The sequence below is a fragment of the Vulpes lagopus genome, chromosome 4 (genome assembly GCF_018345385.1).
Source record: "Vulpes lagopus strain Blue_001 chromosome 4, ASM1834538v1, whole genome shotgun sequence".
NCBI lineage: Eukaryota > Metazoa > Chordata > Mammalia > Carnivora > Canidae > Vulpes > Vulpes lagopus.
Window position 1 is genome coordinate 112015639 of NC_054827.1, and position 70436 is coordinate 112086074.

General features: G+C 50.9%; 2 protein-coding genes across 4 annotated transcripts; both read left to right on the top strand.

Annotated features, from left to right (window-relative positions):
• Positions 1-369: 369 nt before the first annotated feature.
• AEN (apoptosis enhancing nuclease) lies at positions 370-9623 on the top strand. 3 transcript variants are annotated; one of them, XM_041753280.1, is made up of 4 exons: positions 370-493; positions 4649-5253; positions 6657-6857; positions 7394-9623. In XM_041753280.1, exons 2-4 carry the CDS (start codon positions 4714-4716, stop codon positions 7625-7627), a joined length of 975 nt encoding a protein of 324 aa, XP_041609214.1. In that variant the 5' UTR covers positions 370-493; positions 4649-4713; the 3' UTR covers positions 7628-9623. The 3 variants fall into 3 exon arrangements, with proteins under 3 accessions (XP_041609214.1, XP_041609215.1, XP_041609213.1); XM_041753281.1 differs by lacking the exon at positions 370-493 and adding an exon at positions 594-1858; XM_041753279.1 differs by lacking the exon at positions 370-493 and adding an exon at positions 4346-4366.
• A 3172-nt stretch (positions 9624-12795) lies between these two features.
• ISG20 (interferon stimulated exonuclease gene 20) lies at positions 12796-23737 on the top strand. The gene is made up of 4 exons (XM_041752953.1): positions 12796-13050; positions 13275-13526; positions 21986-22186; positions 23503-23737. Exons 2-4 carry the CDS (start codon positions 13299-13301, stop codon positions 23587-23589), a joined length of 516 nt encoding a protein of 171 aa, XP_041608887.1. The 5' UTR covers positions 12796-13050; positions 13275-13298; the 3' UTR covers positions 23590-23737.
• The last annotated feature ends 46699 nt before the right edge of the window (positions 23738-70436 follow it).

The window sequence follows — 70436 nt, forward strand, 5'->3', positions numbered from 1 at the left end:
AGGACTCTGGGCAGATGCTCAAACACTGAGCCACCCAGGTGGCCCCAAAATTTCTTCAGTGCCCTTCATGTGTATTATTTCACGGAATCCCCACGACACAGAGGAGGGAAGGGCTCTCCATTCCCGTTCCGCAAATGTGGGTGTGTCTCCTACAAGCCTTTGGTGGCCGCATCCTGGCCCAGGGAGCGCCGTGCAAAAGGGAATGGGACCCGGGAAACAGGAGGCCACGCTCCGCTCCGGTTGCTTTAAAATTTTCCGCGGGTCCCGCCAGCTCCCCGCACAAGCCACACCCCCTTAGGAGTCCCCGCCCCCCTGCGGGCCTGCGCCTATCCGCCGCGAGCCAGGCTGCCGGCCAATCAGCAGCGGCGCTGGGCGGGCGCTGCCGCGCGGCGGGCCAATGGGCGGGCAGCCGGAGCGGGGCTTGCCCGGGCATGTGGGAGCTGCGGGCTGCAGGACACCACGTGCGGCCCGGGGGACGCGCGCGGCGCTTCAGGTGCTCCGGGGCGCGGCTGGGGACGGCGGGCCCGGGCTTGGCCTACGGCTTGGCCTACGGCTCGGCCTACGGCTCGGGCTCGGCCGGGGCGGGCGGGTGGGGTCTGCTGGCGCGCCGCCCCCCCGGCCCTAGGGTCCCGCGCGCGGCGCCCGCTCCCGGCCTGCGCTCGGGGACGCCGGGGCCCGGCCGAGCGGCTCTCGGGGCCCTGCGGCGTGCAGGCCCTGCCCGGGCGCCTCCCCTGCTCGGGGGCCTGGGGCCTGCGGGGCGGCGCTGGGCGCTGGGGCGCCGGGCACGGGGCTCGGCCTGGCGGGCTCGGCCCTGCGGCCGGCGAGGGACCACCCGAGCCCTCCGTGGCCGAGGCCGGGCCTCCCCGGGGCGCTCTTCGGGGGCCGGGGGGTCGGCGGGTTCCCGGGCTCTCCTTGCCCTGCCGAGAACTTTGGGCAGCTCGGGGCGCGTGTGTGGCGGGGCCGGGGGGTAACCTCGGCGAGCCCGGGTTTTCCAGATCCGGGCAATTATTCTGGGCCAGGGCTCGGGCGTGGGGTCGCGCGCTCATCAAAATACAAAGTACGGCTTCTCAGGCCCCGTGGCCCTGAATGGCAGTTGGGACGGCGGGGTGTGGGGGGGCAGGCCTGGGACTCGACGTTTGACACGGGCGTTCTAACTGCTTTGGGGGAAGCCCCAAACCTAGATCCACGCTCGGTTTTCATCCACCTCCATTTTGTGGTCAAGGGGGCGGTGACTTGGTCCCAGGACATCTAGGTTTTAGGGCCCGGGCACCCGGAAGGCAGCCTACAGCCGCCTACTGCCTGCCCCATCTGCCCGCAGGTTGGTAGCTTTTGGGGCCTTGGCTCGGGGGCTCTCCTGCTGGAGTCCTTGCCTTGGGCCACAAACCCCATCACCTGTCACCGCAAGACCTGCTGGCTGCTGATCCCCAAAGACGTGGTTCTGGGCTGGGAGGAGATTTGAGTGTGTCCTTACTGAAACAGCTGTGTTATTTGAGCCAAACTTCTCTCCAGTGTTGCTGAGCACCCCGCCCCCACCCCCACCCCCCCGTCTGGTGGCCCAGGATGGGCCAGGCATGTCCTAGATAATTAATTGTTGGTTCTGACGTGTCAGCAAGGTCAGGGCATGTAGAAGAGGACTTGCTTTCATCTCTTGAAACACAAGGCCACTTTTTCTCAGGGAACTTGATTTCTGGGTTCCTGGGAATCTTGCAGGGAGGGTCAGGGAGGCCACCCACCCTGTGCTCCCAGGCTCAGCTCCTGACCTGGGAGAAGGGAAGGGAAAGGGCCCAGTTCTCCCCATTGCCAAGCTGAGGCAAACTGAGCTTCTATGCTTGTCGGCTCTACTCTGTGACTCGTCAAGGTGAGGACGTTGATTATAGTTAGGTGCGCTTTTAAAAGGGAGAAGGCTTCTTGGGGAGTGAATGAGTAAGCCGGAGGGAGGATGAGTCAGGATGGGTCACGGAGCATCGCCCTGGCCCAGGCATCACCAAGTGGCTCTCCTCCCACCATTCTTAATCTCTGTCCCTGTTTGGATTCTTCTCCAGAGCTCTGCCTATAAGGCAGTAGGGATTTCTTTCTCCATCAATCCCTGGATTCGGCCCAAACTTTCACCACTGTCCAGAAACAGTGGTCTCTCACTGTTCCCTCCATCGGGCTCCTCACCCCCTACCTCCTGGTCAGTTGGTCCACCAGCCCTCTGCCCTCTCAGTGGAGGACCTTTGCCTTCTGGACTTTCAGTCTGTATTTCCTCTGAGTGCCTTTCCCGTTCTGTGCTCCTAGCAGACCTTCCTGAAACTTTTCAACATGTCCCTCCACTGGCAGGCGTCACTAACCTGGCATTTGTCTGTCCAGTACTCAGACAGATGAGTCCTTAGTTCATTCACTACCCCCCATCCTGAGCACACCCTGGGAAGAGGCTGGCTGCCTCCTCGCCAGATGAGGAGTTCCCTGAATTCCGGTTCACCTCCAGCCCTGCTGCTCCCACAGTCTGGCAGGCCCGGCCTCAGCTCCCTTCACACACTTCTGAAGAGGACTTGCTGTGTGCCGGGTCCTGGGCTGGCTGTTGGGGAAGAGGCAAAGACACACAGGGCTCTGACCCGGCCTTTGGAGCACTTTGGGGTAGACGCTCTGTAACTGTTGTCTTAAAGTGTAGTAAATGCGTCTCTGGTTGTGCTGTCAGGTGTGGAGGGGTGAATTTCTCTGTTCCCCAGCTAGATTGTAAGTGCCTGGGCTCAGGAAGTCAGTGACTTCCCTTGGGACTTGGGATTCCCTCAGTTGATCAGCAGAGGCCATTCTGGGGGTAGCAGCTTAGGGGGCTGAGGGTAGGGCCACCAAGGTGTGTGGTAGCCTTCCCAGGGTGGGGACAGAAGGTTAAGTGGTGAAAAGGTGAGAGGGACAGTTCCTTCAGCTGGGACCTGATCTACCTTGTGTTTTATGCCCTAGTGGCATCAGGCTGCTTGGGGAGGGAGGGCTCCCCTTCCAACCCTGGCTTCCTTCCTCTTTCAGGCCTTTGCCCCTAACATGGCCACCAGTTCATCTCCTTGTCACCTGGAGGGTTACTGTTTCTTCTTCACAGAGATTTAATTTCTTCCAACCAGGCTTCCAGAATCATCATTGGGCCAGCTCTGCTTCCCTAGCAATTCTAACCCAGCCCTGCGCACACCTTGTGCTCTGTTTCTGTCTCTGCAGTGAGACTAATTATTTTCGAGGCCAGGATCTGCCTATGTTACTCTCTGCTCAGCAACTGGCAGAGCTGGGACCCAAGGGAGCCTTAGGGTGGAACAACCCTTAGGGATAGAGGGTTGTTCCAGCAGGGCTCCCTGGAGGATGTAGAAAGGTTAGGAGGTATGTAAGTGGGAAGACAGGTAAGGGGAAAGCCTGTGGTTGGGAGGGCAGTGAGTCCTGGCCAAGGCAGCTTTGGCCTGGGAAGAGCTGGTGACCAATCAGGAGGAGAGCTTTAACTGCTCTGGGGAGAAGGGAGCAGGTAGTTACTGAGCCCCTACTGTATACAATGGATGCAGAGCGAGCACACGTGTATTGTGTCCTCTCATCTTCATTAGGACAGGTTGTAGTAGGACCATTTCGCAAGCAAGGAACCTGAAGCTAGCTCAGGTAACTTCTAAACAGCTGAGTTAAACCCTGCTCTGCCTACTTGAAAGTCCTGGTTTTCTGGCCTGTTAAAAATGTACCAGGTGACTTAGCAAGTGAGTGAAGCTGTCCAAGCATGGTCCCTCGCTCTTGGGCACCTGCTGGCCTTGTTGCATGGGATTTGCAAACCCACATGAACTTCAGAAATCCCCAGTGTCCAGTAATGGAGGGACCTGCGGACACTACCTTTTCTGTTTCGCTTTTTGTGTGTTGAGCCAGCTTACGAGCATGCCCCTGCCTTTAGTCTCTGGTGACTTAGCAAAATGCCTAGCTATCAAAAACTGTTTTAGATGCTGTTGTGATTAGTAAGGTAGAAAGTCATTTAATGAATTACCTTATTTTGGTTGACAGATATCGAAAATACAACTATGGTGAGCCTCTTGTGAATTTTTTTTCTCCAGTTTCTGCTGAGGATGAGGGCCTGTGCTTTCACAAAGGATTCTTTTGTTTTTTGTTTTTAAACTGGGATTAGATTGTGTTGCCAGCTCAGTTGGAAGAGTATGCGACTCTTGGTCTTGGGGTCATGAGTTTGAGCCCCACATTGGGTGTAGAGATAACTTAAATTTAAAAAATTTAAAAATGAGATTTGCGTGTGTGTATGTATGTATGCATACACACAGTGTTTCTGTAACTTTTCTTTTCCCATATCTATACCTCTCTAAAGCTTGTTGATGCTCCTGAAGGTGAGCTCTGGCTTGAAGGTTGAGACCCTGGATGCTGGGTTCGTATCAACTCTTGTCTTTCTCACCTGTGAGATGAGAACGATCATACTTGTTCAGGTTGTTGGGAGTATTTAGTGATTCTATGTAAAGTACTTGGGATAGTGATTCACAGGGGAGCTTGACTCAGTGCAGTGATTACTTGAAAGGTCCTGGGCTCAGTCTGGGAGCCTGAGACAAAGTACAGGGCTCTAGGGCAGTGGGCAGTGGAGCCCTGCAGGCGGGGGCGGGGCCGGCCCTGCACACTTCTCACCCAGCCTCTCTGCCCTGTGTTGACTCTGCAGAGCGCCGCCCTGCTGGCAGATCACCCCACCAGGCCTCGCCTGCCCCGAGGTGTGAGCTGATTGGGATGGTACCCCGGGAAGGCCCAGAGTCTGCCCAGTGCCCGTGCCCTTCCCTGGCTAGCCTGAATGCCAAGGATGTGCTTCGGAGAAAACACAAGCGGAAGAGTCGACAGCACCAGCGATTCATGGCCCGGAAAGCCCTTTTGCAGGAGCAGGGGCTGCTGAGCATGCCCCCCAAGCTGGGACCCTCCCCGCTGCCCATGCCATCAGAGGCACTGCCGGGCACTGAAGCCACCAGCAGTGGGATGCAGCATCTGAGGAATGAACCTGGAGGTGCCTCGTGGAGCAGAAAGCCTACCCCCCAGGAATCCGCAGGGCCCCGGCCCAGCAAATGTGTGGCCATCGACTGTGAGATGGTGGGCACGGGACCCCGAGGGCGGGTGAGTGAGCTGGCCCGCTGCTCTGTAGTGAGTTACCATGGCGATGTCCTCTATGACAAGTACATTCGGCCTGAGATGCCCATTGTGGACTACCGTACTCGCTGGAGTGGTGTCACTCGGCAGCACATGCGCAAGGCCATCCCCTTCCAGGTGGCCCAGAAAGAGGTGAGGACATAGGTGGGGACATGTGTGGGTGGGGGATGGCCAGGGAAAGGCAGCCCTGAGTTTGAGTCACCACTCAGCTGCTGGAAACGAGTTTGGGAAAGTTACTTAACCTCTGTGTAACCTGTGGCTTCCTTCTCCATAAACAAGGGTGCATAAAATCTGGACCCACCTCCATGGAAGGGTTGCTGGGTAGTCTTTGGGATAATGTTTGTGGAAAGACTGCCACTTGGAAGATGTGAAAGGCTCACAAATTACATTTTCTTTTCGGTTGTAAAAGTATGATGTATCTATTTAGAATTTATAAGGCCCACAGTCCTGTCATCCTCAGGCATCAGTGTTTCCATATTTTTTTAGTTATCCAGAGCTTTGAAAAAGATCAATTAGTGATTGGGATCGCACTAATGTGCTAGGAGTTCCCAAACGTATTTGACCATAGGAAGCACCTAAAGCGCTGTTAAATCTTGAATCTTTGTCCCCAGATCCTTCCATGGAGATTCTCATGGGCTTGGGTATGGCTTTGAAAAATCATCATGCTGTGCAGACTTGCACATGACCTCCCTGGGGCCTGAGGAGGATGGAAGGCAGGGAAGAGAGGCATGCACTATGCACGTGGTGAGCGCTGAGCCAGAGACCAAAGGTTTCAGAGGTGGGAAGCGGAGTCCTGTATGGCCCCTTGTCCAGGGGCAGGATCCTGAGGAGACAGGCCATGTTGGCTAATGCTAACAAAAGCTGCTGTTAATGGGCTTATCTCTAGTGCCAGGCACAGTTCTGTGGACGTCATCCAGTGGGCCTTTATCCGTCGACTTCTGTGTACTGAGCTTTCATCGAGCATCACTAGTCAAGTCAAACATCGTCCCTGCTGTTTACACTGAGCTAACATGGGGGCAGGTGGATAGACTGTGCCAGACCTAGAGGTGTCCTTAGAAAACGTGATGAATCCACTCCACTACCATGGGAGAGAACAGCCCGGGTCCTGATGTGGCTGGGCCAGTCATGCGGGAAGTCTCCTGGCATGGAAGCCGAGGCGCCCCGAGAGGACTTGGCACAAGGTTGAGTGGGGTAGGGGAGTGCAGGGAAGTCTTCCAGGCTGAGCAGAGAGCCTGTGCCAGTAGAACAGAGTTGCTTGTATTGATCAACTAGAAGACTTCTTCCAGGAGCTACTTCTTAAAATGCTCAGACCCACCCCGGGGAGACAGCACTCTTACTTGTTCGAGAGCCTAAGTGTGCCCCGGGTCATAGTGAGTCGAAGGCCCAGGACTCAGACGTGAGGCTGCGTGGCTGACCATGGAGCTCGTGGGTGCCCTCTCCACACTTTGGAGGGATCTGTGTGCCAGTGGCCAGGGTGGCAGCACATGTCTCATGCCAGCTTGACAGCAGGGTCTTCCTGCCTCCTTCACTCATAGATCCTCAAGCTCCTGAAGGGCAAGGTGGTGGTGGGGCATGCGCTCCACAATGACTTCCAGGCCCTCAAGTACGTGCACCCTCGGAGCCAGACCCGGGATACCACTTACGTGCCCAACCTCCTCCACCAGCCTGGCCTCCACACCCGCACCCGGGTGTCTCTTAAGGACCTGGCCCTGCAGCTGCTCCACAAGAAGATCCAGGTGCGTGGGATGGGAGAAGGGGCCATGGGCTGTGCCTTCGGACTTCCAGTCATTCCACCTTCCCCAGTCCCGGGAACCAGGGCTAAGTATGATGTCCCACATGTAGAGGCAGCCCTGGGTGTTTTCTCCACCATCCCTATTGTGACAGCCAACCACATTCTTGCAGGCTGGGCTCTTGCAGCTCTTGCAGACCTGTCCTCCACCTGGTCCCTGGCTCTGTCCCTGCCCTTCATGGAGAATCCACAAGGCGGAGCCTTTCCCAGGGGCAGCCAGTAACTCTCGCTCCCACTGTCCTTCTCATTATTCCGTCCGCTCTTCAAGTCTCTGAAGTCAGTTATACCACGGGTTATGTTTGAGTTGGGGACGCAGAGTCAGAGAGGATAGGTGGGGTATGGGATGTCTGAGATTGCTGTGCTCTCCTGAGCGTCACCCATGCCCTGCCCCCGTCCTGAGCTATGCATACACAGCTGTTCCGAGAGTTCTGGGCCTGCACCAGATCCAGAATGGCGGGCAGTGATGAGGGCTCTTGTCCGCAGGCTGGCCAGCACGGGCACTCATCAGTGGAAGATGCCACGACAGCCATGGAGCTCTATCGGCTGGTGGAGGTGCAGTGGGAGCAGCAGCAGGCCAGCAGCCTGCCGCCCCGCCCGGAGGACCGAGAGCCTGATAGCAGCACGGACATGGAGCAGTACATGGAGGACCAGTACTGGCCGGAGGACCTGGCCCAGGGCACCCGCAGAGAAACGGAGGCACAGGACAGAAGGGAGTGAGGCAGGAGAGCCCTGGACAATTCATCCTGGGCAGGGCAGGGTGCAGCTAGCCTGTTGCCAGGGTCCGGGGAGTTGGGACCATCTATCCTTTTGGCTCCCTCTGCCCAGGGCTCTTGTGGGCACTTCCCCCCCCATGGTTTGCTAATGGCACTTTATAGGCACTGTGATAATGTCAGGTGGGTGAGCTATGGGGACCCAGCCAGAGGAGGGGGTGTGCCAGCAGACCATCCTAGCCGTCACTGGCCTCCCCACCCCCTATGCTGTGCTGTCTCAGAGGGTGAGGTCTCCTCGTGGGGTGTTAGTTCAGTGACCTGGGGTAAGGCCCTTTTCTCTTACTGCTCTCTGCATCTTCCTCTGCGGGCACTGTTAGGTTCACAGTGAACATGTCCTGAATCTATAGAGTGAAAGCCCCTCTAAGGGACGTTCCTACCTTTCGCAGATTTGCAGCTCTGGCCATAGCTGTAGTAGGAACTCAGTGCTAGGCTATGATGGGATAGCAGAGCCCGCAGGCCCAAGGGGAGCTGGCACTAGGCATCACCAGGCACTATTCTGAGAGTGGGGAAAGCAGCTCTGTTGATGTTGGGTGGAGACTGTGGCATATTAATTTTGACCTAACTCGGGCATTCCTCATGCCCACAATGCTGGGCTCTCTTAAGTACAAGCCTGAGAAACAAGACAGCAGTTTGAATTCTGGGACCTCTGTGCAGAGCTACACCCAAGGGACCTTTATTTATTAAGAGTAAAGCCAGGGCAGCCCGGGTGGCTCAGCGATTTAGTGCCGCCTTCAGCCCGGGGTGTGATCCTGGAGACCTGGGGTCAAGTCCTGCGTTGGGCTCCCGGCATGGAGCCTGCTTCTCCCTCTGCCTGTGTCTCTGCCTCTCTCTCTCTCTGTGCCTGTCATGAATAATTTAATTTTAAAAATCTTAAAAAAAAAAAAAAAAAGTAAGGCTGCCAGTGTGCAGGGGGCAGATTGTGTGTCCATGGGGCTAGGGCCAGGGAGTGTGTCCACTCCCGAGCTGGTGTCCCCTCAGGCTCTTTGATCCATAGTCATCACGATTATTGGGATCTGTTGGGATCTCATATGTCTCCCCTCTTTCATTGATTCACAAGGGCCCATTTGGGGTATTTAGGTTAGCCAAGACCTCAGGTCCACACAGACTTGTGAGCCCCATCCTTGCTTGCCACTTAATAGCTTTGCGACCTTGAGCAAGTATGTGACCTCACTCTTGAGCCTGTTTCCTCCTCTGTAAAATGAGGATGATGCTACAGCCAACCTCCCCGGGTTGTCATGGGGATCAGGTACCGGTGCCTGGCACGCAGCAAGCTGAGGTCAGTGTGACCTGCTCTGTTTTCTTTAAGGCTGGTCGCAGCCTCTTCTGAATAACACCTGAGCCAGCCTCCTGGGATGGAGTGGCTCTGTCTGCAACAGGGCTGTCCTTGCTTGGCTGTTCCAACAGGGGCAGGCTAAGGACCCAGCATGGAGGTGTGACCTGTGTCTGCCCAGCGTCCCTCTGCATGCGGGAAATAACAATGGTTTTTATGTCAGCCTGACCCAAGCAACAGGGCCAGGAACTCAGACACTACTGAAACCACACTACTTCCAGCTTGTCTGTCAGCTCCCTCCCAGGCCGCAGAGCAGGGAGCTGGCTGAAGCATTGACCTCTGCTGGCCTGGTTCCAGGGCTTTGTTCTGGAGTCCTTAAACATCTATCTGTAGCTGGCGCCAAACTGCCAGCTGGGCTGTAGTAGTTTCGATTCTTTGGGCTGTGGGTTGAAAAAGATGGAGTTATTACCAGTAGGGAAATGTACTGGGTTTAAAATCAGCTTTGTTGTAAAACCATTTGTTCTGGAATAAAACTCAAATGGGATGCTTAGATGGCTCAGTGGTTGAGTGCCTGCCTTCCCCCCACCCAGGGTGAGATCCTGGAGTTCCAGGATTGAGTCCCACATCAGGCTCCCGGCATGGAGCCTGCTTCTCCCTCTGTCTCTGCCTCTCTATCTCTCTGTCTCTCATGAATAAATAAATAAGTAATTTTTAAAAATAAAAAAATAAGACTCAATTAGAAAAGTGAGTGAAGTGGTCTTTTCTGAATTCTCAGGCTGGAGTGGGAGGGTGGCTTGATGGAGGGATTGAGGGGTGCTGGGGCACTGAGTCTTGCTGGGTGCTTTGGCCTTTGAGGTGGGGGCTTTCAAGATAATGCTTTGGGATGTGACAAGAACATTTTAGAGCTACAGAATTTATGTAGTTTATTTTTAAAAATTTTATAACTGCCCTATTGCAGAGCACAAAGTTTGTTTCTCCTGAAGCTGTTACTTTTCAAGAAAATGTTTAGTTCTAATTGTGATAAAACACACATAACATACAGGTTTCCATCTTAACCCTTTCTAAGGGTACAGCTCAGTGATGGTAAGTATATTTCCATTGTACAGCTAATCTGTATGACAGAGCTTTTTCATCTTGCAAAACTAAAACTGCTCATTAAACACACTCCCCACACCCTCCTCCCTCCAGCCACCATTATTCTACTATTATTCTACTATTCTAGTGGTGGTGCTGGCCACCACCATTCTACTTTCTGTTACTATGAATTTGACTACCCCATGTAAGTAGAATCAAATAGTATTTGTCTTTGTGATGAGCTTATTTCGCTTAGCATATGGTCCTCAAAGTTCATTCATGTTTAATATGTGTTAGAATTTCCTTCCCTTTTAAGACTGAATAATCATTTGGATGTATAGACCATATTTTGTTGGTCTGGTCAGTCCTCAACACTTGGGTTACTTCCCCTGCTTGTTTGAGAATAACACTGAAGGGAGGTGTGCGGTACCTTTGGAACTCCGCTTTTGGTTACCTTGGGTGTATACCCAGAAGTAAGATTGTTGGATCATACGGTGGTTCTGTTTGAAGTTTTTGAGGAACTGCCATACTGTGTTCCACAGTGGCTGCACCAATTTGCAGTCCCACCAACAATCCATGAGCTTACCCATTTCTCCACATCCTCACCCACACTTGTTATTTTGGGGTTTTATTGTGTGCTTTTTCTTTTTTTTTCAGGGGAGGGTCAGTATCCTAGTGGGTGTAGGTACCTACGTCATTTTGGTTTTAATTTGCATTTCTCTAATGATTAGAGATTTTGAACATCTTTTTGCACGTTTACTGATATATAGTTCATTTTTCACTTTTTTTTCTTTTTAAAAAGCAATTCCATTGTGATTTTACATGAACTACATGAAATTGCTGACATTTGACTGAAACACTTCTACCTGTCACAGAATTGAGAAATCCATGCCTGTGCATTTTTGAGCACATGCACAGCTGAGACATGGTTGAATAGGAATTCAAAGGTCAGGGTGCTGGTAGGGATCAGTGCCTGACTCAGTTATGAATCACCCCCTTGGCCTGTGCCCTGTGCTTGTTGCCACAAGGTGGCAGCCTCTGAAGGAGAGTGTGTGTCTTGTAAGGGCTGAGAGGTTTGCCCTGAGTGACTAACTTTCCTGCTGTCACCTGACCTGAGATTTGCAGGCTTGGTCTGGCCGATGGGTGACACCAGGTAAACTGGAGAAGCATCCCCTCGGGAACCTCCTCCCCCTGGCTGGGGTCAGGGATTCCTCTCCTAGGCTTTCACAAGTGTCTGTATCTAACCTCAGAGCTCACAGTACCTGGGAAAAAAAAATTCAACATGACCCAGGCAGGGCTCCAGGTTCTTGGAAACTGCATGGGCGTTGAAGTTTGCCTTTTTTTTTTTTTTTTTGGACAACTGGAAATCACAGTGCAAGAGATTAGATTTGGAGAAAATAAATCTGTTGGGATTTGAAGGACAGCATGGAGGCAGGAAGACCCGGGAGCTGATGGGCAGGTGGGGACTGAGCAAAGGGGAAATGCAGGGTCAGTGACCACGGAGTGGGCTCTGGACGCTGGGACAAAGAGGAGGAGACCTGAGGAAACCAGCAGGGTGAAGGGGTGAGGTGCACCGGGTCCTATGGGGTTGTAGAAGCAGAAACCTCACCACTGGATCTTTAGGGGGTTACTTTTTCAATGCACATTCATGTAAAGTGACACATTTTGCTTCATTCTCTCCCTAAATCAGGGTGATGATCCTTTATGCATCTGAGAAACAAAAAAGTCCCCAGTCTGAATTCAAGCAAAAGTTGCTCAATCAGGATGGGAACCAAAAATAATTTCATGCTTCAAATTCGAGCCAATTCAATGACGAACTTGAGCAATACCTTATTATTCAGACATATTTCAGTACTTCGTTTTATTTTTGAGGTCTGTTACAGTCAGACATCACTTGGTGAAAATACCAGGGACCTGGGGAAATTCCTTTCCAAGCCACAAATCTTGATGGCATCTGGGAGCAATCAGATCCCACTGCTCAAAGCTTACTCCTTGGGAATCTGGAGTAGGAGGCAAGAGTCTTGCTGCAGCATATGATGATGACTTCCTCTCAACCCAGTGGGCCACAGAGAGCCATAGAGGATTCTTGAGTAAGAACATGGCAGGATCAAACCCAGATTTGAGGAGACTAGAATAGGGAAGGAGTGCTGTGGAGGATAGCTGATAGTGAGGAAAGATTTCAATTTCTGCCTTTTCCTCACTGAAAGCTGGTTCTGGTTTTGTCCCAGCCATAACTCACTCATCTAGTCAATAAGTATTGAATGCTGTCTATGTGTCAGGCACTGCTGTAAGAGGTCAGAGTTCGAGCCTCGGAGCTGGGTGTAGTCCCCAGGAAGTATGGCCAGGCTGGTGGGGCTACTTCCAGGCTTTCTTTCCTTGTCCTCAGAGTGTTAGCCCAGCTGGAAGCAGAGCCCGTTGAGGGCAGGCAGATGGTTGTTTCTGAAGCACCCCCAAAGCTCTGGAGACTCTAGGGGCTCCCTCTCAGCCTTCCTGGGTGGGGGTTGGGGCTAGCCCCAGGCTCAATGTCCCAAGAGCCAGCTCCCCCTTACCCCCATAAGAGACCTCACTGAGTGTCAGGTTGGAAGTTGTGGGACATTCTGCGGCCTCCGGTGCCGGGGATGTTTATTCTCCCAGCAGATGGAGGGTGAGAAAGGGAAGGAAAGAAGGTGTGGCAACCCACCCCATTCTCATCAGCCGCGTCATCTGAGATGGGGAGGGCTCCAAGCACCCAGGTAGGGGCAGGGGCAACGGTCAGACGGGTGGACGCGGAGCCTGCCTCCTGGGTCGGTTGTGACTCGGGTCACCTGGCTCCCCACCTGCCGGCAGCGCAAAGAGCTGGAGCAGTGCAGCCCACGTGCCCAGCCTCCCGCCTCTGACTTCACCTGATAACAAACCAGAAACTGAACTGGGCTTGGGATTCCCGGCGTGAAGTCAGAGATGAGTCACCGCCCGGGGCCACTGCAGTAGCTAAGAGGCGTCGCCAGAGGGGCACACGCGAGCAGAGGGCGCGGGCGGCCAGCAGGCAGGTGAGTGGGAGCTGCGGTGGTGGCCAGGGGAGGATGTGAGAGGGGCCCGCGGGCTCCCCAGGCCCTGGGACCGCGGGGCTCAGGAAGCCGGCTGGGGTGGCAGGAAGCCAGCTTTGCCTGCCTCCAGGCAGTGCTCCTGACAAGCAGGGCAGAGGGTAGAGGCTGCGGGGTAGTGGCCCGAGTCGGCCCTGAGTGATGCTCCCGCCCCCGCCTGCCCTCTCCAGTGTGTCTCAGGGTCCTGATGAGACATGGCAAGTGGCACCGACGTGGTGGCCATTGACTGTGAGATGGTGGGCGTGGGGCCCGGTCGGGAGAGCGGCTTGGCCCGTTGCAGCCTCGTGGACCTCCACGGCACCGTGCTCTACGACCAGTTCATCCGGCCCGAGGGTGAGATCACTGACTACAGGACCCCGGTCAGCGGGATCACGCCTCGGCACATGGAGCAGGCCACGCCGTTCGCCGCGGCCAGGCTGGAGGTGAGTGGAGGGCTGTCTGCCAGCCAGGCTGGGGCGGCGGGGAGGCTGCGGACCCCTGCGTGTCTACACACACATGCACGCACATGCACACTTCCCTGGCACCTTCCCTAGGCGCCAGATCTGTGACCCATGACCCTAGCCACGACAGATCCCCTCCACCTCTGCGTGAAGGAGCACTTGGGCTCCGAGAACCCTATCAGGGTCTCCTTCAGATCCCTGAGAAGGCCTCCTGCCCTCAGACAGCCTTAGACTCACATCTGGGAGCAGCGTTCAGGGCGTCCGGTCCACCTTCCTGGGCTACTCATGGGGAAACTGGGTTCTGCTTGATGTTCCCATGGAGGGATGCTTTCTCTACCCTGGCTGCCCTGGGTTGGCCCCACAAGGAAATGAGGAAATGTGGTCTCACTGGCTGGGCCCTTGGTGGGGGCTCGGGGTCTTGGAAAACAGGCTGGAGTCCTGGATTGCGGGGAAGAACTTGCACTCACACCCACCATAGACCTTCCGTCAGTTTGAGGTCGGTATGCGGCCCCAAGATTTCCCACCATCTTGCGTCACCTTGTGATAACTTTTTCAGGTCCCAGTTTCTGTTTCTATTTCTCTGAGTCACTAGATGGAAAGCAAACTCAACCCATCTCGCACTAGCTTGAGTCACTTCTGGGAAGGTTTAGAAGGGCGAGTCAGCGCATTGGTTTCTAGGCTTGGGGGAAGTTCCAGAGGAACGCCGACTGGGGCTGGTCCCGACTGCACGCCCCATACATGTGCCAGGCTCCACGCTCAGGATAAACATAAACATAACAATAGCTCCCGTTTCCTGAGCAATGGCCGGACCTCCTTCATGCCTCATGGGACAGCCCTCCAGGATGGTTTTCAGGAGCTGTAAACTCAGAGTTAGAGGGCCAGTCTTGAACCCTGGCTGCAGACATAGCAGCTCAGTTACCCTGGGCGAGTTCCTTGGGCAGCCTCTCCGTGTACCCAGCTTCCTGCACCTGTAAAAGATTACTGAGCATAATAATAGTAGCGACTTCATAGGATTGTTGTGAGGATTGAGAACGTGCCTAGAGAGAGTGCCTGTGTAAGGACTCCAGACACGTCAGCTGATACGATCGTCTGTTATCCCCATATTACAGATGTGGAAACTGAGACCCCCTTGAACCAAGTGTATTGGTTTGCTAGGGCCACCGCAGCAAAGTACCATGGCCTGGGGCCTCAAACAACAGAAATGTATTGTCCCATCATCCTGGAGGGTGGAAGTCAGAGCTCAAGTGTAAGCAGGGTTGCTTCCTTCTGAGGCCCTGCGGGAGAATCCATGCTGCATCTCTCTCCCAGCTTCTGGGGGCTGGCTGGCAGTCTTCTGTTTCTTGGCTTGTAGAAGCATCACCCCAATCTCTGCCTTCAGTCCGTGTGGTGTTCTCCTGGTGTGCACATTCTGTGGCCCCCTCTTGCCCATTTATAAGGACACCGATCATATTGTATCAGGGTCCACCCTGATGGCCTCTGCTGATTACATCTGCAATGACCCTATTTCCAAATAAGTCACATTTTCAGGGACTGGGAGTGAGGATTTCAACATATGAATGGAGGTGGCAGAAGGCAGGGAGGGCGGGAGGACACAATTCAACCCATTAACACTAAGTGACTCCCAAAGATCCAGATAACTAGAGGGGGTCGGGACTCAGAAGTCAGGCTCATGCCTCAAGGGCTGTGTGTCCAGTAGGGGGCCGCCAAGCTGCATGTGGCTATGAGCCCCCAAAGTGGCTGGTCTGAACCGTGATGTGCTGTAAGCATAAAATGTGCGTGGGATTTCAGAGATTTGTTTTGCTTTGCTTGTTTGTTTTATTTATTCATGAGAGAGGCAGAGGCAGAGGGAGAAGCAGGCTCCCTGCAGGGAGCACGATGTGGGGACTCGATCCCAGGACCTGAGCTGAAGGCAGACGCTCAACCACTGAGCCACCCAGACATCCCAATTTCAGAGATTTGTATCAAAAAATTCATAAGAGGTCTCAATAATCTTTTATATCAATTACACGTTAAAATTATAGTATTTGACAATATTAGGTTAAATAAAACATTAAAACTAGTTTCACCTATTTTTACCTTTTTCAATATGGTGATTAGATGATTTAAAATTACATATGTGGCTCACAATATATGTCTACTGGACAGTGCTGTTTTATAGGGACTATGAGGAGGCCAGGAGCCCAGAGCCGGGGGTACAGTAATCAGTTAGGGTCTAGAAAGACTCCATGAGGCTGGTGGTTTTTGAAGGGGTGGGAGGAGTCCATGTCTGCAACCCAGTGGGCCACAGAGAGCCATGGGAGATCCTTGAGCAAGGGGATAGCAGAATCGAACCCAAGTTTTGAGAAGACTAGAATTGGGGGAGGTGCTGTGGAGGATAGATGGTAATGAGGAAAGAAATATCAATAGGGAGTGAGTCAGAGCCCCTGGGGAGCCATCAGCAGGGGCAGAGAATGCTAGGATGGAGGTGGCCAAAGGGGTTGGGTGTTCAGGTGTCAACGGGAGGCCCAGGGACATGGCAGGAGCTCCTCACACTCAGATCCCCACTGAGCAGTCAGCTGGACTACATGTGCCCGTCCTTCCTCCTTGTCTCCGCAGTCCCTCCCCTCACCCCGTCCCTGGCAGAGTGGCGGAAAGGGCAGGAGAGCCCAGAGCATGCCTTGGAGCCCTGGCCTGGGCACTGGGATGCCTAGGTGCCCATCCAGATTTGGTGCGGAATGCTTTGTATCTCAGGGGGAGGTCGTGCCAAGCCTGATGCTTCAGGTGTGTCACTCGGAGCCCTGCCCAGAGTAGGCACTGAGCAGCCATTCAAAGGGGGAACCAAGAATCTACAGACTGGCCAGACCATTGAACCACATCTGGGGGTTTACATTTCCTGCTCCGTCACTCACTGGTTTGTGTGACCTTTGGCAAGTTATCAAACCTTTCTGAACCTGTTTGTCAGTGACAGGGAGTGCTAATGCCTCCTCCCTGGCCTCGTGTACACTGGATTCAGTGATGTGGCCTGTCGCACTAAGCACAGTGCCCAGCCCATGGCTGACAGTCACCAACTGTGCCCGTGGAGGAAGGAGGGCGCACACCCAGATTATATGTCTGAGTCCCCTTTCTGACCTCCCTTGAGAACTGTGGTCTTAGGTTCTGGCTCTCATTTTCTGCCCAGCAGCAGGTATGCTGGCCGTCAATCTCTCCTACCCCAGTGCCAGACAGGCTTTCTCAGGCCTGGCTGGGATCACAGCCTCCCCATCCCACTGTTCAAGTATCTCTCATGGCTCCCTGTTGGCCAAGGTCGCCAGCACAATGCTCATGGACCTCCAAACCCTACCGACCTGCCTTTGCTGCCTTCCCTCACAGCTCAGCCATCATCCAGCCTGTGCTTCCGCCACACCCCTACTTTCCCCCGGCCCCCAACCCTGCCCCTACATCTGACACCATCCTGGCAGGCCCAGGCCAGAGGAGTCCTTCCTGATGCTTCCCTGCCCTGTCCCCCATCCCCGCCTCCCTGCATGGGGGCCCGCAGGGGGGGCCTCTTGTCTTCCTTACAGTGGCTCTTGGGCTTTAATGCTTGCCTGTCCACGCATGGCCTGCCTAGTTCCACGTTCCTGTGATGTATTTTATTCTGCCCCCAGACGGGATGGTATACTTTGTGCACAGAAGGTACCCTGAGAATGTTTGTGGGGTTGCAGTTGAACTGATTTTCACAAAATACAGGAGCTCTGGTAGCTGCGTGGAACAAAACTGCCTCTGGCCTCATGCTGGCCTTTGCTGTCAAGACACAATGATACACACATAGCCCAGGAAAGGGGGGGAAGTGCAAGCACACAGTCTTTAGACTTGCATGGACGTGGGTCTCTGTCCTCTGGCTTGTTGCTAAACTGCTCTGGGCCCTTCAGTAGGAGCATCTGTGACATGCAGGGTGAAGCAGCACAGGTGTCTATATCCAGCACCACATCCTGGCACTGTTCTGAGCACTTTCCATGCACCTCTGCCTTTGGTCCCCACGACAACCTTGCCATAGGGCACTGAGATTGTGCACGGGATCCCACCACTCCCTTATTTCTTCTTTACTTTTATTTTTTGTAAAGTGGTTTACGTTACTTTTATAGTGGAAAGTTACCGCCTGTTATCTTCTGAAACCTCTAGGTCTGACCATCATCTAGAGCCGCAGTTCCCAATGTGGAGTGGTTTTGCTCCCCAAGGGACATTTAGCAATATCTGGAGACATTTATGGTTGTCATAAGTGGGGCAAGGGGCCTGCTACTGACATCCAGTGGGGAGAGTACTGTGATGGTGCTAAACCATCCTATAATGCTCGGGACTGCCCCTGCCCTGGCCACACACACACTGAAGAAGTATCGACAGTGCTGAAGTTGAGAAACTGGTCTACAGAGCCCCACAAATCAGGGTGTCAGTGTGGGAGAGAACCCATGAGGAGACTGAAGTCCAGAGAGGGGCAGCAACTTATTTAAGGACACACAGCAAGCTGTAACATAATTCAGTGTTCAGATATGGGGCTCTCACATGGTGGCTAATGCTGGTTTTTGGGGTTTTGTTTTTTTCTTTCCTAACAGTAATTTTTAATAGCTTGTAGTTTATTTTTGTAAGTTAATGCTCTTTTAATGTTAACCCAGTATGCCAAGTAGCATTTACCCATGACCAGGACCAGGGACCGATAATTACATTTTTAGTTGGCAAACAAACTAGCTGAACCCCATGAAGTTTCTTGGTTTAGGAGGGAAATGCAGACAGAAGGGAGGCCGCAGTAGCCTCCTGCAGCTGTTTCCAATACAGCCGCCTTGCCTGGGCCAAGTGCCCTGTTGGGGCCCCGCCACTGGGCGGGTGTTTCTGGGGCCAGATGAAAGAGGATGACTTCACCATCCAGGATACCCCAAGCATACGCAGCCTTGTGGGATGCAGTCACACGCTGGGTGGGGGCACCTGCAGAGCAGGGCACAGGACAGGAGGGAAGAGGGGACTGGGCCACTCTTAAGGGTGACAGTGGGACCCAGCCCTCTGGATTTTTAACAAGGGCCCCAGGTGATTTTCCTGATCAGGCTCAGCTGGGGAATACCTGGAAGGATCGTGGGTATGCAGCAGAAGGACACTACAGGCCCTGCTCCTGCCTGCCATGTGACGTGGGCACATGCCACTCTGCACCCTCCTTTCCCTGTTGGTAAGATGGTGTGACCATCCCGGCCTCACAGGCGCTACATTTCTGCTTCAGGAAGGCTTCACTGAGAGCTGACCCGTGCCCAGCACTGCCCTCAGCTCAGACAGTAGTAACGCTGAACTAGAACCAGGTTCTTGGTAGGGGGTAACCATGACAACTACAAAGACAGTGGCGGTGGCGGGCAGATCCGGACACCTCACTGCAGCTCTCAAGTCACCAGCCGTGTCACCTGGACAAGCCTCTCAATCCCTCTGACCCCCAAGCCCCTCTTCTGTGGCATAGGAATCAGAATACTCTGTGTCAAGAGGTGCCTGGGGGAGGAAAGTCCCTGGCCAATCACTGGCGGGTAGAGCAGATGGGTGAAGTCCCTTCTCTTCCTCACTCAACTCTCTCCAGGAATTTGAGACATTCCCCCCACCCCCCTTCCTGTGCTGTACACACCTGCTTCCCCACACTGACTCCGGGCAGGTCTCGCCAGCTGGTGCCTTCTCCCTGTCCCCCGGGCTCCAGCAGGCCCCCCACTTCCCTCCCCAGCCCTGCCTCAGAAAGTCAGCAGAGCCCTGGCTGTTCCAGGCCTTGACCTTACAGGTGGGAAAACAGGAGCCTAGACATGGTCTTTAACCTCTCGGAGAGCGCACAGCAAATGCTGGCTGTCTCTCCCTGCCCAGAGCCCAGCATCTTTGGTCTGAAAAGTTGCCAGCATCTCTCTCTCTGCCAAATAGTCTTCTCTTTTCCCTGCTTCCTGTTCCTTCTGCTTGTCCACCCCTCGTATTTCGTTTGTGTCATCATGGGTCCCATGGTGATTCCCGTAGTGACCTCCCCGCCTGCCTCCTGGGACCTGCGGGCTCAGGAAGTGATGAAGTTCCCAGGAATGTGCCTCACAGTGACTCAATCCTCTTGTGTCTGGGACCTGTGGCTGTCGTGGCTGCTGCTTCTGGGATGGCAGGCGGTCCCTTAGGGCTTTGTGTGAACTGGGCCTGAGCCAGCTCCCTGTCGGTCAGGGAGAACAGGCCAGATTGTTCAGGAACTTAAAAGATATCAGCAAAAAAAGGCACATGACCCATGGTCGCCCAGCATGGCCCTGGACCTGGTGCATGCTGCCCTTCCCCCAGGTGCCAGCAGGTGCACTTTGCTCCACACAGAGGACTGGAGCTGCTGCCCAGGGCGTGTACCCTCACCACTCACGTGACCCCTAGATCTGCAGTATCAGCGCCAGCTGTAGAAATTCGAAGTTTAGAATCCCCAATTTCTGGGGCTTCTCCAGGTGATGCCTTGGCCCAAGTGGGAGCAGCCCTGGTGTCCGTCCGACAAGCACAGCTTCAGTCCTCAAGCGAGCCTCTCCAGTCCCTAGGCTGACTGTGGGCTCTGTTCAGCAGTGGCCCCGATGAAACCATGGAACACTGTAGGGAGTGACGGGCAGGCTGGTGACATTGCCTGTTGCCTGTAGATCAGACCCTGCTACCACCAATGTGACCATGATGCGGCAAGTCAACTTGTGTCTCTGAGCCTTGGCTTCTTCTTCTGTAGAGTAGCCAGAGTGATCCTGTGATCGCCAAGGGAGAGCATATAATGCCCCATGTGATGTCCCAGGAGGCCACTAGAAGTAGAAGCAGGGCATGGGAGGGTATTTGCCACGTAAGAAGTCTCCTTGCTCAGGCACAGAAGCTACTGGAGACCCGTCCAAGGGGAGGCCTGAGCCCCAAGCTGCCCCTCCAGCTGGGGCCTGATATAGCTCCCCCTAGATCCCTCTCCCATTCTCTCCAATGGCAGCCAAGGTAAAGAAAAGGGAGTGGCCCATGTGGCCTGAGGTAGGAGGTTGTCCACAGGACCACCTTGGGGAAGGAGTCAGGAGGGAGGCAAGATGGCAGGCCTGGGCACTTGAGAGGGGACTTTAGAGGCTGCTTCTCAAAGCTCAGCGGCTTGGCTGGCAGAGGCCTGGAGCAGGCCTGCTCGAAGTGTGGCGGTGACAAGCAGCCTGCTGGCTTTGAAGGCTGGCTCTGCCACTAACTCACTAACTAGCTATGTCACGGCCCTGGTTATCTAATGGTGCTTAGCAAATCACCTCTAAACATAGTGCTTTAAACAATGTCAATATTTACTTTGCTCATGCATCTGCAATCTGGACAGGGCTCAGCAGATGGGGCCAGCTGGTCGGCTGAAGCGTCCCGCAGGCCCAGAGCTGGGATCACCGGGAGATTCGTCAGCCCACCTGGCCAGTGGCTGGCCCTGGGGCCCTCAGGCCCAGCTCTCCACCTCTGTGTGTCTTTCCAGCAGGGTGGCTTCGGGGGACCTGGGGGCTGCTGGGGTGCTGGCCACATAGGCTGACCTATAGTCATTGGAGGCGAGGGGGCTTGAGCTTCATCTTTGGAGAGAGGAGCTGCCAAGGAATCTGAGAACTTGCTTTAAAATCTGCAAATTATTTCACTTTCTTGGTGCTTCGGTTTTTCCCAGCTGCAAAATTTCAGTTAAATACAGGCCTCTCTCATCGCTGCCTTGGCTTCCTATGGCTGCTGTAACAACACCATAAACTGAGTGGTCCAAAGCCCCACAGGTGTGTTGAGTTGCACGGTTCCACAGTTCAAAGTCTGGCACGGGTCTCGGGGCTGGAATCAAGGTGTAGGCAGGGCTGTGTTCCCTTCTGATAGCTCTGTGCGAGAGTGCGTTTCCTGGCCTTACCAACCTGTAGAGCCCCCTTCCTCCCTCTTCAAGACCAGCAGCTGCATGTCAGGTCCTCAGGGCAAACCACTGACCTCCATACAGAAGAGCCGTTGCCATATGTTGGGTGCACGCAGGTGATGGCGGTGATCGCCCTGTTGGGAGGTCCTCTTCAGCCTGAAGCTTGTATGCAACTGTAACTTTCCTCTGCCAAGCAATGGGTTCACAGATTCTGGGATTAGGGCATGGGCATCTTTCGGAGGTCATTATTCTGCCTGCCACAGTGGGCTCGTTGAAAAGATTAGAGGATATAAAGTATGTGACGTACTTAGGTGAGTGCCTGGCACAGGGGACATGCTTGGTAGGGGCCACAGCTATCACATGAGGAAGCCACTGAAGGAGTCATAGGGACATGCCTTTAGCATGGACCCAAACCATTGAGTGAGAGGAGAGGCCCGGTCCAGTCTTCTCATTTTATAGATGATAGGTTTGAAGCCCAGAGAGGGAGGTCAGTTTGCTGAAAGTCACACAGCACGTCGAGGAGGGGCTGTTTCCTGCCAGTCGCCCCAGACCCGTCCGGAGGACCCTGCGTGATGTGTGTGCTGCGTGTCTCCCTGGCCAGATCCTGCAGCTCCTGAAAGGCAAGCTGGTGGTGGGTCATGACCTGAAGCATGACTTCCAGGCCCTGAAAGAGAACATGAGCAACTACTCCATCTACGACACATCCACCGACAGGCTGCTGTGGCGGGAAGCCAACCTACAGAACTGCAGGCGCGTCTCTCTCCGGGTGCTCAGTGAGCGCCTCCTTGGGCGGCGCATCCAGGTGAGCATCCCCCTGACTTCCCACCAGGGTGCCAATGTCTTCCAGTGGCTCCAGAACCAACATGCGGCCCCAAAGATGCTCTGTCTCCCCCACAGTCATGAGAGGCTGTATGCTTGCCAGCAAGGAGGGGTCCTCCAGGCCCCAGGCTAGGACCAGAGTGCGGTGGTTTATTCAAGAGGAGACCCTGGGACACACGGTAGAGCGAGGATAAGAGGCAGTGAAGGGAAGCCACCCAAGAAAGTTTTCATTTGTTTTTAAACTGAAGCCAGTGACTCTGTGGATAACTGAGGCTTAATCCCACTGCGGGCCTCTGGGCAATCCCACAGAGCTCCGATGCATGCAGGGAGCAGAGGTATTGACACACAGCTCCTGTCAGGCATGGCTGCTGCTGCTGCTGCCCATTCCTCAGCACTCGAAGTCTCTGGCAAGCCCCAGGCAAAGGCGCATGGGCACTGGTGCTTGGGAGATCACTGAGGTGGCAGGGCCGAGGGAGGTGGGCCACACCCTAGCAGGAGCAGCTCCATGTGAAGGCCTTCCCTGTCAACAGATATTTATCAACACCTACTCTGGGCCCGGCTGGATGAGATGCTGGATCTCCAGGACTGGGCCCTGTGCTTGAGCAACTCTAGATTGCAGGGAGGGCAGCCCATTAGCCCAAAGACATGAAGGATATATGGCAGGTTTGCACATGTCCAAAAGGTGAGCCTTAGAAGGGGAGACCTTCCAAGGAGACCTTCCTGAGACCTTGAGGAGAGCAGAGCAGGAGCCCCAGCCTGAGGTGTGAGGCACTGCTTGGCTAGGTGACCTGGAATTGTGTGGGTCTCAGGGAATGGGAGCCCCTCCCATGAGGGGCTGAACTGGGGCCCCTCCATCAGCCTGGTGGACACAGGACCAAGGACACAATGGTTAGCATGTGGGTTCACTGAAGTGCTGAGCAAGTGGCACTTTAGAAACATCATTTTGACATATTTTTTTTATATTTGCCTGGTGCCCTGGAGCTCCCTATGTGTCTGACAGCAAGTCTGCAGCACCCCCTTCCCTGTGCCGGATAAGCACCTTGAAGGCATAGCCTGGTTCTCTGGAAGCTGGAAGGTGGATACCTGGCCATGCCTGGGCCTTGTGTCCTAGCTCAGGGGCCAACAGGTAGAAGCCAGGCCTGTTCCCGCCACCTGCTGAGTCCACGGTGTCTGAAGCCTGGGGAGACTTACCCACCTCAGGGCATTGGAAACCGGGGTGTGAGTAGGGGAAGGCCCCGATCACACGGGGTCTCTGCATTCAGCCCACCCCAAGCCCCCACTCTGTACATGTGTCTACAGAACAGCCGTTTTGGGCACAGCTCGGTGGAAGACGCCAAGGCAACGATGGAGCTTTACCGAATCTCCCGGCGAATTCGAGCCCGCTGAGGGCTGCCCACCTGGTACTCCAGGACAGGAGCTCCCTTCGGCCCCTTCCACAGGAACTTCCCCATGGTCTTGGCCTCTTCAAGACAACAACTCCCTTGCTTTTGGGAAATGCATATTTTGTGGTAAAATAGCTATTTTTTCTACTCCATCACTGGATGCTCCTCTTGCCTTTCTCTGAGCCGGATAAGGGTGATGGGCCCCAGTCTGTGTGATGCTTAGAGGACAATGAAGACTGAGCTGGAATGGGGGCCATTTCCTTAATAATGAATTCTGTGCATCCAAGAAGACACTGGAGGGATCTGGGTGGTATGCAACTAAACCCTTGCCTCTGCCTCCCTTTTCCTGTTGCACTGATGCTCAGGGGAGTGACACCTGGCTCAGAGGTCCCTGTGTGCCATCTTGAAATGGGTGCCACGGCACTGGTGAGCTCTGAAGCCAAGGTGTAAACAATGTGGCCTGAGAATTCAGCAAGTCATCCCTCCTCATGTAAAATGGGGAAGCAAAGCAAGTGGATTTTGAAATCAGAATTAGGTTAGAGTCCTAGTTCTGCCATTTAGTAGCTAGAGTGAGTTACTTAGCCTCTCTGTGCCTCAGTGTCTCCATCTGTAAAATGGGGAATTCTAACAGTCCATGGGGTTCTTGTGAGATGTCGCATACAAAGCCCCTAGCACCATGCCCCTCAGAGCTTAGGTACCCAGGAAATGTCAGTAACGGGCAGTTATTGTTTGCATCACTCACTGGTCTAGGAGAACCCCGGGGAGAGCAGCTGCATTCCGCCATGGAACCCAGCCCTCTGAAGGAAGGAAGGGCATGCATAGCATGTGGGGAGAAGGGTCCACATCAGAGCAGTGACTGCTCGTTAGAAGCAGCTGCAGAGCTGTTATTGTGATAAGTTGCCCAGGTGCCTTGTAACCTGTGTGTGGGGAGGTGGGCGGGGGGCAGGTAATTCTGATGCCCAGGACATTTGAATCACCTGAGATGCCTTTTAAGCCACTCCAGGCCCTAAGCACAGTGTTCTCACACTGGAGCATCAACATCACCTGGACGGTCTGGACCCCACCCCCAGAATTTCCAATGTAGCAGGTAGGGGGTGGGGGATGGAGTCCCAGAATCTGCATTTCTCACAAGTTCCCCAATGATTCTGACACTGCTGGTCCAGGACCACGCTTTGAGACCCACAGCTAAGCATCGGGTGATTGTGATGTATGGCCACAGTTGAGAGTCCCTGGCTTCCAGTCTGAGTACCACCAGGGTAGACACATGCTGCTGGTCCAGCCTTGACCCCTACCATCTCCCCTGGCTGCCTGCTCATGCAGAGAGGTCCGCATCCCTGAAAACTGTGCCCTAAATAGCCTCACTACATAGACCAGAGACTCAGGGTGAGGTTAAGGACTCAAGGGATTCAAATCCAGGTTCCTCTGACCCCAAACTTGAGAGCTCTTCACTCAGACTGCCTTGTAAAGGCAGCGCCTCTCATGTGCACAGGGACCTCTGGGGAGCCCGGAGTGCTCCGTCCCACGTCTGGGAGAGCGGGGAGGTGCAGCCTGCTCCTCTCACTGTTCTCTCCTGGGTGCGCTGCTGCCCCACCTGCTGCTGGACTTTCTGCGGCCGCCTTGCCTGGCTGAGACTGGCCACCAGGTGGTGCCCTTGGGCCGTCCTCCGTCAGGGGGCCCCTAAGAACCAGCCCCAAAACACTTAGGCATGAGACGGGAGGGGGGCTGCAGCGGGGACCCTGTAGGCCACCCCACTAACCGCTGAGGTAGAGTGACTTACAGCCCCGGCTCTCAGCCTCCCAGGCCGAAGTCCTTTCCACAGCTGCGACAGGCCTCCTTGAAAGGAGGGATGAGCCAGGATTCCCAGAGATAAGGCATTCCCCAAGGGAATTAACCCAGCTTCTGGCTTTCAGCGCTGGGGCTTGGGCGCCCCTCCCAGGTGGGCACCAAGGTGGGGGTCAGGACCCCGGGGGTGGGGCGTGTGCTGTGGGCTCCTACCACCTGCAGAGCCAATACTCAGGTGTGGCAGAGTCACATAGGAGACACAGAGGTTGGTCCTCAAGAGAGCACCAGCTTCAGAGTCAGGCTGACTTGGCTGTGTCTCGCCTCCGAGACAGCAGGTGCCCCAGCCGTCCACGGGCAGAGGAGAGGACGGAGATGTCATACACAGGGTGCCCGGCACCAGCTGGTGGGCGGTAGGGACCCGTGAATAGCACCCAGGGCTGGTGATCATAACAGAAATAAAGGCCTGCCGTGGACTGCACCCCGGACTCCTGACCCACCTGGGTCCCAGCACACCTGGGGTTGTTGCCTGCCCGTGTTGGTGTCATTCAACGAGGTCATGACGCTGGGAAGAGAGGAAGGTGATGTTTGCTGAGCGGCTGCTTTGTGACGAATTCTGCCATCCTCAGCAGACCCGCTCCCAGAGGCCTAGACAAGCAGCTCAGAGAGCGGACCAGATGGACACCCAGGAGCCCCGCTCCAGCCCAGGGGCTAGGTTCGGCCCTTGCACGGCTTCTGCCTCAGTCTCCTCATGTGTAAAATGGGAATATTAGCCCCGAATCCCACAGCTCTCAGGGAAGTAAAACCGCCCTTCGATCTGCCTTCAGGTGGCATCTCCTTGCCCAGGAAGGCCACCCCTCCTGCTCTCCCACCCTCAGTTCTGGCAAGGGCAGTGGGGCTCCACCCAGGCACACAGGGGGAGGGAGGAGCCAGGCTTACACCGCCTTGCCTTCTGCTCTCTCCGTCCCGATTGCTTTAGCTGCCCCACTTTGCTCCCCACTGTCAGTTTCCAATCCCCCACCTCCCCAATCCCACCCCACTTTTCTTCAGACCCACTGCCGCTAGCATTCATTCTCCCCTGGGCCACCATCCTGGACCGGGGGGTCTGGGGGGTGCCCTTCCTCACTTTGTCTCTTCATCTCAGTTCACAGTACACCTGCTCTGGGTGCCCTTCCCAGGCCCTAAATACCCCAGGGGACTAGCTCTGCTCTAAGGCAGGAAGGCCAGGTGAGGGATTCTGCCATCCTGGGTATAAGACCCAGTCCCCAGAGACCATGATAGATCCCAACATAACAGCAGCTCAAGAAGGTGGAGGGGAGCATGATGGTGCTCCCTGGCCAAGTGAAAGCTCTATCTGGCACCCCAGCCGGGGCAGGGCAACTCCCTGAGCCCATGGGAAGGTACTGCCGCCACCTCTTGTGCCAGGTGGGCCTACAGGTGAGCTGAGAGAAGAAGGGGGAGTGTGGGCAGGGCCTCTTCTCCAAAGCTCCCGGGCGTGCCTGCCTAAGGGACCAGTCTAGGAAATAAAGGAGCGACTCAGGCCAGTGCAGAACTGGGAGGCCGTGTCTGGCTGGACTGGGCAGCTGCCACTCCACCTCAGTGGCTTGTGGCCATGCAGACACGCTGACCAGCAAAGACATCTTCAGGACTGTGTCTGGCCCACGGGCCGCCAGTTTGAGACCTCAGCTCTGGTCCACCTGCGACCTGACTCCTTTTGATGGGGTGGCCCTGGGCATGTCCAAAGACAGAATTCACTATCTTGAAAGCAAACCTGGGTGGGTTGGGGCCCCTGATGTGCAAGTGTCGGGCTTGCGCCACTGAAGCTCCCGCCTGGGATACAACCAATCCCACTTCCGCATGGTGACCTGTCACCCACCTTTAGATCGTCCTCACGTCTCTCACCCCTACCCTTTGAAGTCTTTGAATTTCTAGGCCCCCAATTTCTTCAAAGGTTTCCCCTTCTCTGCCCACTCCCATCAGGCCTATTCTCAGTGGATTCTGAAATGGGGGAAAAGATGGCAAGGGAACCAGGACTCCATGGGGACAAGGGAATGAGTGGCGTCCTCAGGCCCAGGGCTGGATGTTCACACATATCTGGCAGAAGAATGCAGGTCCTGAGGATGGGGGCACTTTTTCGCCACCCAACCCTGAGGCATCAAGGAGAATTTGGAAGTGGCTGGGAACGACAGTCTCAGAATGGCCTCACTTCACTAAGCCAGGCCCTTTTGCTCCTGGAGTGGGGCACTGGAAGGCTCTGGTGCACCTTCCAAGCCCCTTAGCCCTCCCACCACCCTTCGCCCAGCCCGGCCTGAATGGATGAAAGTGCTTCTATTCGGGGAAAGGATTCTCCGGCCCGGCCTGCTAACTGTTCAGGCGCTGGCCCGGCCCCGTCCAAAAGCCCGCTGTCTCCGAGGGTGAGGAGCCAGCCCAGTCGGGTTCCAACAGCCGTCAGAAGGCTGCCCGCTTCCTGCCCGGCGTGCTGCGGGCTGGGCCGGGCTCCGCCGCCAAGAGGCTTACTCACTCCTGGAACAATCTCCCCTCTATATGGAAAGAACATATGCTTTTCCTGCTGGGGGAAGAGAGAGGGCTTGGAGCAGCTTTGCCGAGACGTGTAGGAAAAGGCAAACGTTGGCCGGGCCCCAGCACCCTGATCTCAAACCGTGTGCTGTGTGTTCGGTGGCAGAACCCGTTGGCCTCTGTTCCCAGGGGCAGGGCAGGAGGCCCAGAGAATGCGAGTCTGGGCCTCGGTTTCAGGACACTGGGCTCGTCCCTTGCTTGGGGTTGGGTGTCCCATCTCTTTGTGTTCCTGTTCTGTCCTCCACTGTGTAGGGCTCAGGCGGAGGAAGAGGGACACAGACTCAGCTCTGCCAGCCAGTCCCAGCTCAGCACCCTGCACCCCCACCCCGCCACCAGCACAGTGTCCTCCAACGAGGGCTGTGGCACTCTGCTTAGCGGACCCCCACCCAAGACCCTCAAGTCTGAAAGAAGAGCTGATGAGTCCTGGCTGTTCAGATCTTACAGCACCCAGGACTAGCTGGAGTCTAAAGGAAGGAGGGGAAGATTTAAAATAAAAATTCTTTTGATATGAGCTAGCATCCTTCCTCTAAGCGACAGGAAAAGGCTAGAAGCAAGAGACCCAGGCTGGCACTCTTCAGCAGTGAGGAAGCCCCAGGAGCCTGGACGGCAGTGCAGCCACCGGAAGGGCGAGATGTGGCTGGCAGCAGGCTGGAGGCCAGCCCTGGCTCGGTTGCTTCTGGCCAGGGACTCCTGAGCTGGAGCCCCTCCGAGGTTCCAGTTCCTGATCTGTAGGTGGGGAAGTCATAATCACTACCTAGTGCAAGGGTCAGGGACATGGATGTGAAGTTCCGGGCACAGACGGGTGCTCAGTGAAAGATCGCTTTGAACAAAGATGCATCGGGGCTCTGAACTGGGAAGGGGGACCTGGCCACCGGCAAGGGCTGAATGCAGGAGGGGGGATCCAGCTGTTTCTGGGTCCTCCAGGAAGGAGGCACGTTTTGTCCAGCCCTCTCGGGCCTGCCCCTTAAGCTATGAAACCTTCCAACTCAATAGATGATGCCTCCTGGGGTACAGCCAGTGTCTTAGCAGTCTGAGCCACTCTAACAGAATGCCATAGACCGGGTGGCTTACATAACAGACTTTTATTTCTCACAATTCTTCAGGCTGGGAAAGAAGTCCAAGCTCCAGGTGGCAGCAGATCTGACATCTAGTGAGGGCTCTCTTCCTGGTTTGCAGACAGCCATCTTCTTGCTGTGTCCTCACATGGTGGAGACAGAGCCAGCTCAGTCATGTCTCTGCTAAGGACATAGATCCCCTTCCCAAGGCTCCACACTCATGACCTGACTCCGTCCTACAGCCCCACCACCAACACCATGGCACTGGAGATGAGGGGAAGGGTGTTGGTGAGGAAACCACTGCACGGGAGGGTAAGGTACTTGGCCGGAGTCATGCAGGGATGCAGGGGAAGGTTCAGGACTTGAATTCATCTTAGGGGAAAAGATGCTTGGGATTTGTCACCTATGGAGGGGAATGACAAACCTCATGTCTTCTGCTCCTAGAGTGGCATGAGCACCATGCTAATGTGGAGAGGAAAGGGTCCCAGGCCAAACAGAGAATGGGGCCAGGCCTCAGGAATCCTGGCCTTCAGCACCAGGCATTGGGAAATGGAACTGAACCTATATTATTCACACGTAAATTTGCAAGGCATGCTGTAGCATCTCCCAGTTTAAAAGCCAACAAAAGGAAACCCTAGCTCCTAAATCTTCCCAGCTATTGTCCGAGACACCTTCACCCCCTAAGCATCTCGAACACCATCTACACCTCACCCCCTTCTTCCTTTCTCTCATCTCTCATTTGTTCTACATCCTAACTCTGCCTTCTCTTCCCACCTCTCATGGAAACTATTCTCACATGATCACCAGTGGGTTCCATATTGGCAACTTTGAGAAACTTTAGGTTCTCATCTTATTAGATCTTTCTACGTAATTCAACTTCTCTAGAGTGAGTTTCTTCCTCTGTGATTCCTCAGGACCTGGGCCTCGACCATCTCTCCTCTGTGTGCCTTTTCTGCCTCAACCAGTCCAATGGCTTTAAGACTCCATTTGATCACCAAATATTTATCATGTACCTGGTATGTGCCAAGCACAGTTCTAGACATTGAAGAGAAGAGAAAATAAAATTTCTGGTTCCTGTCCTCATGGAGCTTACATTCTAGCACAGGAAATGTATGGAATGCAATTAAATATATAATATCTTGTCAGCTGGCAATAACCACGCTTACATAAATTGTCAAAGAGATGACAGTGGGGCAGATTAATAACATAGAGGAGCTTTAGGTTTCAGACAAGATGGCGGCCTTGCATGAGCTGAGAGAGGATTTTTTATTTTTAACAAAGATTTTATTTATTTATTTGACATAGAGAGGTACAAGCAGGTGGTGCAGCAGGCAGAGGGAGAGGGAGAAGCAGACTTCCCACTGAGCAGGGAGCCCGACACACCTGAAGGAGTGTGTGCAGGGGACTGGTGTCCTGTCCCCAGAAAGACAGAGGCGGCCAAGGCAGCTGATGAAGGTCATGGATGAGCTTGCAGGGAAGAGCACTGAAGTACTTGAGAAACTTAACTCCTATGCCAAAGGCTGAAAAACTGAACTAATGGGAAGAGACCAAATAGGAACTTTCATCATAATAAAAATCTACCAGAGGCAAAGAACAACGCATATATCAGACAAAGGACTTGTATCTAGAATATATAAAGAACACTTGCAATTCAACAAAAATAATTTTATTCTTTAAAAAAAAAAGATTTTGTTTTTAAATAATCTCTATACCCAATGTAGGGCTTGAGCTCACAACCCTGAGATTGAAACTCATGTGCTCTACCAACTGAGCCAGCCAGGCACCCCAGAATTTTATTCTTATTAAAAGCCCAATTTTAGAGGTGCCTGAGTGGCTCAGTGGTTGGGTGTCTGCCTTTGGCTCACATGATCCTGGGGTCCTGAGATCGAGTCCTGCATCTGGCTCCCTGTGGGGAGTCTGCTTCTCTCTCTGCCTATGACTCTGCCTCTCTCTCTGTGTGTGTCTCTCATGAATAAATAAATAAAATATTTTTAAAAATAAAATAAAAGCCCAATTTTAAAGGTGCCTTATTGGCTCATTGGTTAAGCATCTGCCTTTGGCTCAGGTCATGATTCTGGGGTCTTGGGATTGAGCCCCACATTGGGCTCCCTGCTCTGTGGGGAGCCTGCTTCTTCCTCCCCTCCCGCTACTTCCCTTGCTTATGCTCTCTCATGCTCTATCTCTGTCAATAAATAAATAAAATCTTAAAAAGAAGAAGAAGGAGGAGGAGGACAAGAAAAAGGGGGAGGAGGAGGAGAAGAAGAAGAAGGAGAGAGTTGCACACCTGCCATATGACCCAGCCATCCTACTTGTAGGTATTTACCTGGGAGAAATGAAAGCCTTTGTTCATAATAAGACTCGTATGCAAACATTCATAGTAGCTTTATTTGTAACAGCCCTAACCTGGAAATAACCCAAATGTCATTCAACATGTGAATGGATAAACAAAGTGTAATATACTGTGGCGATAAACATGGATGAACTATGAGTACACACAATAGAAACAAATCTCAGAATGATTATGTTGAATAAAGGAAGTCAGACGCAGAAAGAGTCCACACTGTATGGTTCCAAAGTTCTAGAAAGTACAGAGCAGCAACAGGGCAAAGGTCATGTAAGGACGAGGTACAGGAAGGAGCAGGAAGGGAAAGCGAGAATTAAAAGGGACATGGAGAAGCTTCTGGAAGGGATAGATAATGTTCATTATCTCCATTGTGGTGAGGGTTTCATGGAGACATACACATTTTAGTCCACAGAGTGGCTTATAAACAACAAAAATGGATTTCTTACAGTTCTAGAGGCTGGGCGGTCCAGGATCGAGGTGTCAGCAGAATGAAGGTCTGGTTAAGGGACCATAGTTTTCTCACGGTGTCCTCATGTAGTGAAAGGGGTGAGCCAGCTCCCTGTGGCCTATTGTATGAGGGCACTAACCCCATTCAGGTGGGCTCCCCATTTGTGACCTGATTACCTCCCGGAAGCCCCACCTCCAAATGCTGTCATATGGAGGATGATGAGATCTCCACATAGGAATTTTGGGAAGACACAAACATTCAGTCCATAGCAATAGATACACCCAACTTTATCAAATTGTACCCTTTATGCAGAAGTTTGTTGTATGTTCCTAATAAAGCGGTTAGGGGAAAACGAGAATGAGAGTAGATATGTGATGGGCAAGCGTGAACAGCAGGTTTCAAACTGGAGGGTAGGTTGGAAATCTGAATATGGAGCAGTTAGATCACTGGAATGAGGCTGAGTGGGTAAGGCTGGTGATTGCTTCCCCTCCCTCATGCCCACCCTGGTGGAAAACATGAGGCTTAGGCTCTGGGGAAGTACACCTAGAGAAGCCCTGGACTGGGAGCATTCTGAGTGACACCTCTCAGGTCTGTATGTCTTTCCATACTCTACCTCCAAAATGCTGTCAGTCTGGATTCTCCCTGCGGAAACCAACCAAGCTAATGGACAAGACCTACAGATAGCGCCATGGGGGTTCCCAGCGAACCAGCTGGACCCCTGCTTCATTAACAGTGAGCCCACAGTCAGTAAGCCCTTCCCACTCAAAGAAAGCTTTCCCAATGAGGCTTTTAGTGCCTCACACCGCAATCTGAGGAGACAGCAAAGGATGGGTCACTGGGCCTTGGAGGAAAGTTATTTCTACCTGGAAGTTACCCAAAGGAACAGAAGGTGAGAACCAAGAAGGAATAAACACAACACAAGGAGGGGCACCTGGCTGGCTTAGTTGGTAGAGCATGTGACTCTTGATCTCAAGGTTGTGAGTTGGAGTCCCAGGTTGGGTGTAGAGATGACTTAAAAATAAAATCTTTAAAACACAAAACAAAACAAAAAAACACAATACAAGGAGGAAACTTTTAAAAAAAGTAATATTTTCAGAAAACTAAGAGAAGGCATTGTATCCCCAAAGTGAAGAATACAATTTTGTTATTTTTTCCAGCTTTATTGAGTTATAATTAGCATGCAACATTGTGTATGTTTAAAGTGTACAACGTGATGATTTGATACGGATATATATTGCAAAGTGGTTACCACGATAGGTTAGTTAGCACATCTGTCACCTCCCATAATTACCTTTTGGTTTTTTGTGGTAAGAATATTTCAGATTCATTCTCTTAGCAACTATCAAGTATATAATACGGTATCATTACCAATATTACCAATAGTCACCATGCTGTACATTGGATCTGCAGAACTTACTTGTATCATAACATATTTCCTTTAGCTCTTCCTCCTCCCTTTGACCAGCATGCAACTCCTTTCTTACTCCTACCCCCTGGGCCCCTGGTAACCATCATTCTGGTCTCTGGTTCTGTGAATCTGGCTTTTTTTAGATTTCACATACAAGTGAGATCATCTAGTATTTCTCTTTTCTTTTTTTTTTTTCTGGCTTATTCACAGAAATACTCTAATCTGAAGAATATGACTCAATGAGCTTCGACAAACGCCCATAAAACCATATATAGCCAGATAACCTATACCTCTGGACACGTAAACATTTTCATTGTCCCAGAAAATTCCTTTATCGTCCCTCCCACTGAATGCCCTCCTCCAGCAACCACTGTTCTAATGTCTACTACCTCCATGAATAGTTCTGCCTCTTATAGAATGTCATCCAACCAGAATCAAATAGTATACACCCTTTTGCTCAGCATAATATTTTTGAGATCCATCCACATTGTTGCATGTATCCACAGTTCATTCCTACAGTGATAGAAATATTCTATATCTGCACTGTTCAATGCAGTTGCCATTAACAACATGTGGCTTTTGAGCACTTGAAATGTGGCGTGTGCCTGAGTGATTGAGTTTTTAAACTCTATTTAGGTTTGGGGCACTTGGGTGGCTCAGTTGGTTAAATGTCTGCCTTTGGCTCAAGTCATGATCTCTGAGTCCTGGGATGGAGCCCCATGACCATCTTCCTGTTCAATGGGGAGTCTACTGCTCCCTCTCCCTCTGCCCCTCCCCCTACTCATTCTGTCTCTCTCCTTCTCTTTCAAATAAATAAATAAATCTTTAAAATAAAATTCTATTTAGGTTTAATTTGTTTAAAATGAAAAAACCACATGTGGTTACTGGCTACTGGCCACTCTAGTAAACAACACAGATTAAAAAAAAATACTGAAAGAATTAGGAGGAGAAACCAATCAAACACTGATACTAGTTGGAAATATGAATGTACTCCTCTCAGAAATGCGCTGATGGAGCAACAGGGAGCGACAGGCCATCATAAGAACCTTCACCATTTTTGTCTTTATTTCCTGTTTTGAGCCCCCGCAGACGTTGGACTGTTTACACTGTTTGATAACAAATAGACGTAGCCTACTATGTACATAACTGATGTCATCCACTGTCATCATGATTCATGTTTTATCATGTTTTTGGCATTAAAAATTATTTGTCTCCTTTGGAATTCAGGGTCAATATTTGGATGATCCATTGGATTGAAGGCAAGACGTGGTAAAGGGCCCTCTTCACACTCATCATCTATGTTCCCTTGCCCCTGGGCTCCTCTCCGGCTACTGTCGCACCTCTCCTCTCGCCCTCCACGCCCCCCTCCCAGCCAGTACTTGCCCCAGGAAAGATGTATTTACAGTCTGCTCCTTCTCTCTCTCCAGTGCACTGGCTTCTGTCCCAAGGATTTTGCTGGAAGAACCCTAGCCAATGCACTCAATGACCTTCAAATTGTCCAATGCAATAGATTGATTATCCTCTGTGACTCCCTGGTCTCTTCCTCCAGGAATTGTGTTTTTGTTTTTTTGTTTTTTGTTTTTTGTTTTTTTACATGAACCCCTCCTGATTCTTTCCAGGCTGCTACATACTTCTCTTCAGGTTCTTTTTCTGCCCACCCTTTCAATGGCAGTGTTTCCTTCAGCTCTTCCTCCTCAGCCATGCCTACTTCTCACTTTGCCTAAACTCCCTGGGTGATTATACTTACATCCATAACTTCAATCGTCCCTTTAGGTGATGACTCACTAGCCTCTTTGTTAAATTTTGAACCTGACCAACTGGATTCTCCACCGGCACTTCAAACCCAGCATGTCCCCAAATTCTGCAGAGTGTCATCATTCCCTTTTACCTTTCTTGTTTATTTCTATCTTGCTTTCATGATTCCATCCATCCATCCATCCATCCATGCAGTCATGTAAGCCAGAGATCAGGGCTTTCCTCAGCCCCTCTTTCTCTCTTCCACTTCTATGTCCAAACATTCTCCAAATCCTACAGATTCCATTTTCCAAATATCTCTTGCATTCAGTAGCATCTTCATTGCCTTAGCTCATGAGCACACTATCACTCTCCTGGGCTACGTAAATTTTTTCCCATTGGGCCCTTATCAGTCTCACTTAGCTTTACTCTTTACTTCACCCTGTCTTCCTAAAAGTCAAAAAGGTGTCATCCTCCCATTCAAAGTATCTTTCATAGTCAAGTCTGGTGGGTATTCATTGGATAGTATTCTTTTCTCCTGCTTTTGGAAATGACACTTCAATATTTCCTTGAGATCTACTCTTCTCTAGAGTACGCAGACCTGGTGGGATTACAGATCAAGAGTTCCTAAACCTACCAAAGCTAGACTAATTGGTCTTTGTATCCAAGAGCTTTTTTAAAATTTTTTATTTATTTTTATTTCTTGTTGGAGGGGTAGAGGCAGAGGGAGAGGGGGAGAGAATCTCTAGCGGACTCCCCAGTGAGTATGGAACCCAACGTGGGGCTTGATCTCAGGACTCTGAAATCATGACCTGAGCCAAAATTAAGAGTTGGACACAACCAACTGAGCCACTGAAGCAGCACATCCAAAAGCTTTGAATCTCGTGTGGCTTGATTCAAGTCTGCAGGAATATTTCTCACTGATTCCAGAAGCAGCAACAGCAGTAGCACCCTGGCAAACCAGAAGCTCTCACTATCTAAACTCTTGCCATTTCCTAGTTCCTTGTTCTTTTCCAGACCTAATTCACGAAACTTTTTCATTTCTCTTTTCTTTTCTTTTTTTTTTTTTTTAACTTACAGGTCTGGGAGTTACTAGAATATTCTTCAAAAAAGTCCCTTTTCTGATAAAATTAGCCCAAATCTATTTCTGTTGCTTGTAACTGGGGAAGACTGCTCCAAAGTCCAGGCTCATTAATAAGGCAGTGAGTGGCCTCCACCTTCCCTTGTGTCCTCTTCTGTCATGGTTCCCCTGAACCATTCACTCCAGCCTGCAGAGTAACACGCTGTAACCCAAACACACCACACCTAGAAAATCCCTTCCCTTCCTCTCTCTTTGAGTCTCAACTTGTGCCACTTGCTCTGTGAAGCCCCCCTGCTGCCCCCAAACCCTCACCTTCCATGGCCCCTGGTTTTAATGAAACTGCCCCTTACATCTCTAACCCTCAAAGTGGGACCAAGCACAGCCTTGCACATAGTAGTACTGTGCTCAGTCAATGCTGCCCCTCAGCCTGGCTACTCATCCCCAAAATGGGGATCATTATGTAAAGATCTTGATTACAATCTACACAAAACATCCCTCAAGCATGGGTACTAGAAAGATGCTGGGTACCTTGGAGAATCACCAGGAAGGGACCAGACCCAGCTTGGGCTCCAACTGCCTGTCAGGGATGGGAAGCCAGGGCACAGCCAGGGGAAGGCTGGTCCAGGCACCGTGGCACTGGCAGGGCACACTGGCTGCTATGCTACTGCAGGTCCCAGCAGGGTGAATTCCAATTAAATCTTGTATCGTTGTGCCACCTTCTCCTTAGGTGTGTGTCCAGTCCCACCACTGGGGGCTTTTCCAGCTTCTTATTGAGAGTGATGCCCTGTCTTTCACCAAGACTCACGAAATGGGGACATCCTCAAATATGGGGGGCAGTCCAGGTGCTCAGTGCTTTCCCTCAGTGAAGATGCACAATGCCATAGGGCTGTAAAGAAGATTAAATGAGATAATGCATGACCCAGTGATTCTCAAATATTTCCCCTAAAGGTAGAAGCAATGGAAGGTATCCCGGCCAGGTGGTCCATCCTGGAGCCTCGGGTTGCACACTTGGGTTATATTCTATTCAACAAGCACTTGCAGTGGGCTAGGCTCTCTTCTTAACATTGGAAAACATCAATAAACAGAAGAGACCAAACCTGTGCTTGGTGGATCTATATTCTACCTATTTATCGTTGAAGCCTCACGTGTTATTGGAAGTGAGTGCAGACTTTTGCATCATGTTTTGTAGTAGGACTCATAATGCACCCGTAACACAGAGGGCTTATTTCAATACAGAAGTCATGGCTTCCTACTAATGGGTTGGTGGCTGCCCTGCTATTGACTTGAAGATACAGAAAACTGTGTCATTAGGTGCCTGTGCTTGGGCAAGTTCTGGTTGACACCAATGACAAAGCTTAAACCAAGTTTCTGGGAGGAGGGAAGGAAAGCTTGGGGTCCCAGGCCCCGTGGGAGTAGGGCAGAGGGTGAGAGAGATGATAGAGGGATCCAGGGGCCTTGCTAGCCTCTGCCAGGGTCCGGAAACAATCCGGAAGCCCCTCTGTCTGCACAGGGCATCAGAAAAAAAAAATCACTATTTCTTTTAAGGGGTTCACATAAAGAACAGTCCCAGGCTGACAATGACAGTGCTCTCGTGGACCAGTGGTTTGGGGCGGTTGGGCGGCTGGCCCCTGGATCAGCATGCACTTGGACCACCATGGTCATCAGGCAGCCCAGGGGATGGTGTGTGGCTGGCAGCAGTGAGCACCCAGGAGCCCAAGGGGCAGGCAGGCTACAGCCAGGACCAGGGGAGTGACCTCCCTTGGCAGTGGTGCCAAGAGGGTAGCGGTGGCCCTAAGGTTTGTCAGGGCCAGATGTAGGGTGGGAAGGAAGCCCAAAGGGACCCGCCCACCCCACGAGCAGCCTGGTTGCCCTGATGGGTGGTTTTGGAGGGCTTTGTGGCCTAAGGAAACTCACTGTCCTTCCCAGGCAAACCACTGGAGGGATTTATGAAAAACAGATGGTGGTTGGAATGGGGTGAGGGGATGGTGATGAACTGAGCTCTCCCTCCCCTCCCACCCCTGGCCAGGAGCAGACCCAGGAAAGACCAACTGGGGTGAACCCTCACCAGCCCAGCCTGGCTCCAGAGGAGACCCTCAGATTAGAACTCACATATTTGGTCAGCTAAAACAGGGTCCATGTGGACTTGACAAGAGGGTAACATGTACAGTGCTCACTGCATGCCAGGCACTGCTTGGGATTCACTGGTCCTCCCTGCAGTCCTATGGACTGTGGATGCATTGTCCCCATGTTCACAGGCACAGAGAGATTAAGTAACTGGCCCGAGATCACAGAGCTAGTAAGTGGGCAGAGCTGGGATTTGAACCCATGCTGTTGAGTTCAGGATCTTAAACCCTGCCTGGCACTGACTTTGCACTTTATACTCAAGAGAGAGAGGGCACCAAGTATTTTTTTCAGCACCAACAACTGACTGGGTGATTGAGTATCCCATTCATTTGACCTTCAGGGATATAGCTATTGTCATCCCCATTTTATAGATGACAAAGCTGAGGCTTAGAGAGAACATCATGGAACTTCCTCGAGGCCATATAGGTACTCCATGACAAATTATGGATCTGAATACAAGTCTGTCTCATTGCAAAGCTCAGCGCATAATAACCCCTCAATAAACACCGAGCCCCTCCCCCTCTTCCCTGAGTCTGGGAGTCTGTGTTGGACTATGTCTGTCCCCGTCTGGCTGCCATGCCTTACCCTGGGGTCCTGCACAGCTGCCCACCTCAGCCAGACCACTTCCTGTTGGTCAGCCAGCCAGAAAAAGCCAGAATGAACGCAGCCCTGAGACAGGGGGCTGAAGGGAGCCTCCGCCGCCCCTCAGCCCACCCGCCCCTACCAGGGACCTTCGGAGAGGAGCCAGCAGCAAGACAAGGGCCGCATGCATCAGCCCGGCGGCCCCGGGGCGGGCAGCCAGGTGCCCACAGCCGCAGGAGAGAAGGGCCCCTCTCTCTCCACTCAAAGGTGGATTGAGGAAGGCTGGCTCCGTGATTTTTCCAAGAAGCTTGTCCAGAGCCAGAGAATGGGAACATCTGTGCCCTGAGCTCTGTTCTGGATGCGGCTCAGGCCACAGTCTGGGGCTGGCGTCAGCGGGAGACAGCGCTGCGTGGAGGAGGCTCTGGCTTGCTGGCGGCGGGTGGGGTCGGCCTGGCTGGCCAGCTGATGAGGGCGGCGCTGGCCTCCACCCCAGGAGACAGGGAGCCCGGGCCAGGCTGGGGAGCAGGAATGGGGTGGGAGCCTCGGCGGCAAAGGCCTTCTCCATGGACTGTTGGTGCAAAAGGGCTGGGGAGGCTGCGGCATTCCAGCAGGTGGACCTGGGGCCACGGCTCCTCCTCCCCGGGGCCTCTAGACCCAAGGTGCCTCCCTTCCCCCTTTGCCTTTCGAGACAGACATTTATGGGCACCTCTTAGCTCTTCCCTCTGACCGCTCAGCAAGGCTGCAAGGGAGTGTAGAGATTATCTCGAAAACATAATGTATTTACAGGGTTCAAAGTCAAGCTGCTATAAAGAGCTATCCAGATCCTCCCCGACTTCCAATGAAGTTACATCCTGCTAAACCCATCGTAAATTGAAAGTATCATACACTGAAAATGCATTTAATACAGCTAACCTACTGAACATCATAGCTTAGCCTTGCCTACCTCACACATGCTCAGAACACTTACGTGATTAGCCTACAGTCAGGCAAAGTCTTCTAACACAAAGCCCGTTTTATAACAGTGTTGAATATCTCCTGCAATTTATTGAAGAGTGTCCTGAGAGGGAAAACCAGCATGCCTGCGTGATGGACACAGAATGGCTCTCAGTGTATCAGGCTGCTGGTCAGGCATGTGGTTGTGTGGCTGGCTGGGAGCTGCAGCTCACTGTTGCTGCCCGCCATCAGGAGAGTGGATTGTATCCATACTTTATGAACAGTACTTCCACAGGGCACCTGGGTGGCTCAGTTGGTAAATTGGCTCAGGTCATGATCCCAGGGTCCTGGGACCGAGCCCCATGTTAGGCTCCCTGCTCAGCGGCAAGCCTGCTTCTCCCTCTCCCTCTGCCTCCCACTCGTACTTGCTCTGTCTCTCTAGTGCTCCATATCTCTCAAATAAATAGATAACATCTTAAAAAAAATAAAAAAAATACTACACATCATCTGTATCTTCCTGTTTTTATCTAATGTATCCCAGAGACCTTGCCTCATCATTATTTTTTACAGTATCCTCATTTTTTCCAGCTGCATGCTAGTCCATCTTGCAGCTATTCTATCATTTATCAACCAGCATCCTAAAGATCAGCACAGGGGTTTTTCCCAGTCTTTCCAACCTCATTTTCAAATGAGATCTTGGGTGGAAGCTTGATTCATGCCAGGCTGCTCTGGTTAGAGAAGTGGTAGGTGAGGGTAACACCCTCATAGCAACTTCCACCACCCCTGCCAGGCCTTAGGAGAACCTCGCCAGGACCTCAGCCCTCCAGGGAACACTGTAGGAACCACTGCTCCAGAATCCCAACCTGCTTATTTTCTAAATGGGAAACAGGCTCCCCGCAAGGACCAGACTGATCCATGGTCACAAGTTGCCCTATGGCAGACCTAGAAGAAGAAACCACATCTCTTGGGTACTACCCTCCACACTAGTCCTGTTTCATCCCCAGCAGTACCCAACTAGGGCTCTGGGGCCACATGACTGGAGTGAGAGGCAGATGTTTCTGTGGTCTGGCTGTGGACCCCAGGCCCACCTCTCTTCTACTCTGGGTTTCCATCGTCTCTCCTATTGCCCGGGGTCAGCCCCTCGCACCCCCAGCAGAAGGGTTCTCTAAGCATAAAGGAAAGATGAGCTACCCAAACAGGATGAGGGCATTGGGCTGCTGAGCCAGACCCATAAGTGGAAAGTCAGGAGTGAGTAGGAGCAAGGAAGTCTGGGAGGCCTCTGACTTCCGAGGCACCTGTAAGCAATTTGTGTTTTTGAAAATGATCACTCAAGAGTGTGACTACTGGTAAGTGACTGAGAAAAACATATTTGGTGAAAGGGAAGTATGTTTACCACGAAGCAAAGGTGAAGGGGAGGGAGGGTTTGTCGAACCAGGAAGGATTTAACTAATAAATAGGATCGTAGCAGTCCAGGAGGAAAATAGGCAGGGAGGGTGAGCAGAAGGGAAGGGAGGCCAGGTCACATCTGCAAGTCTGAATCTCCAAGATGGGCACAGCCTAGGGCAGATGGGGCAGAGGAAGGGTTAGGAGGGGACCAAGGGCCTCTGGCATCACCTACCCCCATCCTGGAGCTGAGGAAATGGACTCACCCAGCTGCAAGGTGACCTCCTCTGGGTCACGTGGCAGGTCTGTGGCAGAGCCGGGGAGGATGTGGCCTAGGACTAGCCCCGAGGATGTTGTTGCCACACTTGTCATAAGCAGGGTGTGGTAGTGAAAACAGAGGTGGCCTGGGAACCAGGAAGCCTGGGTCCAATCTTTGACTCTGCTGTGCAGTGGGTGACCCTGCCACCTCCCCAGTTGTATCTTCTCTAGGACCAGAAGGTTGGACTGAAGGGTGGTGGCTTCTAAACTTTCTTTTGAGCTACAAAGTGAAGGGGCTGGACCTTGCCTTGGAGTTGTGACAAATGGCCCATGTGAATCCCCATCAGCCAGGGAGGGAGCAAGAGCCACATTCACGAAGCATGAGCACTTGGACAGGGAGCACCTCACATGAGCCCGTTCTCTCCAGTTTGCTTGCTAAACCCAGGGGATGACCTGAGATGGAATTTCTCATTGTCCTGGGAAGCCAGATCCAAGGTTGCATTCAGTTTGATTTAGGAAAATGTAAAAATGTGAGATTCCTTGCACCCAGAATTGTGGAATGCAGGGTGTCATTAAAAAAAAACAGTCAAATCTTGCTTAAGATTCACCCATCATGGGGCACCTCCCGTAAGCGCTCCCAGTCCACCCAGCCTGCCCCCATGGGAAGAATGCATGCCTCGTCCCAGTACAGAGATGAGTGGCAGCCAGATGGGTCTGTCCCTGGCCCCTCCCCATGGCTCTCGCTCTGCCTCTAGTGACACGAAGGATGCTGTGCTCTGAGGCTTTGTGGCTGAGAGTTAGAAAGGAAGAGGCTTGTGGTTCTTTCTTGGCTACCAATTACTGTATAGGGCTTTTGGTCTTATTGCACATGTGTGTGCACACACACATACATTGCATGCATGCAGGCACACATCTTTACTTAATTTATTTAGTTTTTTAGAGAGGGAGAGGTGGGAAGGGACAGAGGGAGACAGAGGATCTCAAGCAGATTCCACACTGAGCAGAGAGCCCCACGCAGGGCTCGATCTTACAACCCTGAGATCATGACTTGAGCTGAGCCGAAATCGAGAGGTGAATGCCCAACTGACTGAGCTACCCAGGCACCCCGATGCATATACCTTTGAGGAGAGGCTGCAGGTGCTGACAGGGCCCTTTCAGAGCCAAGGGACAGGATGTTGGGTGTGGGTGGGTGGGGCAGGTGTGATTGGCAAAGCAGAGGGAGGGGCTCAGCGAGATGCTGGTGTCTGTGAAGACAGAAATGCCAGACATCTGCTTGGCAGCTTCTGAGCTCTAGGCAAATTTGGGGCAATCAGGATCCGTTGATTTTTGAATCAATGGCTCAGACGCTTGGCTAATGGCACAGCCGTTCCAGAATTATTCTCCCCACTCATTGCCCTTGGCCTTGTCAAGAGATTTGTTTTATCCCAAGCCTTACAGCTGGGTTCGGTGCGGCCTCAAAGCTGTGAACGTGTTTTATCTCTTTATGCCATGTGCCACTGTCCACGGAGACACAGGGTGGTATGGTCCTTATCTACAACCCCAAACCTCTGAAAGGCTCTGAAAACCGAAAAAGAATTTTTATTATTTTTTTAAAGATTTTATTCATTTACTCATGAAACACAGAAAGAGAGGAAGAGACACAGGCAGAGGGAGAAGCAGGCTCCCCGCGGGAAGTCCACTGTGGGACTTGATCCCAGGACCCTGGGATCACACCTTGAGCCAAAGGCAGACGCTCAACCACTAAGCCACCCAGGCACCCCTGAAAAAGAACTTTTAAAATATTTATTTGGTAACAAAATTTGACCTGAACAGACATGGGGCAAGGTATAGTCTTTATTTACTGCACTTAGTGTGAATGTTCAAGAGTTCAGCTAAAGAAATATTAATGTGTTTTTTTTAAATTTTTTTTTATTTTTATTTATTTATGATAGTCACACACAGAGAGAGAGAGAGAGAGAGGCAGAGACATAGGCAGAGGGAGAAGCAGGCTCCATGCACCGGGAGCCCGACGTGGGATTCGATCCTGGGTCTCCAGGATCGCGCCCTGGGCCAAAGGCAGGCGCCAAACCACTGCGCCACCCAGGGATCCCTATTAATGTGTTTGATTACAAGATGCTTTCAGACCCCATCAGGGTGTTAACATAATATGGAGTACATGCTCCATATTATCCGTGTGAAGCTGAAAAGCTCTGATTTCTGAAACACATCAAGGGTTTCAGAAAAGGGATTGTGGATTGTACTGCTAACCCCATTTTACAGATGAGAAACCTAAGGCTCAAGAAATTTAAGTGCCTTTCCAGAGAGCACATGGCTAGGAAATGGCAACACCAGATAAAAATATCAAGGCTGTGGTCCTCAACCCAGCACTCTAGCATTTTAGCAGGGCCCTGAGGGTGGGAGCTGGAGGCTGTGGGGACCCAGGACACCTGCAGAGCCCACGGCCTTCAGCCCATGGCCTCCTTTCATAGGAATCTGAAGAGACCCGTGTCTGGGTTTTCATTCCTACTGCTGAACACAAGAAAAAGCTGCCATGTGAGGTGATACAGCCCCACCTGGAGGAGGGCAGGCTCAAAAGTGAGCGGGGACCTGCCTTGAGCTAAAAGCAACACGGTGGTGACAAGATGCCATGTGAAGTAGTAACTGTTTGGAATTTCCCACCGCCCCAATTTTGCCTTCACATTTGGCTTTTCTCCTCTGGGAAGGGAGACACAAACCCAGCATCACCCCAAAGTGGAGTGTCATGGAGGAAGCACAGAATAAAAGACCATAATGCTTGATGTTAAGTTTCAGGGCTGTCCTCCAGGTGCTAGTCTGGAAAGGTCTAGGAGTGGTGCTTACTGGGTGAGGATTTTTCTGGCCCAGGAGACTGATTAGTAGCTTCCAATCCAGGGAGCAGGAGGGGGTTGGAAGTGAACAATGGAGTGGTGCCCAGATGCAGATGTGGGAGGCCTTCAGGCATCCCAGGGGAGGGGGGATGCAGGGAGGGACCATAGTCCCCCCCCACACACACACACTTTAAGGGCAGGATCTGAGGAGGATACCTGTAGCTGGGCCTCTTGGAAGTGGCAGCCCTGAGGATACAGCCAGGACTGGACAGGGAGGGGGCAGTGAGGTGAAGATGGCTGGAATCCTGGGGTCCAAGTGGCCTGAGGCAGCCCAGCAGATGTCTTATAATGCAGGAGAGATGGTGCAGGAAGGGATGCATATCATCCTTAAGATGCAAGGACATAGCCAACTTCCCTGGTGCTGTGAGTGGGCCTGGAACACAACCAAGAGAGGGAGAACCACAGGCCTACTGGGTTTCCAAGTCATGCCAGGGAACACCGTGGCAAGAGTGGCAGGGACCAACCCTTTTGAGAGCATGGCACAGAGGCTCAGGCCTCTTGCCCAAGAGAGTTACCTGCTGGGGGAGCAGTTATGCTTCGCACAGGGACCTCCCCCAAGGGGTGGGGTGGGGGACATGGGTACCTCCCCCAGCCCTGCTCCCTCCTCAGGAAGAGCTGCCCTGTTCCAAAGGAACTATTTGCTGAGAGGCGCCAGCAGGGCTTAAGAGCCAGCAGCCAGCCTCTGGCCATGAGGGGCTTTGTCATTTTTGCTAATAATAAACCCTGGAGAAAAGCTGTGGCTGGAAAGAGAAACAGAGCAAACCCTGAGAATCTGCCTGGGCTCCCCAGTATTCCTTCAGCCCTCAGGTGCTAGGGGAGCCCTGGACCCACCTGGCCTTCCAGGGGGCTCTGGCAGGGGCTGGGGTACAGGGCATATCTGTGAAGGAGGTGTGGGGGGGTCACCTTGTGTGGCTCCCAGGCTGTTCCCTACCGACCTCCCTGAACTCACCCTGTGACTTTCCACTGAGGCTTAAAGACAACTCTGGATCCATTAAATAATGCCTGAGAGGGAGGGCTTCGGGAAGGGGGTTTCCAGCTGTGTGACCCTGGGCAAGGGGTGGCCCCTTCTGGGCTTTAAGTCTCCCAACCATAAAGTGAGAGGTTCGCCTGATTTTCCAGAGCAGCCCCTTGTCCATGCTTGTGTAGGAGTCGGTGAATGGTGCCCCCATCAGAACACATGCTGGATTTGGCTAAGTCCTGCCTGCCCAGCTGCCATGCATGCCTGTTGGACCTGGAAGAAGTAAGCCTGGGACATAGTGGTGGGGGCAGGAAACAGAGGGAAGATGTGCAAGGAGAGCAGAGAGGGACAGGTGAGGCGGGACACTCAGAGACACTTACTAGCTGGATGATCGGGGCAAGTTACTCAACAGAGCCTCAGTCTCCCCATCTGTGCAATGGGCTTAATACCTGCTGGGATCAATTCCATCAATAAAAGCACGTAAAGGGCTCATCATGGCATGCTCAGTACATGTCCCTCCCTCTCTCCCTCATTTCTCAAAGATGAATCAGAAGGCGCTGGCCCCACTCTGGTCATAGGTGTGCAGGCTCCATCGCTCCAGGTCGGGAGTTGCAAACCTGTGTGTGCTGGAGGTCACCCCAGATGTGTCTGGTTTTCCTTCAGTGTTTTCCAGAAGACATGATGTAGAACTGGCATTATTTCTTCCTTAAGCATTTGGTAGCTGCTCAGTGTTTCAATGTCCCACGTAAATCCAGATTTCCAGGTTTCTTTGCAGCATGGGGAGATCAGACGGGGTGAGGGTGGGGGGCTGCATTCCCTTAGGACGGTGGCTGGCTGCAGCTGAGCAGCTACTCTGCGCCTTTACCTTCTGTTGCTTGTAATTCTTCAACTTGGTTTGTTCTTATATATTTTCCTTCTTTACATATATAATCTGACATAAAACAGGAATATGATCGTATCACATATGCTCGGTTTCCCCTCCGGCTGGCTCGGCTTCCCGCCTGCTCCCAGGAGCGCCCACCCCCCTCCACGTAGGTAACACCCACGCCCCCCACCTACTACACAGCCTTTGGCCTACTCCTCGAGCTCTGAAGTCATATTTTGACATAGGTGTCCGTATAAACACACACGTCTGTTGGGGTACATGTGGATTCCCCCCTGTTTCATAAATATGAGGTTATATTACGGAGGCGTTTCTGCATCTAGCTTTCCAATACCCTCTCCACGGGTACAGCTTGCCCCCCCAAAATTGGCCTCCACCCCTCAGACTCCTTTACTAGTTTCATTCTCTCTGTGGCTCCTGTAGGCATCTCCACCAGCTACCCTACCTGCATGAGTAGGACTCATGGACCGGGGACCACGGGTTATGGTGAGGGGCTGGTGGATTCAGGTGACCACTGTACACTACAGCAGGGGTCTGCAAACTTTTCTATAAACTAAAAAATGTGGGGCACCTGGGGGTGGTTCATTGGTTGAACATCTGCCTTTGGCTCAGGTCATGATCCCGGGGTCCTAGGATCGAATCCCACATCAGGCTCCCCACGGGGAGCTTGCTTCTCCCTCTGCCTATGTCTCTGTCCCTCTCTCTGTGTGTCTCTCATGAATAAATAAATATATAATCTTAAAAAAAACAACTTTAAAAATGTAATAAAGACTAGACTTTTCATTTCTGGGTATTCATCTCGGCTTCTTAAGAGCAATTGCCACAAATTACCATAACCTTGGTGGCTTAAAGCAACCAGAAGGTATTCTCTTGCCATTCTGGAGGCTGCATGTCTGAATCAAGAAGGCAGCAGGGCTGGGCTATCTGCAGGTAGGGGTGGGGGTGCGGGTTCCTTCCTTGCCTCTTTCAGCTCCTGGCAGCCCTTGGCTTGTGGCTGCTTTGCCCCAATCTCTGCCTCTAGCTGTGCGTCCAGATTTCTCCTTCCTGCCCCTGTTGGACTTAGGGCTCACCTTCAATCAAGAGTGAATTCCATCTGGAGATCCTTCTTTCCAAATCAGGTCACTTTCTGAGGTTGAGAGTAGGTATGAGTTTGCGAGGGGGATGCTCTTCAACCCACAATGGTTCTCTTTGTGCTTTCCTCTTGCTGGTACATGGTTTTCCTTTGTCAGCCCCTGCTCTGAGGCTGCAGACCATGCAGTCCTGGCTTTACGGAAGTGTCTTGGCTCCAACTCCTTCCCCTTTGTCATCCCAAAGCCTCATTTCCCTGACCCTACTGGACGTAAAGACTGGCTTCCAGAGTGCCGTGCTCTATTCTCCCTTCCACTTCCCCATACCAGCACCCAACCTCACTCAAGCAGCAGAAGTATTAACTCTGCCACATAAGATCCAGGAGATCCTGGAGCAAAGAATTTAATCCTGAAACTCCTCTCCCTCTTCTTTGCCTTGTTCACTCTTTCCCTTTAAGACTTATCTCCCTGTCGCCTCCTCCAGGAAGCCTTTCTGGAGTCTACCAACTCCATCTGCCGTTGCTCCCAGACTGACAGTTTTGAGCTTTTGCCCTACTATGAAGCGACACAGTGTGGGCAGGACACTGTAAGCTCCTGGGTCCTACCTGAACCCAGGTGGGTGGCAGGGGAGGCATAGCCAGAGCAGCAGATGGGTGTGATGCAGCAGCACCAGGTATAGATAGGCCTGAGTCCCAGGGAAGAAGTTGGATTTTAGCTGTCCGTGATGATGGCTTGGTGACGTTTTGTAAGGAGGGGCTGCTCAATCAGATGCTGACTTTGGAACTGTCCCTCTGGCTGCTAGGAATAAAACAGAGTGGAGGCCAGCCAAGAAGCTGTGTGGCTAGTTTGGAGGCACCCAAATTCCACAGTCCAGGTGAGTGATGATGGCCCTGAAGCAAAGGCTGATCAGGGGTGGAGGGTGGGGACAGAATTATGAAATATTTAGGGAGCAAACATTCAACAAGTCTTGATGATGTGGAGAGGCCAGGAGCACCAGACATCTGATGCTCCCAAGGGCAGCCATGGCCTCACTCCTCTATCCTGTTGCCTTAACCACCTCGGAGCCCCTCCTGGGTGCTCCCGCCCACCCCATCCTGTGAGCACTGATACACTGGGAGCTTTGGGTAAGGAAGTCTGGAAGGGTTTCAGGGGGGCAGCAGGGGGTGGGATTCCTGCCTTCTGCAGTTTCCCTAAGGAGCCTCCCAAATAAATGTATTCATCCTTCCCCTACCTGCTCTTGGACACTTGGCTTGTGTGCTTCAAGGATGGTTTGAATTTTTTCAAAAACTTAAAATTCTCGGCCAGGAGAGCCAATTCCAGTGAATGACCACACAGTAAAACGTGACAAGGGCCCCTTTCACAGGCCCCGACTGCACAGAGCTGGCCAGGCGGCCGGAGGCAGCTCTTGATGAATCAGCTTATGTTAGAAGGTCAGTGACTCAAAGCCCCTGAGAGTCAGTCTGAACAGTGACCTGCTCATTTATGACGGTACGTTGAAGGAGAGTCTGTGTTGTCCTGGATGACAAGATCCCCATGATTATTGATTGATCAATTGATTTTTTTTTTTAGTATTATAATCTTGTGCTTTGTTGTAATTTGGGCCCCCATAAAATCTTATTTTTACATTATTATAATTGTAATATGTGATTTTGTCTTTTTAAAGGTTTATAATCACTTTGCCATGTTACCATGGTAGGGTTCATAATTACCTTCTTATTTTATGTTTTTAAAATCACATTAGTGAGGATGCCTGGCTGGCTCAGTGGTTGAGTGTCTGCCTTTGGCTCAGGTCGTGATTCCAGGGGTCCTGGGATCAAGTCCCCCATCGGGCTCCCTGCAGGAAGCCTGCTTCTCCCTCTGCCTATGTCTCTGCCTCTTTCTCTCCTGTGTCTCTCATGAAAAAATAAATAAAACCTTTTAAAAAAATAAAATGAAATGAAATCACATTACTGACATGTAATTGACATGTAAAAAGCTGTAAATGTTGAATGTATACAACTCAAACTGGGAATAAATAAACACCATGAAACCATCACCACCAAGGCCATATACATTTATACTACCTCAAAATTTTCCTTCCACCCTTTTATTATTATTATTATTACTTTTAATGTTTTATTTATTTATTCCTGAGAGAGAGAGAGAGAGAGAGAGAGAGAGAGAGGCAGAGGGAGAAGCAGCCCCTATGCAGGGAGCCTGATGTGGGACTCAAACCTGGGTCTCCAGGATCAGGCCCTGGGCTGAAGACGGCACTAAACCGCTGAGCCACCCGGGCTGCCCTATAATTATTTCTATTGTGCCTGTGTGTGTGTGTGTATGGGTGTGGCAAGAATACTCTCCCCAACTCCATGACTACTGGTTTCAAGTTGTTCATTCAACCAAAATTTATGGTGTCCACACTGTGACTGTTGGAAGCCCAGAAACCCAGCGTTGAATGCAGAGGCCAGACCCTTGGTCTCACAGAGCTCCCCTCGAGTCAGGGAGTCAGACAACAAACCCATAAACTTGTTAAATACTTTAAAGAGAACTTATAGCAGTGATGTGCAAGATGAAAAAGACAAAATAGGGTCATAGAATGGAGCATGATGGGCAGACACTACTATTAGAACATCCTTCTATACAAGTGACATGTCATTTGAGAACTGGAGGGCAAGAAAGAGGTGGCCCTGTCCCAGATAGAGCGAAGAGCTGTGCAAAGACTATCAAGAGATTGTGTGCATCAGAGTTGTAAGATCTAGGGGGTTAAGAGTGCCTGTGGAACAGTGAGCCCTTGAGATGGAAAGTTACAGGAAATGCGCAAGCTGACATGTGCTGGATGCCTCACCAGTGAAGGTGGTGAACATTCGATGACCCTATGAGCCAGCAGCAACTCCTGTCTTTGCTATTCTCTCAACACAAGTGAAAGCATACTCTACAAGATGTGTGCAAGAATGTTCATAGCAGCTTTTTCATAATGATCAGAAGTTGGAAATCAACAGGAAAAACAGCAAAACCTATGGTGACATAGTCAGACATAGCATGTGACTCAGCAGTACAAGGGAATGAAGCACACACACACACACACACACACACAACATGAATGCATCTCAAAAACTATGCTGAGTGAAAGAAGCCAGGCACAGAAGAGTATATACTGTAGGATTTTGACATAGGCTAATCTACGGCGGGAATTAAAATCAGAACAGTGGTCCCCTCTTGGGTGGGGTCATGGACTAAGAAAAGGCATGAGGAAACTTTCTGGGGTGATGAAATCGCTCTAAATTTTCAGATGTTTGCAACACACAGGTTTTCACATTTCCCAAAACTCACTGACTGGCACTCTCAAGGCGTGTGCATAGCACTACATAAAAATTTTAGCTTGAGGGGCACCTGGGTGGCTCAGTGGTTGAGTGTCTGCCTTTGGCTAGGTCATGATGCTGGGGTCCTGGGTTTGGGTCCTGCATTGGGCTCCCCTCAAGGAGCCTGCTTCTCCCTCTGCCTATGTCTCTGCCTCTCTCTCTGTGTCTCTCATGAATAAATAAAATCTTTAAAACAATTTAGCTCAAAGAATAAAAAATAACCATAAATAAATATCAAACCCTGGAATGCTGAAATATTTAGGAATGCTGAAGTGTTTAGGGCTGAAGTGGTGTATACTGATGTTTCAAGTACATAAAAAAAAAGACACATGATGGAGGGATTATGTATGTTAATTGAAGAATCTAGGCAGTGGGCAGATGGGTATTCACTGTATCACTCTTTTGTATCACACTGTATCACACATTTTGAACAAAAATCTTATATATTTAAGGTTGAATTGATGACAATGCTAGTCACAGGAGACAACGTGCCTCTAAACTGTTTCACAGTTTAGATTTCTGTACAAGAAATCAGTCTCATAGGAGTGTAGGGATGGACAGAGATTTTTAAAAAGTTTTGTCAAGCTCAGGATATTTATTTTTTTAACCTTTATCCAAGGCAAGCTAAATGATGAAGCTTTAAAACATTCATCTCCAGTACTTCTTCAGTAGCCAGTTTCGACAACTACCCTGAAAAATTATACTTAAATTTAAATAATCTTTCAGTGGAAAAAATGGATTCTGGAACCATGAATTTATTATGCATGGATTTTTTTGATGGAAAATAAAATCCAGTCAAATTCAAAATTCCATTCCATTCCAATTTATTCAAAATTCAAAGAGTTTCATCATTCTGTAAACTGACAACTTTTTACAAATATGCAGCATCAAGATATGCATATGCTACCTTGTTGATAAGTGTTTTAAATTATGTAATGCATTTTCTTAAGATTTTATTTTTAAGTCATTTCTATATCCAAGGGGAAGTGCACACGTAGAACCCTGAGATCAAGCATTGCGTACTCAACTGACAGAGCCAGTCAGGCACCCCAAATTATGGACCACATTACAACAATCTGTAGAAATTCTATTTTTTTCCAAATTTCTAATTCTTTGTTTTTGTCCTTTGATCTTATCTGATATTGGAAAGCATGGTGATACGGAAACAACCTTAGTGTCCATTGATAGATGAATGGATAAAGAAATGTATACATACACATATACATACAGACACGACAGGGATACTATTCAGCCCCCCAAAAGAAGGAGACCCTGCCATTTGCAACCACATGGATGAACTTGGCAGACATAATGCTAAATGAAATAAGCCAGACACAGAATTTAAAAAAAAACCCTGCATGATCTCACTTATATGTGAAATTTTAAAAAATTAAATTCATAGAAGCACAAAGTAGAACAAAGAGTGGTTACCAGGGGCAGGCTATGGGAGTAGTCAGGAGATGTTGGTCAAAGGGTTCAACATTGTAGTTACATAGGATGAGTAAGTCCAGAGGTTAATGTATAGAATGGTGACCATAGTTAAGACTGAATTGCATCCTGGAAATTTGTTAAGAGAGTAGATTACAGATATTCTCACCACGCACACTAACTGGGAGGGGATGCGATATGATAAATAACTTGATCCTAGTAATCACATCACTGTGTATCTATATAGCAAACAATCATATTTACCCCTTAAATATAAACCATTTTTATTTTTTAAAAAGGCAGCCAGTACTAAGGCTGGAAACATGAGTCAGTGCCCAGTTACAGGGGATCTTAACTGTCACGTAGAGAAGCTTGGATTTTTCGCCTTTTTTGAAAATGTTTGAGATTTTTGAGAAGGGTGATGACATGATTTAAAAAATGAAGTTTCTGGAAGATTCATCTGACATATGTGCATAGAATGGCTAATTTAGTAAAAATGATATAACACGAAAAAAATTTTAATAAAAAGCATGGCACAGTCCTTTCCTGGCGGGGAAGTATTCAGGTCATCAAAAATAACTGAGGATATTGGATAAATACACAAATCTGGTTGTCCAATCGACATATTTAAAAAGTTTGCTGCAGAAATTCCAAGAGTTTATTCCGTAGAATGAATATTTCCACAGGACCTTCCTTTTAATAACCATTTTACTTTGTATGGGACAATAGTTGTTTACAGCTAGCTCCTGTACTAACACACATGATAAAGACAATCATTTTCAGCTTAACATCTTAGCTTTCTGTAACTCACACTTTTTCTTTCTTCACTAAGCCTGTTAATTTTGCTATTTTCTTCTTTTTCTTTCTTTCTTTTTTTTTTTTGGCAAGACATTCTCGATGAAGGGAAGCAGTGCATTGATTCACATTCTGGCCCAATCTCCTTAATCTGGGTAATTACTTTTCCTATCATCACAGCTGTGCCACCGAACACGCTCCTGCACAAAACTAAACTCCAAGCCACATTTGCTGACTCTGATCATTCTCTTGGGTCTTTCAACAATGTCAAGTTGCTATAAAAGTTTCCAAATGCCTACTCTCACTCTCTGTACTAACCTCCCTGTGGACCAGTAACAGTCTGCCACCAACACAAACCCACCAACTCCACTTTGACCAACACTGTACGGGGCCCTCTCTGAGAAATGATGGGTGACCCAGGATAGGGTGTAAAGTAGAGAAAACTGCAAGGTCCCTCAATCCGGGGATGCTCTGATTCTGTAGTCCAGGAAGGAGACAATCTGGACAAAATAAATGCTCCGACAGGCTACCAAATGTTTCTGAACACATTTCTCTAGATGCTAAGGGAGGTCATTGCTTCAGATAGCCAAACCCAGAGGGAATCTTAAATCCATGCTCCCTGATTGCCTCTGTTTGGTTCAGCAACAATGGAAAACCCTGCTCCTTTGGGAGTTATGAGAAGGCCCCTTGGAAGCTCCTAATCTTTTGTTCTCAAAATCTCTTTGAGAATATGACTTTGGACCCACATTCCAGAAATATACAGGTACATATGCCCAAAATATTGCATGGAGTTTCAGGGCCTTTATAGACAACCTACAGTCCACCCCAGGACCTTCAAGGGACCCTAGGAAGCTTGCCTTGGAGGAATAAGTCAGCTGGTCCCTGGACTACTTTCTTCTCAGGTGGGAGTAAAGCCAGTCTTGGGTTTATGCTCAGGGCGCCCCCTTGTGGTGCTCTTCAAGTGCCAAAGGTCTTCAAGTGAGCAGGGAGAGTCCTCAGGAGGCATGGCAAGGAGTCTAGATCCTACCAGCGATGTCTCACATTCATGACCGTGGTCCTGCCTTCCTTATGTGACTCAGGGAGTTTTGAGAACCCCATTATATGACCCTACAGAAGGTAACTATTGAAATCTTTGAGGAAGGTGGATTGCTGTCTTATTTTTCATTATTTGGATTAAAACACTTTCCACAGAGTTGACTGTTGTCTGTCATGCAGATCCTGAGGAAATGAGGAGCTCTCTTCTGAACTAGGGCTCCCCTGGGGGCCACTTGCCACAATAGGTAGGAGAAGCAAAGGGCAGGGAGAACAGAGCAGTGTTGGGGGAGGTGGGGAAAGAGAGAGAGAGAGAAAGAGCTATCAAGGTGCAGAATCTGGCAGGGACAGGCCATTTGCAGCCTGGGTACTACATTAAGTATTTGGGACTTGTTGGGAAGCCATGGTTGAATTGTCATCAGGACAGCAACATTCACTTAACGGAGTAGCCTCTGGGATTGTCCTTCAGTATAAGAAAATGGTAGATACCCAATGAGGGCTGTTCCAAGAAGTGAGAGAGGGACCCTGAACTCAAACACTAAAACCACTTCTACTGCAACTAGGTCTTGAATCTATCTGTTGTGAGTGGGTACACCCTGAGAAACAAGAGTTACACACTTCAACTTTACAATGACATCTCTTAAGGGAGATGACAGTGTTCTGAAAAAGATTTAGCCTCTGTGTGAGTGTGTGTGTGTGTGTGTGTGTGTGTGTGTGTATTTCTGCTCTAGCAAAAGAGGAAGTTACATTGGCCACCCTTGGAAGATCACCTAGGAAGCAATGTGTAGAGGGGGCATGTAGGGTTCCCTGAAAACACTCAGATTACTCAGGGGTTATGACAGTGGTTCAAGAGCCCTACTCTCCTGGAAAGGTGATGTTTCAAAAGTCAGAAAGGAAAGATTGCTGAGCTTGGTGTGGGAGTCCCCAGGGAAGGGAAGAGTCAATTCCCAGAGCTCATGGGCAGCCCACCTCGAGTAGGGCTGCTTGTATTTACTCTGCCCAAATGGATGTCATGAACCCTGGCTGATGGGTCACAACCTTCAGTGTTTGAGGATATGGGCTGAGTCCTGCCCCCATCATTTTTTTGGCAGGATTAAATGACTTGCTCAAAAGGACACAGTCACTTAATGGCAGAGTTGGGACCCGATCCTGGGCCTCCAGGATCCAGCCCTACTGCTCCTCTGAGAGCTCCAGAAAAGACTCCCTTCTCTCCTAGGGAGCTGATGTCCTTACCTATGTGGGGAAGAGGCACCTGAACAAATCATGACCGATAAAGCAATCACATCCCAACCACACACACAAAGACACAAGGGACAAAGTGGATGCTCAGGGATCCCACAAGCACCGAGCCTCCAGCTCAACCCAGGGCAGCATTATGCAAGATGAGGGTGCCCCCAAGTGATCAGGACATCTGTAGCCTCCTTCTATACACTGAGATCTCATTGAGTAATAATATAGTTTAGGCATTTGCAGGGTAGGGAACTCACACCTCAGAGAAGGCCCGCATATCTGACTGGCTACAAGCCTGTGGACATGCGCTCCCACAGTGAAATGCCATCTTTACCACCTCACCTTGTAGCCCAAGGTTTCATCACTTCGCCTGGCCACCAAGGACCCCCGAAATATCACATGCCCTTAGGATATCCCCCACAGGCATGACAGAGCCAGCCTGGCCTCCAGGACAAAGTGTGGTGTCAAGGACTCCTGCCAGGCCATTACTCAAACAAACCACCAATCTGAGGGCCGGAATAACAGCAATTATTTAAGTATTCTTGGAAACCCTGAAATTTTCTTTCTTTAGTCTGTACTAATTTTTTCCTCTGGCTTCAGAACAGACTTGCAATTGTCAGCATTAACGGCTCAACCTCCCTCCTCTACCCTCCCTTCCCCCAAAACACCACACACACACACACACACACACACACACACACACAAGGATGAGAAACCCATGCAGGCAGGGTCTCCTGTGGGTTTATAGACAGAGTATGATTCCAGGCAATTTGAACCCTTCTTCTGTGACACCTCATCAGGGTAATAGAACCTAGTTTCCTTGAAAGACCTAGCAGGTGGATGAGCCCTGGTTGGTGAAGGGGATGATAGTGTTGAGGATGTGGCTGGTAAAAAGGCTCCTCTTCAAACATCTCAAACCCCTGGAGAAGAGGCCCAGCAAATTAAGCTACATACAGTTCCTTTGCCCACAAAGGATCCAAACAGGGAGCCCCATGATCTCTCCAACCAAGAGGCGGCGCCCTTGTGTCTGTTACCCACCTCACTGACCTGCCTCTCCCAGTAGTGGCCCCTGGTGACCAGCAGCTACCACCTAGAACCAGCTCCAGAAGCAGCACCCCGTGTCTCCCTCCATCACTAACCAAACAAGTGAGGGCTCTGTTGGTGGCTGTCATCCCGTCGTCACCCGGATTTTACCTGGGGTCTCCAGTGACATCACTTCCTCAACCCTCAACTCACCCATTTTCCAGTAATTGTGCCCAGAGCACCAGAGCTAATTGAAACAAGACGTGGACTTACATGTTAAAGTAGCCTTCAGTTGGGAGGCTAGGGCTGCTTCTGGAAAATGTTAACGCTTTCCTGTTGGACGCCAAGCCCTCTTGGAACTAAGCTTCAAACGAAACCTCATCTGTAAAATGAGGGGGTTGGATGAGCCCAGAGAGCCATTCTGACTCTGAGAGTTTGTGCTACTATGAAAAGAAAACCCAACAGAGCCCTGGGTGGGGGAGCCAAGGGAGACTTCTGGTTGGCGTGGTATTGTCACAAATAAAGTGGTTGTGAATCAGTTTTTATTTTCAGCCCTGCAGCTGATAGATTCATTTCTTTTTTATGGGCCACATTCTGCATAATTCCAAGAAAATCACTCCATCACAGGCTCCACTGACATCACCAACCACCAGATAGGAGGCCCCTGGTGTGCAAACCTTGGGCTGAGTGGCTGAGTTCGAAGGCTTGGCTCCAGGTGAAAAGAGGCTGTCCTGGTCGCCCCAGGGAGTTGCTATGGAGACCACATTTCTCCCTCTCCATCCACCATCAGGAGGTCTGAGCTTCAGAGGGTTTCCCATCTACCTATCCCCAGATGTGAATTTAATGAGTCCAATCTCGGGTCAGGCAAATCCATCATCCTTGAAGAGATCTAGAAGACAGACAAAAGCTCTGTTTTCTGGACAGCTGGGCCAATTGAATTTGGTCATCTAATTTTGGCTTGGAGGTTTACTGCTTATTTGTTTAATTATTTAATGATTTTTTTAAATGGAATTCCTCCATTTGGGTACAGGCTTCCCAAGACCTCCTAAGCTCTTTATTTGGAAAAGAAAAAGATCTTTTTATCTTTTTTTTTTTTTTTTAAAGATGAAGAGGAGAGAGGTTTATAGTCATTTCAGCTGGAAGGCCAAAACCGCCGAATAGAGAAATGTGTTTAGAGGACACCAGCCAGGAATGAGATGAACCATGGCTAAGACCAGAGGATGGTTTCTAAATTGACAAAGCAAGGAGCTTTCTTTTTCCTCTAGTGCAAAATTCTCTAGAATCCTGGAATCTTTACATTGAAAGGGACCTCAGAAGTCACCTAGTGCAACCACCCAGCCTATGACAATCTCCTGTCCTTCATCCTTGGCAATTGTCACCCATTCTCTACTTCACTGGGTGGTCAAATCTATGTTCTTATATGTCGGATGAGAAAAACCTTCTGGAGTTCTTAAGTGGAACTGAAATTGGCCTCCCTGTTACTTTACATTTGCCAGGGGCAGGTCTGTTCTCAGGAGGCCCTTGGAGGGATAAAAACTACCCTAGTCCAAGCTGGCTTGGACAACACACTTTGTAACAACCCTTCAGATATTCTCAGTAGTTACCATGTCTCCATCTTCTCTGGCTTATTCCTCTGGTTCTGTTAATCACTCCTCACTTCATGGTCATTTCCAGACCCTTCACCATCCTGGCCACTTGCCTCTGGACATTTTCCAAGTCATCAGGATCCCTTTTATACTGTGCCTGGGGCCTGGACATGATGCTTCCTGATTTTGGGTTGATGAGCTGATGGATGGAGGGACAAGCCCAAACTTGAAGTTAAAAAGCCACATGCAGATGTCACACCAGAAATTGGCCATCGGACACATCCTGTCCTGTCATCAGGATAATCCTTGATCAGCTGGCAACATGATGGCATTAGAACCACATGCTACATACCTTTGTGTTCCTAGAGGATCAAAGTATAGTTGGAAGTGATTTACTTTTTCAGTCAATGAATGCTTCATATTTATCTGCTAAGATCTTATTACTGGTCATAGAAGTTAGGCTTTGGAGCTGTGATGATAAATGGCACAGTCTCTACCCTCAAGGAGATTAAATTAAATAATCTACAAAAGCCAAATTGCCTCAGATGAGCCAGGTTGAAGAAACTTTGGAAGAACACTGCTTATGACAAAATATATATATTTAGTCATAAATGACTGGAGATGGAAGGGACCTCAGGAAGCTTGAATTCATACCCCCTGGTTTATAGATATGCAAACTAAGCTCCAGAACTTGTTCATCCACCTAGCCATCCACTCAACAAATGTATTTACTGAGCAGTCACCATAGGCAAGGTAATACATTTTTTGGGGGGGGGCATCCAATGTGAACAGCAACAGCAGATAAGGAGTGGTAAGTAACTTCATTGGTACATGGATAAAGGGATCCAGCTGAATGATCTGGCCAAGGAAATCCACTTGGTTGGTATCAGAGGCAGGATCAGAAACCAGATCTTCTGACATCTGGCACTGGGCTTTTCCCAATGCACTATAGTATCACTCATAAATGACTAGATGGGAGACAATAGAGCATATGGTCTATTTTGGGGAACTCTGTCCTGATGGAATCCTATTTGGACATTGCAGGCAGTATGTCTGTACTTTGTGAATGTGCTGGCTGTACTGAAATAAGGTTTCACCTCTGCAAAGCACGATGCAAAAGCCAGAGGCATTCCTGTCTGTCTTCCAGGAGCAGAGACAACCCCTCTTTAGCCCTTGCCAACAGTCTACTAAAATTGTCTCCCAGGATCCAGCAAAGAGAAAATCCAACTTGCTTTCCCTCTCTTTGAGCTTCATGAGATTGGACATTATTTGTTTTCCTAATACGTCCTCCTCCCTTGGTTCCCACAGTGTATCTCTCTCTACTGCCCCTTTGCTGACTATTTCCATAACCCCAACCAGAATCCATTCTCTTAGTCCATCTGGCTCAAAACATTGAGATAAAATTTCACTTTCCTCTCTTGTTATAGAAGTTAGTCATCTACAAAAGATTAGGGATTCCTCCCTTAGACTGCTTTGATTTTATCCATCCATCTATCCATGAATCCATCCTTTATCCTTCAAGAACACTCCAGCTTACTCTGGGATGACTAGGTCATGTTCCAGGGAAGCCAGAGCCCTATTCCCCAAACCCAGGGTAATTGTCATATCTGAGCTAAGGCTGCTCACATATGCATCCACCAGGCATTTAAGCCATGCCCAGCCCAGGTGATCCTGGCCTCTCACAGAACCCACAGCCCCTCACCTTCCTTTCACCCTTGAGTACAAGATCAAGGCCAAGAGTGTGTGCCCAGTCACTCCACACATGGAGATGCCTCCCCACCAGGAGGCCTTACTGGACAGCAAATGGCCCTCTTCCTTCTTTTGAGGGGGTCCTCTGTCTCTCCTGAGACTGGGCCATAATCCCAAAACAGACCCTATTTTAGGATAGGCAGCTGGGTGCTCAGGGCTCCCCAGGGATGAGCAGAGCCTTTCCTTACAGCCAGCTTCCAATGCCTTCCCTCCTTAGCCTCCTCTCTACACTACCCATCTCTCTTCCAAATGCCGGTATCACGCCCTCCTCTATGGCAATTTCTTTTTTTTTTTTCAATGATAAATTTATTTTTTATTGGTGTTCAATTTGCCAACATACAGAATAACACCCAGTGCTCATCCTGTCAAGTGCCCCCCTCAGTGCCTGTCACCCTATGGCTCTTTTCAAGGAGGAAAAAGGTTGAGAGGGGTTGTATATTAGTCAAACATCCTTAACCTTCCCAGGAGCATGGATGCAAATGGCCAGGAGAAAATTCCTTTCAGGCTGCGCTGGGGCACATGGAGTTGCCAGCATCCCAGTGTGACCGTCCAGATGCCCATGTAAAGATTTTCCATCTGATCCCATTTATACCTGCATCCGGTTTCCAATGCTTACAGAAAATCGGAGCTGAGAGGGCCCCCTGAGACAACCAATGGAATCCTGTGCAGATGGGAGAACCAAAGCTTGGTGAATTCCTTTGGTCACTCAGTGAGGCAGAGACAGCCGAAACTAGAGGCAGGAGGCCAGCCCATTGAGCAGGAAGGAGACAATGAGCTACCTTCTCACTGACGTAAGACCCCATGGCAGCTGGGGGTTCTGGGTTCTGCCCCTCATACTTGCGGTCACACCTGTTCTGTTAGTGGAGTCAGGCAGACCATCTGAGGACAGAACAGTAGAGACCTGAGTGGGGTTTCCCGAGCAGAGGTGGGTATCATGTTCTGTGAGAGGCAGCCCATGCTTGACCTGGGATACTGGCATAAGGGGAGAGACTAGGAACAGCCCAGCAAAGACTTGAACTTCACGTTCCCTACCAATGGCCTGATACCCTGGGGAACCAGCCAACTTTGAGGAAGGACCCTCTTCCTGGCCTCTCTGGCTATTGGCAGGATACCTGGCCCTACCACCCACTGTTCCCATGGTTGCCCAGCGACTTAGGCACCCTGCCCACTCACCTCACCGCTTGTGTCCAGACATGCTCAAGATGCAGGGTCCCTTTGCCAAGGGCCCTCAGCCCAAGAGACTCCAGGTCCATTTCCAGGGACTGAGGCTCCCATTGTACTAAAAAACAGAAAAATGCCAGAACAGGGTTGCAAAAATTAAGATGTGTTTAAAACATTTCCTGTGAACAAATTAACACTACACACACTCACACACACACACACACACACACTCACACACTCAACATTCACACCCACACCCACACCTACACCAAGCATAACACAACACAGTTGTGCTATTCACAAAATAATCATAGACATTATATGCACATAAATTCAGAGCGTGGATTTGGAGTTGTATAGCGAAGGTTGCCTTTAGCAAATCTCTGTGACCTGGTGTGAAACTTCCCTTCAAAGTAACATCTCAAGCAGAAATGAGAGGTCCTTCCAGGAAGTGAGTCAGGGATCAAGCAGCAGTCTTGCATCCCTGCTCCACCTCAGAGGAGGACAGCACCTGAATTTGAAGAGGTTGGAGACTCAGGGACTGGGCCTCAGACGGCTGCCTCCCGCCCCCCCCCCCCCGGCCCCGCCCCACACCTAGCCCCAAGCCCCTCCTTCAGAGAGAAAGAGGGAAACCAAGCTGCCCCCCAGGGACAGCTCAGGAGTCTGGGGCTGCTGGTGGGCTGCCAGCCCCCACTGAATGGGGCCTTTTGACATCACACCACCCAGGAGGGGGACGTAATCCCTCCCCAGCCACACAGAGCCCTCTCAATCCTGGTGGCACAGTGCACTGTTCACACAGCTCAGGAAACAAAATAAATATATCCTCCCTCAAAGACCCCACAATGGGGCTTTTTCATGGCAGGGAATCAAGAACAGCCGCCGCCCTCCACATGGCTGAGGGGCTGCTCATCCCTGCAGCCTTTGCCCGACACTTCCTGGGACTCGGAATTCACCTGCCCTGGTCATGGCCTGATGAGGACAGTGGCCCTGTGCGTAGGCCTTGAGCAGAGCCTGTAAGTGTGTGGGGAAAGGAAGGAAGCAAGGGAGGAACCCAACTCTGATGGATTTCCTATTGTGCTTGGAGCAGACAGAGGCCCAGTGAGGACACTCTTGATGGATTAAAGCATCTGCAGATTAGATTGCTCAGGATGTCAGGTTACTGCTGAGACTCTGGGTCACCCACGCAAAGCTCCAGGCCAGGTGAATACTTGGGGGGAGTCTTCGTTACACCTGAGCCCCCATGTCTTTTGGGACGCTTACTTTCCAGGGGATGGCAACCAGCCCTGAAAAGACCACCCCTGTAATTTGACCTATTCCCTGGTCACAGCCAAATCCAATCAACATGCCCACCTCCACCTCTCCCACACACTCACCCATCAGGGCCTGCTTCCTGGAACTCCCTCTTCCTCTCCGTTTTCCTCTCTCTAAGATCATGGGGAGCCATAATAATACAGATAATAGCAAGTGTTTACTCTGACCCACACACCTCTGAACTCAAGCATCACCTCTTAAAGGAAGCCCTCCCTGACTTCACCTAGCTTTGTGACTATCTGTCCAAGTGGGTGGGAGGGCCTAGAGGCCTTATCCCTCATCTCTGAGTGCCCAGAGCCTTTCTTAGAGATGACTGTAGGGCTTGAATGAATGCCTTCACCAAACACAAGTGCTTACGGAGAACCTTGAACTAGCTCAAGCCCTGAGCCACAGAGGTCATCCTGGTAGTGTAGGAATCAGCATCCCAGTTGCAGGGCCTGAGCATGCCATTTAACCAGCTAAGCTTTATTATGTGCTGTCTTCGTTTTTGGTTTTTGTTAGCTTTAATTTCAAGGGCAACAAGGTGGGTTAATCACCACATCCTTTGGTTCCAGGTATATTATCAGTATCAGTTAATGCAAAACCCTCTTCTTATTTTCTTTTATTTTTGTAGCTTCAATTGACATTAAACAAACTGCACATATTTAAAGTGTGCAATCTGATGAGTTTCGGCATATGTATACACCTGAGAAATCAGCACCATGATCAAGATAAGGCACAAATCTTCCACCCCCAAAAGTTTCCTCAAACCCTTTGGTAATCCCTCTGCCCACCTCTCCTCTCTCCCTACCCCCCACTCTGGAGGCAACCACTCATCTGCTTTCTCTCACTCTAGACTAGTTCACATTTTCTAGGAGTTTATGTGAGTGGCATGATACAGTCTGGATTCTGTCATTGAGTATAATTATTTTTGGAGTCATTCATATTGTTGTGCGTATCAGTGGGTTTTTTTTTTCCTCTTTAATTGTAGCATTCCATTGTATGGTTGAGGTAAAATCTGTTCATCCATTTATCTGTTGATGGACACCTGGGTTGTTTCTAGTTTGGAGCTATCACAAATAAAGCTTCTATGATCATGCATATAGAAATCTCAGTGTAGGGACACCTGGGTGGCTCAGTGGTTGAGCATCTGCCTTTGGCTCAGGTTGTGATCCCGGGGTCCTGGGATCGAGTCCCATATCAGGTTCCCGCAGGCAGCCTGCTTCTCCCTCTGCCTATGTCTCTGACTCTCTGTGTCTCTCATGAATAAATAAATAAAATCTTTAAAAAAAAGAAGTCTCGGTGTAGACATATGCTTTCATTTCTCTCTTGAAGTAGAATGATCGGGTTCTATTTTATTTTCTATTTCTCTTTCATCCCCAATATTTATTTTCAATCTCCCTTAAGCATCTACTCTGATGTTTACCATATGCCCTTAAATATGCACATATTTTCATAAAATGTGCAGAGCGATTGTGTGTGTGTGTGTGTGTGTGTGTGCGCGTGGGGGGAGGGTGTTATTTTATATATGTGGTACCATGCTGGAAATCTAGTTCTGTTTCAATCTAGAATTGTTTCAATTCATTCTATTTTTTGAGATCCATGTATGCACATTCAGCAATTACAAATTTGTTGCTTCTAACTACTGTTTAACATTCCATAGTGTGTCCCACCACCTGACTTATCCCTTCCTTTGATGAATACCAAGGTTGAGTACAACACAGCATTCCCATTTAAAATGTCCCAGTGAACATGTTATCCTTCTGGCCCCCTTGCCAACCTGTTCAAGCACTGAGAGTTGGATCTCTGGGTTCCAAGGTGTGCGCTTACTTGATATCACCAAGGGCTGCTGGCTTGCCTGCTTTCGCACTGCCTGAGCCAACTAATCATATCCCCTCCAGCAGCGCAGCTCCCCACATCTTGGCCAACACTTGGTACTGTCCACTTTGCTGATATTTGTCATTCTCACAGTTGTGGAGTGATCAGATGTTTCAATCTATATTTGTCTAACTACTAGTGAGATTGGGCATCTTTTCAAATACTTGTTAGCTCTTAGGACTTCTCTTTCTGTGAATTACCAATGTATAGTCTTTGCTGATAAAATGTTTGTATTTCCTAGCTTTTCCTGTTGATTGGCAGGAGCTCTTTGTTTTATTTAAATTGAGACATAACTTACATGATGTGAAGTACATAGATCTGCAGTGTGGAGCATGGTTAGTTTTTATGCATGCTTATGCTAGTGCAACCACTGCTTAGATGGAGATTTAGAGCATTTCCAGCTCCCACAAAGGCTCTGTGTGTCCCCATAGTCCATAACTTCTTAAAGTAACCACTACCCTGATATCTGTCATTTTAGGTCAGTCTTTCTGTCCTAAAACCTCATATGGATGGAGTCATACAGTATGTTCCCCTTTGTGTCTGGCTTTTTTTCACTCAATATTATCTGCGAGATCCATTGATGCTGTGTCCGCTGCACTAATGCATGCTTTTTCATTGCTGCATAATATTCCACCGCATGACTATACCATAATTTATTTCCTTGTTGATGGACATTTGGTTGTTTCCAATTTGGAGCTAGTATGCATGAATAAAGCTTCTATGACTATGAACATTACTGAAAAATGTTTTTTGGTGAATAGAAGCACTCAGTCCAGTTGGGAGTGGAGCTGTTGCATCACAGGGATTTTGCAGGCTTAGCTTTAGTGGGAACTGCCAAACATTTTTCTAAAGTGTTTGTACCGTGTTGTACCAACAGTGTATGAAAATTCCAGTTGCTCCTTGTCCTGCCAATACTTGACATTTTCAGTTTTTTAAATTATATCCATGCTGGTCGGTTTTGAAAGCAATCTCTATAACCTAAGAGATTGACCTTTTTGGGGTTTTATATATTGTAAATGGAAATTTCACTCATCTATTATCTTTGTCCACCTTCTATGGTACCTGTCTCCTCATATGTAAATGAGGATAATACTATCTACTTTCAAAGACCTGGCAAACAATAAGTACTGAATTCATGCTTCTATATCTGTCTCCACCACCATGCTATTATACCTTTCTGTCTTCCATGTCAGAGAGACTGAATTTTAATTTGTGTTAGGGCCTTGCTTGGAGCCAGTAAGGAGCAGTTTTTCAATAAAGTTTTCTGTGTGTGTGGTGTTTTTAGGTGTGGTAAACTTGTGCACTGTTTTATTTTTTATTTAAATTCAATTTGCCAATATATAGATAACACCCAATGCTTATCACATCACGTGCCCTTGTCAGTCAGTTACCCCATCCCCCAACCCACCTCCCCTTCTGCAACCCTTTGTTTCCCAGAGTTAGGAGGTTCTCATGGTTTATCTTCCTCTTTAATTTTTCCCCACTCAGTGTCCCCCCCTTCCCCCTTATGGACCTCTGCACTATTTCTTATATTCCACAAATGAGTGAAACCATATGATAATTGTCTTTCTCTGACTTATTTCACTCTGCATAATACCCTTAAGTTCGATCCACATCGATGTAAGTGGTGGGTATTTATACTTTCTGACAGCTGAGTAATATTTCATTGTATATATAGACCACATCTTCTTTATCCATTCATCTTTCGATGGACATCCACAGTTCGGCTATTGTGGACATTGCTGCTATGAACATTGGGGTGCAGGCGTCCGTCGTTTCACTACCTCAGTATCTTTCCGGTAAATACCCAGTAGTGCAATTGCTGGGTTGTAGGGTAGCTCTATTTTTAACTTCTTGAGGAACTCCACACCGTTTTTCAGAGTGGCTGCACCAGCTGGCATTCCCCCCAACAGTGCAAGAGGGTTCCCCTTTTTCCACATCCTCTCCAACATTTGTTGTTTCCTGTCTTGTTCATTTTAGCCATTTTCACCACTTAAAGTGGTATCTCATTGTGGTTTTGATCAATAAAGCTTTTTGATTGAATAAATGATGGAGCCTCCCCGAAACAAACTCCAGATTGCAATGGAAGGATCCGAGTGAGGGAATGGGGGGCTGTGGCAATGAACCTGGGAATGTGGGGAACCCATTCTCTACACAGGAAGCCAACAGCTGTCCCGTGGATAGGTGGGGGAGGCGTCTCCTCCAGGCCTCTAGCCCTGGACTCCAAGACCAAGGACCTGGATGAGCAAGGACCCAGGTGGGTGGGAGCAGCAGCACTGAGAGGTGGTCTCGAGCACTGGTCTGCCCTGGCGTCAGCCCCAGTGCTGTACCCTTTTTTCCAACCAGGGAGGAGGGACCAGAAGGAAGAAAGGGCGGGGGGAGGATGAAGAGGTGGGGGAGGAGGAAGGGAAAGGAGGGGGGCGGGGGAGAGGAGGGGCAGAAGAGGGGAGAGGGGAAGGAAGAGGGGGAGAAGGTGAGAAGAGGATGGAGGAGGCGAGATGGGGGAGGAGCGGGAGGAAAGAGGAGGAGGTGGGGCGAGGAGGAGGAAGGAGAGGGAAAGGGGAAGGAGAAGGAGCAAGGGAAAGAAGGGGGCGGAGGGGTGCCCGCGGCTAGCCCCGCCCGGTTCCCACTGTCCCGGGCGGGCGCCGCGGGCAGCAGAGTGGAGGCGCCGGGCCGCCGGGCCACCTGGCCGCCCCGCCCCCCCCCCCCCCCCCGAGCCGCCCGCAGCCCGGCTGGGCAGCCTCGGGGGCGCCCGCCGCCTGGGGCCTCCGCCTCCCCCGGCAAACAGCCCTCCTCAGCCGGCGGGGCCGCCCGTGCCGCCGGGCGGGGAAGCCGCTGGCCCCGGTCCCACGGTGACTGGGACCCGCGCCAGCCCTGGGCTCCGGCTCGGGTGCGCGTCCCCTCCTCGCCGCGCGTCCTGCGCCCCGGCCGGTCTCCGGGCGCTGCCCCGAATCCGGAGGGAGCCGCAGACTCTCCGCGCTCCGGGGTTGGCGCTCACAGCCCGAGACTCGCGCCCTGTCCCAGCCCCAGGCCGGCAGGAGGCCTCGAGGGGCCTGTGCCCTCGGCGCCCCCTCTGGTTCTGCCAACACCGCCTTCTCCGTGCGGCGGCCAACGCGATCTGTAGGGGAGAGATGGGAGAGAGTCCAGCAGCTGGGACTAGGCACGAAAGCCAGCCGCCTGGCCGCCCCCCGCTTTCACCCGCCTGCCCATAGCCAGTCTCATCCCCCAACCTGCCAAAGTCATTTCTACCCCAGGGACTTTGCACGGATTATTCCAAACACTCCTTCCGGGGGAGGGGGGGATTTTTAAACGAGGGGGGGGGGGCTGTGGCTTGAGCTGGATTTCAATTTCATCATTTTCCTGTGCAACCCGATGTGTATTATGTTATGGATTTAAAAACATCGCTTTGGGAAGGGTTCCGTAGGCTTCACTAAACTGCCCAGTGCCCATGGAGAGTTTAGAAACCCCTAGACCGGGATCCCTGGGTGGCACAGCGGTTTAGCACCTGCCTTTGGCCCAGGGCGCGAACCTGGAGACCCGGGATCCAATCCCACGTCGGGCTCCCGGTGCATGGAGCCTGCTTCTCTCTTTGCCTCTCTCTCTCTCTGTGACTATCATAAATAAAAAAAATTTTTTTAAATCTTAAAAAAAAAAAAAAAGAAACCCCTAGACCTTTGCAGGACTAGCTCTTCCGGAGGGGTGGGGTGGGGGGTGGGGGCTTTCTTGGCTAGGTCAGCTAACTGCTGCGTCCCCTTCTCATGCAGTCATTGCCTAGCACGGTGGCTCTCAAAGTGTGGTCCCTGGACCAGCAGCATTACCATCACCTGGGAACTTGTTCAAAATGCATGTTCTTAGGATCCACTCCAGACCTACTGAATCAGAAACTCTGGAGGTAGGGCCCAACACTCCGGTTTAACAATCCCTCCAGGTGATGCTGGTGTTAGATTCTTAAGTAGGAAGAAACGCTGGGTCAGCCTCTTATCCCGGTGCTATCATAGCCATCACCTGCCAGCTGAGGAAAGCTGGAACCCCAGGGGGCCTAGAGAGGGGAAGGGCTGTGGGGGGCAAAGGTGGAAGGGGGGCAAGCTGAGTCATAAGGTGGAGGGAGCTACATTACACCTACAGGCCACAGAGGACTGGGTCTCGGGGAAGGGTCCGGTTTGATGCCAGAGCGGGAGTGGGGCTGGAGGAGCCCAGTTCCCTGGCCCTGAGTCAGCACTGAGCTGCAGAGGAGAAGTGGTCCACCTCTCTGCATTTCCCATGTGACAGAAGAGGCGTTTGCATTCTCCTGGGCACTCATACCTCTGGCCTGGTCTGAGCATTAACCAGTGTCCCTGAGGTCCCATTTGGCACCGGCCACAGTCGCTCTCAACTCATACCAGCCTGGTCTCCTGGCCTCTGCCTCATTGCCCACAGGAAGTTTCAGGGCAATCCCAGGGCCCTCCCATCCTGAGCTGTTTCCTGTGCATTTTCCAGGAGCACCAGATGTTCCTGCAATCTGAGCCTGAGCCCATTCTCCAGACTAGAGCTCAGTTCTTGTCGCCAGTCCCTGGGAGCTGCCTGACACAGCCCATAGAATGGTGAGGTGCAGCCTGCAGCCTCTGACTTCGGTGCAGTTGTAAAGGGGAACTTATGGCCTGGTTCCTGTGGGTCACTGGTCTCTGGCTTCTGTGCAGTTCCCAGGCCCCCAGGGGGGAAAAACGAGACACTTTTAATTGACTTCCCCAATCTGATGATAGAGTATTGAGTATCAATGGACCGCAGGCAAGCTATTTTCATCCATGATTTCAGACAGGAGCAGAAGCCCAGCTGCCACTACAGTCCTGCCACCGCCACCTCAGGGGATGAGCTCACCCCGTGTCTGCTAGCACAGCAGCATTTGCTGTGGCCAGGCAGTCTGATTCAGGATCTCCCAGGGAAAGTTCTAGGAAGGGGGGTGGGGTGGCATAAGCAGTTACAGCAGTGTGCCTGAACCAGAGCCGGCCAGAGACAGCCTGGAGTCAGCAGACCTGGCCCCCTTCTAGCTTAGCCTCTTCCTAGCTGGGTAACGCTGAGCAGGTGACTGGACCAATCCATGCCTCAGTTCTCTTGCCTTCAAGAGAAGGCAGGAGCACATGACAACACTGGCTCTTGAATTCTACAATGAGGCACTTTTCTCCCCCTGTCTTCTCTTAGAGTCCCAAGCCTGAACTTTGTGTACTGTGGTCAAGATAAGAATCGCCAAACTGATGACCTTCATGGGTCCTGGGTTTGGTTCCCAGGACTTCCCCATGTGCATGCCCTTCCTGACCTTGGCCAACCGTCCTGGGCACAGGAGCAGAGACATCATCTCCAGACTGTTGAGGGCACCTCGTAGGCATGTGTACACTCGGTCTAGTGTGATGCTTGCTGGATGTATCTCTATGATGCTGCGGGCACTTCTGTCCTTAGGACCATTCCCCTAGCCCTTTCACTCAGCATCGTTCTATCTGACCTACATGCTATCCCTCCCCTAGTAATCGGTGAGTTCAATGGCAGGGAGGGGATCCCATCACCTTTGTGTCTACAGGACTCAGTGGGAGCTCAATGAACTGTCATGGAACAAATGAATGAGTAAGTGAATGAATGGACGGGTGGATGGATGTATGGATGAATGAAAGCAAGCCACGTGAGGCATGCTTGCTTGCTACCCTATGTGTATGTGTGCATCGTTGCTAGGTGGGGAAGAGAACAAGATTAGTCACAGCCAACCAGGAGGGGGGGGCTTGATGGCTCTGCCTGGAAACCTTCCCTCTCAGTCACGGTCTGCAGACTCAAGAACAGGGAGAAGCTTTTCTCCATGAGAAAAACCATAGAATCATGGAATGTTGGCTCGGAGCACAAACCACAGGTCACTTAATCCTCACCCCTCCAATGGGGAGACGAAGGCCCAGACAGGTTCGGTTCCTGCCACTACACTGAGCTCATCATGGAAACTGTTGTTTTTCCATGAAAAAGGAGCCTGGGGGTAGGAGAGAAGGGGCAGAGGGAGGAGTCAGTTATTAAACAGACCAATTGTTAACCACAGAGAAAGCCTGTGCCTTCCCAGGGGCCTGCCCAGCCCAGGGCAGGGGGCTCACAGAGTAAAGGGGGCTTGCCAAGCTCCAGGGGTGCCAGCTCGCCTGGGCTGGGCCAGCAGGCATTATGTAATCAAGCCAGAACCTCTGAGAAACACCTAAGCTGGCCTGGTGTTCATCCTGGACCGTGGTTTACAGCTATTTCCTATAGAGGGAGATTTTGCTGAGCACAGGGTTTTCTGCATTTTCCACCCGTTTGCTATTAAAGAGAAGCAAGAGACAAAAAATATGAAATCTTTCCCCGAGGTTGCCAGCAATCTCCCAGTTCCTGAAGAAGGAAGAGCTTCAGCTCTGTCCTGAGGTCCTTGGATGCCTGGTGCATCCGAGACAGCAGGAGCTGATCCCAAGGTGAAATGTGCTCAAACCCGCAGCTCCCCTGGGGCCTGGCAGGGAGTGGGTGCTGAGCCCACATACTGAGGCTGGCTGCCATCTGAGCTCATACTGCTCCAGGAGGAGAGGTGTGGAGATGACCCCAGGCAGACCAGCTCAGAACCATCAAGAGCCCTGGATGGAGGAGCTCTATCTAGTTAGAAGGCTCAAAGTCAGCTTAGCGGTGGTTGATACAAGGCCCTACCAAAATTTCATTCACACCAAAAAATTCATCATTAAAATTCTCATCGCAGTCTTAACGCCATGTCTCCACAAAGCCCCACTTGGGGAAGAAGGACAGATGCCTTTAATACATTTTTGGGGGGAGAGCACCTTGGGAAGCCCAAGAAGCCATGGTAGGGGTGGAAGATGTGTCAA

Coding starts and splice junctions, on each gene's coding strand:
- ISG20 (XM_041752953.1), top strand. CDS start 13,299: ATGGCAAGTGGCACCGACGTGGTGGCCATTGACTGTGAGATGGTGGGC. Junction 13,527..21,985: donor TCGCCGCGGCCAGGCTGGAG/GTGAGTGGAGGG, acceptor CTCCCTGGCCAG/ATCCTGCAGCTCCTGAAAGG. Junction 22,187..23,502: donor TCCTTGGGCGGCGCATCCAG/GTGAGCATCCCC, acceptor ATGTGTCTACAG/AACAGCCGTTTTGGGCACAG.
- AEN (XM_041753279.1), top strand. Junction 5,254..6,656: donor TCCAGGTGGCCCAGAAAGAG/GTGAGGACATAG, acceptor CTTCACTCATAG/ATCCTCAAGCTCCTGAAGGG. Junction 6,858..7,393: donor TGCTCCACAAGAAGATCCAG/GTGCGTGGGATG, acceptor TCTTGTCCGCAG/GCTGGCCAGCACGGGCACTC.